Here is a 60,450-nt window from a genome sequence, read left to right as displayed (position 1 = left end):
GGTAATGGAAAATGATCTTTTCGGGTGGCGGTATTTAATTTTCTATAATCAATACAAACACGCCATCCCGTTTTGACACGAGAAGGAATAAGTTCATTTTCCTCATTTCTTACAACAGTTATTCCTGACTTTTTAGGAACCACTTGGACCGGGCTTACCCACTTGCTATCGGAAATAGGATAAATTATACCCACATCCAATAGCTTCAGAATTTCTTTTCGGACTACCTCTGTCATGATTGGATTTAACCTGCGTTGAGCATCCTTTGTGGGTTTGGAATCAATTTCCAGTAAAATTCTATGCATGCATCTTGTTGGGCTTATTCCCTTGATGTCCGCAATACTCCAACCAATTGCTCCCTTGTGTTCTCTTAACACTTGCATCAACTTCTGTTCATTTTCCACATTGAGATTGCTAGCAATAATCACGGGCAATGTCTCTGTTTTACCTAAATAAACATACTTCAAGTGGGATGGCAATGGTTTGAGCTCTAACTCGGGTGCCCTGTCAAGAGAAGGAACAAGCTTTTCAGTATTGACTGGCAAAGGTATAAAATTTGGAGTGTACTTACGTGGTATGGCTGGACATGCATCAAGGAATTTCACAGCCTCAAGTAACTCATCGTCAACAATTTCAGCAACTTGAGGATTTTGTATCAACACCTTTTCTAATGAATCTGTACCATGAGTACTATTAAATGTATTTTGCACAATATGACACAATGTATCAATACGAAAACATTCATGTTCATCATTGGGAAGTTTGAAGGCATCATATACTTTGAACTTTATTGTTTCCCCTTGAACTGTCATTGTCAATGTTCCTTGTCGAACATTGATCACAGTATCTGCAGTGGCCATGAAAGGGCGGCCAAGAATCAATGGAAGATCAGCACCCGGAATAGGAGTTTCTTCCATTTCTAGCACCAAAAAGTCAGCTGGTAAAATGAGATCATTTACTTTCACAAGTACATCTTCCAAAATTCCTCTTGGATATCTCACTGATCGGTCCGCCAATTGAATGCTGACAGAAGTTGGTTTAAGATCACCTAAGTTAAGGGCTTCAAAAACAGAATAAGGCATCAGATTAATTGAAGCACCTAAATCAAGTAAAGCTTTGTCAAACAATTTATCTCCAATAATGCAAGGAATTGTAAAACTTCCTGGATCTTTTAATTTGGGAGGGAGTTTCCTTTGCAAAACAGCAGAAGCTTCTTCCGTTAGTGCAACCGTTTCATGATCTTGGAATCTCCTCTTGTTGGTGCAAAGGTCCTTCAAAAACTTTGCATAAGTCGGAATTTGCTTGATTGCATCCAAGAGAGGAATATTGACTTGCACTTTTCTGAAGGTTTCCAATATTTCCTTGGCTTGTTGAATTTTTTTGGAACTCATAAGCCTGTGAGGAAAAGGAGCACGTAAGATTTCTTCATTAGTAGGTTCACGACTTACCTTCTCCTTTCTTGCCCTTCTTGCAAGTTCATGCTTTGGGATCCACTCGGATGAAGAAGCTGCTTGCTTATCTTTCTCTTTGTTGCTTTCATCCTTTTCTTTAGGCTCAGCCACTTGCTCAACCTGCATGTCATCAACATTTTGAATTAAATCTTTAGAACTATTAATTTCACCAATTACCTTACCAGTTCTCAAGGTAACTGCTTGAACATGCTCCCGCCCAGTTGGATTAATCACTGGTTGGCTAGGCATCATACCAGGTTCCCTTTGACTCAAAGCTGTAGCAATTTGTCCCACTTGAGTTTCTAGATTGGCAATGGCCTTATCCGTTTTCTGCATGTGGGTGTCATTCCTCTGCATGTAGCTTTTTGTCTCAGTGATGAAACTATCTGTGTTTCTAGCCATGGAAGCAACAAGTTCTTCCAAAGATTTTCCTGTAGATTGTGGTTGAGGTGGTGGTTGTGGTGGATTGTAGTAGTGCATTTGACCATGAGGTGGGCGAGTATGTTGTTGGCCTTGAGGTGGTTGAGTTGGCCCTTGAGGTGGTTGAGTTGGCCCTTGTTGAACATTCGAATTGTCACTCCACCTGAAATTTGGATGATTTCTCCACCCCGGATTGTATGTTTGTGAGAAAGGATCATTCTTAGGCCACTGATTTCTCTGAAATGAGCCCACTGCATTTGCTTCCTCATGTGCCAAGGGACAATCCTCAGTGTCATGACCAATTGTGGAGCAAAATGCACAAACTTTGGATGATCCCGGTGCCAATTTCTTCACCATGTTGGTTAGGTTTGCAATCTGAGCTTCCATACTAGAAAGGGTACTTACATCATAGGATTCCCCTTTTCTGACTGGTTTTTGCCTTGAATTATATTGGCGAGCATTTGCAGCAATAAGATCAAATATTTCTCGCACTTGTGTTGGAGTCTTGGTCATTATAGTTCCTCCGGCAGCTGCATTCACATTATTTTGATCCGCTTCAAAAAGTCCTTCATAGAAGTGCTGCATTAGAAGCCAAGCTTGTACATTATGATGCGGACAAATGATTAGAAGTTTCTTGAAACGGTCCCAATAATCCTGGAAGCTTTCTCCCGGCCTTTGCAGAATTCCAGTAATCTGACTTCGGAGTTCATTTGTCCTTTGTGCTGGGAAAAAATGTTGCAAGAACTTTGAAGCAAGATCTGTCCATGTTGTGATGGAATTTGGAGGTAGATAGTGAAGCCATTCCTTTGCTGTATCCTTCAAACTAAATGAGAAAAGTCTCATTCTTATCTCATCACTACTCATGCCTTCGATCTTTATTGTGGAACACACTTCCTCAAAGTCTAGGATATGTGCATTAGGATTTTCTCCAGGATTTCCCAAGAACTTAGGCAATATGTGTATCATGCCCGATCTCAACTCAAAGTTTTCCAAAGTGGATGTGGGATATACTATGCAAGATGGTTGTCCAGTTGTTGGCGGAGAAGAGTATTCTTGCATAGTAAGTTCCACAATTCCAGCTGCGGCTGCCATTGGTGACGGTGGAGGTGACTCGACTTTTGGTGAGCTTGGTGATGATGAAAACGGTGAGAATGACAAAGGCAATGGAGTAGACACAGCTAGTTGGATGTTCCTTTCTCTCAAAGCTTGAGCTTGGATATCTTCTATTGTGCAATCTAATGAAATATCCAAATTCAAAAGGGACATAAACAGAGTGTTCCTGCAATAAGAAGAAACAAAAACAAACTCAAATAAAATGAAACGACAAACAAAGAAAAAATGAAAATAAAATTAAGTACTCTAAATATACTCAAACAAAACAAATAAGCAACCGTGCCAGTTCCCCGGCAACGGCGCCAAAAATTGTTGCATTCCTAAAAGGACACAATTTAATGTGCAAACAACCAATTAAAAATACCCGCAAGTGCACGAATCTATCGAAGTATAGATTATGTAAGTACGGGGTCGATCCCACGAAGAACTTGTCGGTTGCCTATAAGTTCTAATTCGAGTACAAAGAGAACACTCAACTAACACACCACAATGCAAAAAATGCAAATTTAAAACTAAAAAGAAAGTAAAGAAATGTAAAAGAAACAAACAAAACACACAAAAAAAAAAGGAAATGTGCTGTGAACAGTGACCAGCGACCGGTCGTGAGGTAAGAGCGACCGGTCGTTTTTGGTCTATCGACCGGTCGTTAGGTAAAAGCGACCGGTCGTTTTTGGGCAGAGTCGAAACTCAAATTTTGACGTGAAAAGCGACCGGTCGTCAGGTAAAAGCGACCGGTCGTTTTTGGGCAGAGTCGAAATTCTCTGTTTTGACGTGAAAAGCGACCGGTCGTCAGGTAAAAGCGACCGGTCTTTTTTGGGCAGAGTCGAATTCTCTGTTTTTCAGTTTCGACCTCTGTCCAATGTTTTGCCTATAACTTTCCAACCGTACGTCCAAAATTCACGTTCTTTATACGGTTGGATTCAGCACAGAAAATGCAAGAACACAACGCGGACCAAAAGTCCAAAACAATTACGGAAATAGATAAAATTTAGTAACAAAGACACATAACGTGTCAAACACGCAACTCACACACACATTTGGGGGGGGGGGGTTTTGATTTGTTTGAAGTGACCTATTTCTATTGCATGAAAGTAAATGGACTTTAAAATTGAATAAGAAAGGCAGAGATGAATTATCAAAGAGTGGAATCAAGATGTAACAAACACTAGGGTTTCGGAATCCACCCTAAACAATTCTACCAATGTTCATGAATACTCAAGTGATGAACTCTAAACGTGTTGATGAAGATGTTCGCAATCAAGACCAGTACGAGTGGCTCAAGACGCATTGATTCTCTCTAATGTACGTAAAGTGCAGTACGAGTGCTACAATACTTGTGCCTTCCCTATAATCGAATCTAGGTGTGCTTAGTACTTTGATTCAATTACAAGAAAAACCCATTAAGTTCAAAGAGAATATGAACATCACAAGAACCCTAATAGCATGGTGTTTACATTAGGTATTCAAGAAACCAATTCACATGGATGATTCTTACTTCATCCATTTATTGCTTAGGATAACATGAAGATACACATAAACCCAACAATCTCAAGAAGCATGCTTTCAAAGATGGCCAACCAAGGAAAAACACACATCAAGGATAGATTAATTTGGTGAATTGGAATTCATCAACAATATCTAGAAATTCATACACTCAAGCATCAAAACAATAAGGTAATCATGTTTAGGGCTTCAACCTAAGCCCTAGCTATGGAGTTTAGTTGCTCATACTCATTCCAAATACAAATTCAAAATAAAATTAGAAAGAGTTTACAGATTTTGAGAAGATGATGAAAGCTTCAAGGTCATCAATGGTGGAAGCTTTCTTCTCCACTTAGCTTGGCTGCACCTTGGCTTTCTCCAAGCTCCAAGCTCTCCAAAATCTGCTCTCCTCTGTGTAATCTCTTCAATGACTTCCTTTCCCACGTTCAAAAGGCTCCCCCAACTTCAGATTGCAATTCCTTTCCTTCCCTCTCTCCTCCTTTCCAGCTTTTACCTTTTAATATTAAACTACCACCTTTGATAAAGCCTTAGCCCATTGTCCCCTTGCCATGATGAAGCTTTGTCCTCAATAAGATGCCAATTGCTTCAGAAAATATCTCAAAGCTAAGGTAACTTCTTGTTACCAAGAGTTATGGTAACAAGAAATTAAGATGACACAAAGGAGGTAAAAGCTGGCCAAATCCGGATTTCCAGAGCTGTGGTAACATGCTGGATTGGTTGGATAGGCAATACTTGTCCAATGGAGCTCAAATTTGGATATGTTGTAGTTAACATCCATTGGAACAAGTCTCATGAAGATCACGACCTCATCCAAGCACCAGAGCATGTTGATCCCAGGCCAAGAAGTTGACCTACGAAAATGAACAAAAACAGAATTTATAACTAATAATGCACTTTTAGCTCATTTTCATCCCAACCAAGGTAAAATCTAAGAAAACACAAAAAGGAAGTAAAAAGCTATAAAATGTCAAGAACTAACTCAAAATAGTGGGTGAATAACATGAAAAATCATGTGTAAAAATGAACCGAACAAAGAGAGAAGGGGAAAAGTAAGGTAACGGGAACAAGCCGGAAAAATGAGAAGGGCAAGAAGCATAAGCATGGTGAAGTGCAAAGGGGTGGGTGGAGTTTTTAAGGTTTCACGTATGCTTTCCAGGTACATGGTAATAATGTTCATGTCAGTTATGCTTTGTGAACTTTAAAACTTAAATAATGACTTTTGTCCTGTGAATTGTGTAGATTTGGGTATATGAATTAATTCCTAGAATGGTGGACCTGAATTACTGCAAGGTTGTTGATCCAACAGCTGTCCCGCGTATTTTGCGATGGAGAACGACTACGTCTATGCCCGAGATGAGGAAGTTGAACAATTATTTTTTCCAGAGCAAAGAGGTTTGGTTTGCAGCCCTTGAAACTGTTTATAAGATTCAATGAAATTATTAAGTAGAATGATTGAATATGAATATTGTCTGTATTCTGAAACAGTCAGTTCAGTTGCGGGCGCTACGTCCGAGTGAAGAGGAAATGAGACAATCATATTGGAGTTGGCCACAGGATCGCCCTGCTGTTGTCTCGGCAGAGTCAATTCCTTCTTCATGTGCTGATCTTGATGAGTTGAACAGGCTGGTAAGCTTGTTGAGGTCCGAGTTGTTTCAAGTAAAGCGGGAAAATGACGTCCTTGAGTTAAAGGTCATACGGATGGAAAAACTTTTGGACCACTGTTTAGGTCCTCAGTTTGAGCAGGAAGTAAGGAGGGACCTAGCTTTACTGAAAGAGAGGACGAATCGTTGTGCCATCTCACATCTATTTAAGGGATCTGACGAAATGGATGATAGTGAATGGGATGAAGGGCCAAGTAACAGATATGAGGGAGAGGAAAAGGATGAGGATGGGATTGAAGGGGGTGAAGTGCAAAGAAAACCAACTGAGGTAGAGGAAGCGCAAAGGAAAAGAAGAGAGGGAGAGCAAGTGAAAATAAAAAGCAGCAAGGGAGAGGAAGCGCAAAGAAAGAGCAGTGAGGGAGAGGAAGTGAAAAGAAAAAGCAATGAGGGAGAGGAACTGCAAAGAAAGAGCAAAGAAAGAGCAGTGAGGGAGAGGAAGTGAAAAGAAAAAGCAATGAGGGAGAGGAACTGCAAAGAAAGAGCTGTGAGGGAGAGGAAGTGAAAAGAAAAAACAGTGAGGGAGAGGAACTGCAAAGAAAAAGCAGTGACGGAGGGGAACTGCAAAGAAAAAGTAGTGATGGAGAGGATCCGCAAAGAAAAAGAAGGGAGGGCAAGGAAGTGAAAAGAAAAAAAAGTGAGGAAAAGGAAGTGCAAATAAAGGAATGTGAGGAAGCGGATGATGAAGTTGTTTTGGTTTGTGATGACATTGGTGAGAGCACGGCGGGGACAACTGTTGAGTTGACTCTTGGGGATATTGATTTGGATCAACCTACAGCTGTGCTATCTGAGTTGAACGTTTGGTTGAATGATAAAGGTAAAGCTGTGGAACAAGGGGTCCAATTACGAAAGAGAAAGAGGATTATTCCTATGTGGAAGATCATTGAAGCTAGTGAATTGGTGAAAAAAACTGTGCCAGAGACAACCCGACTTCGGATGTTAGACCCAATGAAGGCGATTCCGCATGATGATATGGTGAAATTGCTGAAACTTTGTTGGGAATGGCGCCATAACCCAAAGTAAGTCCCTTGTTTTTTGAGATAGAAGGCATTAGTGTATATATTTTTAAATTGTTATGATCTAAAACTTTGTTATATTCACAGTTTAGTGATGCAATTTGGCCACGTGGAAGCTGAGATTGAATTCTTCGCTTCCCTCGTAAAAGCTGACGGTTGGCTGACAGGAGATGTAAGTTTAATTGATTATGCATTTGTTTTAATGTACATAGATTATGAGATTGACCAGAAAAACATGTGCAGCACATTGATTTGGGGTTGTATCTCATCCGGAAGCGACAAAAAGATTTGGAGGTTGTAGAAATATCAAACTGGACAACGACCGATGTATTTTTCATGGTATGTCATAGGGCTTGACCAAGTGCAGTTAATAATTACAAATTATCCATACTTGCTTTGTGGAGGTGTTTAACCATTGATTGTTTTCTATTTCACAGAATCACATCCATACTTGCTTTGTGGATAATAATAGAAAAAAAGAGCAGGCTGGGTGGAAAATTAGAAACAGTTTAGTGAACGTTGTAAATGGCAAGGTTCCGGCGTGTGGGGCGGATTGGCAGAACGTGTATAAGGTGTATGCCCCTTGTATGTTGACGAAGCATAAGCATTGGGTGGCTCTAATGATTGATCTGGTTAAGTGTGAAATCAAAGTGTACGATTCAATGGTTTCACTTATTCCAGATGAGATGTTAAAGGAAGAACTCGCCCTGCTTTCAATTACGATTCCAAATCTTCTCAACTCCATCGACTTTTATGAAGAAGGTGTTTACGCAAACGACTGCAGCAGAGATTGGTGGTGTCCATGGCCAATAGAACGTGTGGATGTTCCACAACAATCTAATCAATGAGCACAACTTTTTCTTTAATTTTATTACTTGAAATTGTCAATTACGTTACAATGTCATTACTTGAATTGATCGAGTTCTTGATTTGCTTCAGAGGCGATTGTGGCATGTTTGTGTTGAAGTACATTGAGCTTTCGAGCGCTGAGATTCCGTTAACTACTTGCACCGCGCAGAACATGCCCTTTTTCCGGTTGAAGTTGGGTGCAGAGATATTACGGGGAGATGCTTACATGCCATGATAGTGGTTGAAATGGGTTCAGGTACGTGATGATTAAATTGGTTTTGGAAATCTCCAATTTGAAAGTCATGTAAATACACAATACAGATCCACGGCTCCTTTTCGAATTCTACCTCTGCTCCTCAATTCTTCTTCGTCTTTCTCAATCTTAGTGTATTTTTGTACATAATTTTAAGTTTAAGTTATTGGACAACAATTAGAACCAAAATATTATTATAGCGGATGCATGCTTTCATTTTGATTAGTGTGATACTACGCTACGTTTATTCTCATATTATGCTAAATGTATATAGTAGCTGGATGCAGAGCATAGACAGAAAAATGAAGAATCTGAAATGGAGATGCAGAGGCTTAGTGAGGAGAAAAGTAAATGGATCTGTAAATCTAGTGCACGTGGGCAAATGTAAATGGATAGGCATATGCGTTTTTGAAGTTAGGCACATGCCATTCCCATACATAGAATGTGCATCTGGAGTGTAAAGTTTTTTTGGATTTAATGAAACAAACATCTCTGTAATATTGCCCTAACTCCTTCACGACATTTACATAACCTTAACCAAACTGCATTGAATTGGGATTGGAAGACTGCATATGTGAACAATGACTGATGGCTTTTTAAAGTGTATTACATTATTGCAAAGTAATATGTCATGATTTATCCAAGCCACCATTCCAAATATCAGATCCCAATCTTTAAGCCGTTCACCATGCCTTAACTTAATCGCAATGGGTTGCGTGTGTATTGATTGTAATTCTGTAAGGGAAATAGGCGGCTATGCCCTCGCCTCCAATGTTTTATTCAACCATGCCCTCTTTATAGAAACACATGCGATATACATGCAGTAAACCTTCAGTAAACATTCAGTAAACCGTCAATAAACCTCAATAAAACTTCAATAAACATTTCCCATCTGCAATGCTATAAAAACTTCCTATTGGTTCCGTACCGCCCATCGGGTTTGAATCCCTCTTTCCTTTATAATCGGTTAATAAATTCGTTGATTTTCTTTATTTTATTGGTCTTGGGCAGCTCAGTAGCATAAAAGTAATGTATATTGGTGCATCTATATTGCTTGTCTATTGCGTCTATATTGCTTGTCTATTGCGTGCATAGCGTACATTTATTGCGTGTGTATTGATTGTTTATTGCTTACGAAGGAAATAAACAACAATACACAGGCAACAGACAAGCAATATACACGCAATACACATGCAATCTATACGCAATAGACATGCAATATACATCAGCCCCTAATTTCACCATCCATAAGGGAGTCGTATCGATTAGGAAATTCTACTGAATAGTTGTTCTTCCTACTAATAAACAATCAATAAACCTTCAATAAACATTCAATATCGGACAATAACATGCGAAATACATGCAGTAAACAATCAATAAACCTTCAATAAACATCCAATATCCGATAAATAACATGCGATATAGATGCAGTAAACAATCAATAAACCTTCAATAAACATCCAATATCCGATAAATAACATGCGATACACATGCAGTACACAATCAATAAACCTTCAATAAACATCCAATATCCGATAAATAACATGCGATACACATGCAGTAAACAATCAATAAACCTTCAATATACATCCAATATCCGAGCAATAACATGCGATATACATACAGTAAACAATCAATAAACCTTCAATAAACATCCAATATCCGCGATATAACATGCGATATACATGCAGTAAACAATCAATAAACCTTTAGTATACGCCAATAAACAATCTACCTATTTCAAGAACAATAATTTAAACTCAATGCCAATCCACCTATTTCAAGAACAAATATTACAAAATGGGTTTGAAAACTCATTGGTGGTGCGTGCAACATGTCTTTTTGGGGAGAACTTTTACAATCCTTGAAACTGTGCACTTAATTGGTCATTAAAAGAACAAATAATATTAAAATTGATAAAAGTAATAAAACTAATACCAAATCCTTAATGGACTTCAGCATATTCAGCACCGTAGCATCATACTTGTCATCAGGCTGTTCTGCTTGAGCGGAAGTTACATCAACCCATTCAAATCCATTGCAACTGGTGGCTCCCTAATTGCAGGCATCATATATGCAAAATAATTGTGTCAGAGTTAGACCAAGGTTTTTTTCACCCACATACATATTCTGGAAATGAAAACTTACATAGGAGGTTATGCACTTCCAAAATGGCTTCCCTCGATTTTTTTCTGATTTTGAAACCCGAAGCACCATTGCAGCTCCACAGTACGGACACCTCTTTGTTTGAGCGGGAGATGAAGACGAAGACATGTTGAATCTTCTCACTTGTACCTTTTCTCACTCAGATCTTCTCACTGAAACCTCTTCGGACTCATACCTTCTCACTCAGATCTTCTCACTCAAACCTCTTCGGACTCAGAGCTCTCTCATCTCTGCCCAAATGCGATTATATCCTCTTTTCTGTCTGTGGGTGGGTTGGGCATGCTTTCGACACATGTACCGTCAGATATGGGGCACCGTTTACCCCATAAACCAATATAATATTTAACTACCAAAACCCAATATGAAAATTGAGGGAAAACTGCCCTAAACCCTATATTATTTTCATTATATTTCATTAAACCAACTAGTTGGATAAACATCCATCACATTTTAATAACATTACTACTATATTTCGGTGTGGGAAAATGAAAAGTTATGTGATGGGATGTTCTGTGACTAGTCAGTAATCCGTCACATTTGTTTCATTGACATAAAAAGGGCGGGAAAATCCTAAAAATGGCTATGCATATAGGTTCTTAATTTACTTTTTGACTGTCTGACTTTGCATTTCGATGACATTTTCCTTCTCTTCTGTTTTTCTCTAGTTTTAGGGTGTTGGTTCAGTTTCTTTAAAAAGGGTCAAGTGAGAAAAACCTCAAGTGGAAACACATTTTCCAAACGGTACAACAAACACACCCTATAACAGAACCAAAACCCCATCTATTCTCATTTCTCCCCTCTTCCACTCCTCAAATCGTTCCATTCCAAAAAAATAGAAACACATGAATTCCAAATATTTCACTACAGTCGGAGGAAAGAGAAGGAAGCATATCCATTTGGAGATGCCCCAAGCCTTCATCCTGGAGTTGGCTTGGTTTAAAGTGATGTTATACGTGGCAACCCAATCTTCAGAAGATCTCTTCCGTATGGCATCTGTGTGCCCATTATTCCGGACGTTGGCAAACACTCCACAAGTGTGGAACACCATTTCAATGGCTAAGTACCCAGATCATCCTAGCTGGTACCATGCTAATCCTGCGGTCCAGCTTTTCTTGCAACAATGCAGAGCTTGCGAGAACCCTGAGTCGATATTTAGAGAGGCGTTCGAAGTGTTTTTCATGCATGGTAACGTGGAAGCGTTGTATGGGATGCGCATCGCAGCCACGGCAGGCCATATGGAAGCGGCATATATAGTTGGACTTCTTGGCATGTCTGGAATTGGTCAGTCAAAAGAGGATGCATTAGAATTTTTGTGTTCTTTGAATCAACGTAACAACATTGATATGAAAGGAACCAGGGATGCTTTGAGACGAAGATTAAGCCGAGTTTGGAATGTTGCAAGACATATCGTAGATATGTTTTACTATGGGAACATTAAGTTCAATCATTGCAGCGCTTGTAACAACAACGAATGGTGTTTTGTTATTGAAGGCTGGCCTACTGAAGCAAAGATAAATCCTTCGTTCTGGACTTGTTGCAATCGATGCAAATGGCACCGTGAGAGTGTTTTTTGGTTCAAGGTAATGCGTGTGTATGTTGTGCCAAGGAATCCATACCCTTATAATTACTTGTAGTATGTTTTTAAGGTTTTTATGCTTTCTGGACTTGCTTCTCTTCAGTTCTACGTTGGCTGGCTACGTTGGCCAAATGTTGGGTTTTAATGTATTTTGTCTGGTGTTTGTGCAGTCATAAACCGTTTTATATATAAATCTACGTATATATATTTGTATACTTGAATGCTTACTGACATCAGAGATGGGTAATATGACATTTTACTGACATAGATATTTTGCCCAACTACAATCTTAATATTTGGTAAACGAAAAGGCGTGCATGGAGTGAGCTGTTTGTTCACCAGTGCTTGGAAAAGACATTTTCCCACTTATCATATCCTAAACTAATTTTTTTCTGATGCCATACAATGGTTGACATGTATTTTTTTCATTTACTTTTTCAAAACATCCCTTAACCCTAATAAAAATTAGAAGTTAAGAAATTGAAGAAGAGAGAAACTAATTGGCACCTGAAATGGTCTTTTCGCATAACAAAATTACAAAAAAAAAAATTTAGGGTCAATAAAATTAATAAATATAGAAGGTAAAAAGTCATATAATAATAATTTAGGGTAAAGAACAATATCCTAATAATTTAGCGTCACCACGAAACGGGGGATTCAGTTAGAAAGATGAAGCCTCAATGAATTCGTAGCAATTTTCGGAAGTTTTTTTTTATCATTTTTGTGTTTTTAGTTATGAATTTTGTAAGGCAAAACAATAAAATAAGAATTTAGGGTAAAAAGCAAGAATGTTTGGTTGCAACTGACGTACACTTGTGCAAGTGGTGAAAGGTATGCACTGAGATCGCACCATATGTCAACTTGCGATTATTTGGGGTTTTTTAGTGCAAACAACTTGAACAAATTGTAATAAATAGTCGGAAAATCGTAAAAATGCCCCGAAAATTACTCCGGCCTCCTTGTGACGTTATAAAACTAGAGGAACCTATAAAGCATCCATTTCGCAATGAAAAAATCCAAATTGTTTCAAAGAACTGACTTTCCTCTTAACCCTAAGTATATATGTTTGTTCACTTTAACAAGTATATTTCCTTAATATTCGTTATATAATTTGTAATAAGACAATAAATAGTTTCCTTTCAAATATAAGGACGTAACATAATCTGTTTTTGTTTTGTTATAATAATGTACATATATAATAATTGCACACTGCTTTGAAGCCATCATTGCAACTGCGCCTAGAGCTTTGAACACGTCAGAGGTATTCAATAAGTAGTCCATATGCAACTGCGTCTAGAGTTATGAACCGTCACAGGTATTCAATAAGTAGTCCATCGGGAATCAGTACAAAATATCCATCATGTCCAATCACATAAAATAATGCCATACTTTTTTGAAAAACCTCACACCACTCAAGCAATTTTAAAATATTAGTGAATATTTGTCCTAGTCTATATAAGTGATTATATATTCACTCTGCATTTTTTTCACAGTATATGTTAACTTTGAGGGATTCCCCAAACATATAATATAAAGGAAGAAAACAATAGTAGGAGATGAACCAGTACAAAAAAATAATAACATAACCTTGTCACAAACGCACTCACAAATGCTTTTCCATAAACCTTGCCCTAACATATAATAAATAAAGGCAACATTGCATATGATGCAACCATGTCCAAATCTGATACGTGATCACACAAAAATGGACATGGCAGCAACATATGACTGAAGTAGATGGCCACGTTGCATCACGTGTTCTCATCATTAAAGACACCAAAATATGAAGGTTGAAATCTTCCATAATAGTAAGCATCAAAATAGGTTTGAAGCAGAGTTGAACGAAAATTCCAATTCCACTGATTTGCCTCTGCTCAAACACGATAACCAAAATGGTTACTTCCCTTTGTGAGTATATTTGTTAACGTCGGAAAAGGTAATAGATGACCAATCAAACCCGGGTACGACGAGTTTTGCATAGGACCGGAAGTAGTCGAATCCAGCTTGCATCACACGCTTCTTTGACTCCACTGCATTAGATGAGTTCTTGTATTTTTGAACAGCTACACTCCGAAGTCGTTTGTGTCTACGCTTCATGCGCTGCAACTTCGCCCTATCCAGATTGGCCTGCCTTTTGTCATCTTCAATTTGGCCTTCAACAAATTCCAAACGTGCCCTTGCCCTTTGGATTTCATCACCAAGTTGAAGATGCCTCTCCTTCCAGAATCCAAAAACCCTTTCAGACTCAAAACTTCCAACAAAATGGTCATTCTGTCTAGGAATGTGACACTGCTTATCTGGTGACTCACTTGCGTGTCGAAGGCGGTCTTTGTTTGGAGGGGTGTTTATTATGCTTACATCAAACTTGGTTAATAAATCCATTCTATGGAGGGAGAGAGTTTCTGTGGAGGAGAGAGTTTCAGTCGATGGAGAGAGATTCGGTGGAGGAGTCAGTTTTTCGTGGAGGGAGAGTTTCTATGAAGGATGTGATAGTAATACAAATAAAAAGGTTCCCGCCAAAAAATATTTGGTTGACAATGTATAAATTAATTTTTTGTCTGATACAATCTAAGTTTAATCCTAACCACTGTGGTTGGGTTCACTAACTAGATGTCACTTCCATTGAGTTTCTTTCAACCACTAACAGTGGTGTAATGAGGTTGACATGCTTGAAAAGCAAAACCTGACACCTCTTTTTAAAAATTGAAATAAAGTACATATGTTGACTACACGCAAGCTTTAGTATGTTGGTCTATAAAGCTATGTCCCCTTCCTCAAACGAAATTGCATATGCAATCCTCATCCTCTAAAAACAAATAGGATTATTCAAGCATGTCATCCTCTTCAGGCGCTAACAACACAGTCGAATATGAAAAATTGGAGTTGCAGGCTCCATTTCCACGTTGTACTCGCCGACCCCTTCCATTTTCAACATCATTTGGGAGTGAGGGGGACTCCGATGATCCATTAGAGGCAATACATGCAGTCAGTAGCAAGCTAGATTATAATTCCAGACTGATCAATTCGTGGCACGAGAAATGTGTTGAAGACGAGGCCATTCTGGCTGATCTTAACATTAGAGTTAACAAAGCGTTCTCCCAAAAGAACAAGTACTTGAAGTTGAGTCATACAAGGAAGTTGAAAGCAGAGGAGTTGGATACAGTAATGAATTATGAAATTAAAGGTTGTTTGATGGACCATATGCGATGCGAAGAGCACCATAGTGAATTGGAGATGGCATTAAACGAAGGATTCGAAAATTTCCGAGCATTTGCGGCAACTACTCATACAAGTTATAATTGGGACTATGTATCCCCTGATGCTGTGAGAGAGATACTAGACGATGGTGGTGACATGAGTGAGCATAAGCACGTCAAAGCTGCTCGGAAGAAGCCGACCAATACGACAGACTAATTGCGGCTACGGCTGTTCAGTTGGTTGGGGTGATCGTGGTATTGCTAACAGGGACCAAATAATATGCTTTGCAATGTAAAACTATCTTATGGGACCATTATGTCAGTCGTCAGTAATTCGTCAATTTTGTATGAATGAATGAAATGTTTGGATGCAGTAAATTAAGCTATACAAATAATGGGTTATTCATGGACTTTTTTCTGATGTTATACAATACTTGGAATGTAATTTGTTCTTTTTATTTTTCAAAACATCCCTTCACTCTAATAAAGGAAAAAAAAATTAACAAATTGAAGAAGAGAGAAACTGATTAACACCAGAAATGGTCTATTCTCACTCAAAATAACAATAAAAATAATAATTTCGAGTAAATATAATTAACAAATGTAGAGGCTAAAAAGTAATATAATAATAATGTAGGGTAAATAATAATAAAATACTAATATAGCGTAACCATGAAACAGGGAATTCAGTAAGGAAGATGAAGTGTCAATGAGTTCGTATCAATTTTCGAAACATTTTTATCATTTTTGTGTATTTAGTTATGAATTTCATAAGAAAAAATAATAAAATAAGAATTTAGGGTAAAAACCAAGGATGTGGCCATGTGTATTGACGTACACTTGTGCAAGTGGTGAAAGGTGATGCGCTCAGATCGTGCCAGGTGTCAACTTCCGATTATTTTGGCTTTTTTTAGTGCAAAAATCTTGAAAAAAGTTAAATAAATTGTAGGAAAATTGGAAAAATGCCCCGAAAATTACTCCGGCCTCCTTGTGATGTTATACAACTGGGGGAAGCTAGAAATCATCAATTTCATAAAGAAAAAATTTGAATGCCTTTAGATAACTCACTTTCCTCTTAACCCTAGCTATATATGTTGTTAACTTTAACCTAGATAACCTACATCAACAAGCATCTCCCGTGAATGCTCGAAATTGTCTTTTAAAATGAATAACCATGAAACGGGGAATTCAGTAAGGAAGATGAAGTGTCAATGAGTTCATATCAATTTTCGGAACATTTTTATCATTTTTGTGTATTTAGTTATGAATTTCATAAGAAAAAACAATAAAATAAGAATTTAGGGTAAAAACCAAGGATGTGGCCATGTGTATTGACGTACACTTGTGCAAGTGGTGAAAGGTGATGCACTCAGATCGCGCCAGGTGTCAGCTTATGATTATTTTGGCTTTTTTTAGTGCAAAAATCTTGAAAAAAGTTAAATAAATTGTAGGAAAATTGGAAAAATGCCCCGAAAATTACTCCGGCCTCCTTGTGACGTTATACAACTGGGGGAAGCTAGAAATCATCAATTTCATAAAGAAAAAATTTGAATGCCTTTAGATAACTCACTTTCCTCTTAACCCTAGCTATATATGTTGTTAACTTTAACCTAGATAACCTACATCAACAAGCATCTCCCGTGAATGCTCGAAATTGTCTTTTAAAATGAATAACCATGAAACAGGGAATTCAGTAAGGAAGATGAAGTGTCAATGAGTTCGTATCAATTTTCGGAACATTTTTATCATTTTTGTGTATTTAGTTATGAATTTCATAAGAAAAAACAATAAAATAAGAATTTAGGGTAAAAACCAAGGATGTGGCCATGTGTATTGACGTACACTTGTGCAAGTGGTGAAAGGTGATGCGCTCAGATCGCGCCAGGTGTCATCTTGCGATTATTTTGGCTTTTTTTAGTGCAAAAATCTTGAAAAAAGTTAAATAAATTGTAGGAAAATTGGAAAAATGCCCCGAAAATTACTCCGGCCTCCTTGTGACGTTATACAACTAGGGGAAGCTAGAAATCATCAATTTCATAAAGAAAAAATTTGAATGCCTTTAGATAACTCACTTTCCTCTTAACCCTAGCTATATATTTTGCAACAACCAACATCACAAGTATATTTCCCTAATATTAATTATCTAAGTTTTAATAATACAATAATTAGTTTCCTTTCATATAAAAGGCTGTAAACGTATCTGTTTTGTTATAATAATCCACATATATAATAATTGGACAATGCTCTGAAGCCATCATGGGTGCGTGCATCTAGATCTTTGAACACGTCAACGCTATTCAATAAGTTGTCAATATGGCTCCGTCTTGGGTTCGTAGTAAATATCTCTATCATGTCAAATCACATCGTTCGATGGCCTGACACCAGTCAAGCAATTTTGAAATAGTACTGAATATTTGTCCTAGTCTATATGAGTGATTAGAACTTCACACAATATTTTATTTTTCACAGTATATGTTGCTTTGAGGGATTCCCTAAACATATAATATAAAGAAAGATAGAAAAAGTGTGACATGAAACAGTACAAACAACAACATATAACTGGGACAAATTAGAAGTATATTTCCTTAATGTTCATTATCTAATTTATAATAACACAAGTATTACTTTCATTTGCTTCATATATAATTATTGGGACTATGTATTGCAATTCCTTGTGTCTAAAATTGTATTTTGCAAAAACTGAAATATTATTCAATAAGTTGTCAATATCACCACGCGTTGGGAATCAGTAAAGTCGCATTATCATGTCCCTTCACATTAAACAGATGGCGTACTTTTTTCAAAAAATTGACACGTCAGTCATAAGTAACACTCTCCTTATTCACTTTACATGCCAATGTGCTATACATTCTTTGGTGAATGATTTATGGGTTATTTATATAACAAAATATTACAAATATTGCTGAATATTTATTTCGTCTATATGAGTGGGGACACGAGTGACCATAAGCACTTGCAAGCTGCTCGGAAAAAACTGACCCATACGACCGAGTGAATATGGCTACCATTGTTCAGTTGGTTGGGGTGATCGTGATATTGCTAAGAGGGAGCACATAAAATGCTTTGCAATGTAATTTTCTTGTGTGTGCGAAATTACGAGTAGTTGAAATGTTGGTGTACACTTTAATATTCTCCAAGCATTCGAAATGTGATTAGCTGCAATGTACTTATCATGCATAGAAGATGTTGTATTGTAGTTTGTATTTTACACGCTGATTTCTAATCATTGTGTTCCAACATAGTGCAAATTTCAAGTATCCTTCAGGTACGAATGTTTACAAAATCGTGCACCAATATTTCTTCATAGTCAAGGTCAGATCTTAATAACCAGTCAAGCACTAGAACATAACATTAGGAAAAATTGGTTGCTGCTGTAAATGATTAGTGTTGCTAGAAATGATTCGTGCTGGAAATCATTACTGCTGATGGAAACAACAGCTCCCTGCTGGAAATGCTACATTACCCTGTCATATAATCAATGAATCTGTGTCACTCTTTCATAATTCAGCATAAACTACCCATTGTACATGGTAAAAGTCATTGCTTCTTCGCAAAACTCAAAATTTGATACTTTATCAAATGTCTATGAAAATTTCCAAATAGGGAGAAGACATGTAAAATTAACATGTGTCCAAATTTCATGCAAGAAGTAAACCAACCAAATTTCCATTTCAATTAGCAGTGGACAAAGTAAAAGCTTATCAGTGGACATGAACAAACAAATAAAATAAACTGCATATAGAAAACTTAACCTGATCATTAGCCTTCATAACAACCAGCCTTTGTATAATACAAACATAAATCATTCGGTAGGTCCGTGCATCCTGTAAAATTCGTCGAATAATGGGTCACTGAGATCTATTGGAGTTGATTCCTCATTGTTTGACGGTGATGTCCTGCATAAACACCAAACACAAGCACATAAAAAAATTTAACTATTCAAATTTTAGGTGTTATTATAAATAGTTTTAACATCTTACGGTGTGTTCAAATTTCTTGGGCATTGTCTTCTATCATGACCAATGTCTCCACACTCCCGACAGTGTCGAATCCCTCGCTTCATTGACTTTTCCTTTGCTCCCGTTACTTGTTTCCACCTTCCTTTGCACCTTACTCTCTTAGGGTCTTTCATATATTGTGTTTGAGAGCTAGACCCTCCAACTTCGTTATTACTTGGTCCATCCTTCAACAACTTCAACTTCACCCGCAAACTTTTTAGAGTCTCTGACACTAGCTCACATCCTTCTTCACACATTAATGCATCCTCAACCACATCTGAAGTAAGTCGGGACATTGTACTCCGCTTTATTAAAAGACCAGGATCTGCAGAGTCTTTAATTTCGTTGCCATTTGCATTTGACACCAATCCAGCTTTCGCAGTTTTCTTCCACCTTTTCAAAATATATTTATCGGGCATATATTCAATCTGGTCCCTTCTGAACAATGCTAGGATGTGCTTGCAAATAATCCCAACAAATTCAAATTTTTTGCAGCTACACGATGCGTGGTCAGAATCTTTGACATATACGACTTCTGCCACTCTTGTTTGCCAATTTTTCCTTTCGCTCACATTAAAGACAACTTTTGAAGCATCCTCTGTTTTGAGCTCTAGGAAACATGCTGTACTTTGTATTAGTTCTTTCTCAAACTTTTGAAACATTGCCCTTGTGTACAAGGTAGCCATTTGTTTGTTCATTGGCATTGGTAGAATACATTGAGCCACTTCAAATGCATCTACGTGATCAGCAGCTAACTCTTTTTGACGTTGATGGGAAAGTGCCCTCTCAAATCGTATTATGAAATCCATCAACGAATTTCTCCTTGATATGTATTGCTTGAAGAAAGCTTGAGAACCTTCCGCTCTTTGGAAATTGATTCGTTATTGGATTTTCTTTAAAGGTTATTACTTTTCATTCATTAAATTACCATGAAACCTATTATGGGTTCATATGAATGTGGAATGAAAATATATATGTATATATTTTATATATATATATAGATTGTTAATTGTAAATATTTCTATTATTTTGATATTTGAGATTATATTATAGTATTTAATAGTATTCCTAAATGTTGTTTCCGATATTTTAAGTTTATGCATTATTGGAAATGGTGAAATCTCTAGGGGTTGTGGTTATTTATTTAGTTATCTATTACTATTAAAATTATTAGTATAATATTGGAATGGTTTGTTAATCAGATTTCAACGTGAATAATAAGTTAATTAAATATCTAAGTGCATATTTATATTTAATATATATATATATATATACTCATTATGAGAAAATGCGGAATTATGGACACTAGTTCTCAACAGTATGTTGTGAAAATTTCTAGGTAGTTGAGAACTGATTTTTGGAAAGTTGAGAAAAGAATTTAAGTATGGTTTGTGAAATAAAGTTTCAGAATATGGTTTCCAAACCCACCTCAGGAGTACCCCCCCCCCCCCCCCCCCCCCAATTGCCTTTGAAACATATTGGTCATTTATGACATTGCCCCACAAGTTTCAGGGACGTCTGAACCGTGTGGTGTGAGAATATGCGTTCTCGGGCTGACTACATGTTTTCCGAGTTCTGCGAGAAATGCGGCTCAGGCTAACTAATGGTCCCCTAAGTCTTGCGAGGAATGCGGCTCGGGTTGACTTTGTGTTTCCGAGGCCTGCGAGGGATGCAACTCTGATTGACTTTGTATTTCTGAAGCCTACGAGGATGTAACAGACAAGATACTTGGAATTGACGGAATATTATCAGAATTGATGGAATATTAAAGGAATTGATGGAATATGAATGGGGGTACACCTAGGTGGAGAGTAGATGAGTTTGTTTTACGAGTAAAAGAGGAAAATATATGTTCCAGTTAAGTTGTTGATATTGACATTAAGATTTCACGTGGTCAATGCTATTTTAATAATTTTTTCGTTTTCCTACTTATCTGAAATAATATAAATCTTTATATATATATATATATATATATATATGTAATCTAAACTAGTAATATATAAATTGATTTATGAATTAGAGGAAGTTCAGTGAGTGGCTTACTTATGTTCTGAGTATGAACTGTTTTGAGAATTGGGAAAGTTGGAAAGTTTTACTTCAGAGTTTGTGAATGTTATTGAGCATATCACTAATATGAGAACTAGGATTGATTTGTCATCACAACATAAGATAACAATTGACAATATATACAAGTGAGATATTAAAAGAGGAAGAACTACGTGTGGCTTGATCTCTCAGTAAGGGTACGTAGGTAGCCTGGGGTCCCACCCGCGTGCAACCGCAAACTAAAGATATTTCCAGAACTTTAATTTAGTCATTTGGATCTAATCTTACTTCTTTTGGTTTTAGAATGAGTCGGTGTCGATCGTGTCGGTGGTTTTAAAGCTCGTTTGAAAACAAGGCTTGATTTAATGAATATTTTTTTCCCCGTCGGACTAAGTGAGTGTTGTTAAGTATGGTTGTGGTCAAGACAATTTTGAATACAGTTTTGGATTGTTGTATGACTTGGGAGCCGAGTGCTTAAAGTACTTGTGATTGTGTTGGGTTGTTAAATATCGTACGATGGAAATTGAGAAGTTATTTTATGATAATTATGGTGGGCATGCATAATTGAACTCGAGTTCATTATTTGCGTCGTTAAATCTCATTATTTGACTTAAGAGCCGCTGGTGGTTCTGTTTTGAATTATTGAAGGCTAGAGGCCTAGTTTGTAAAATGCTTGAAGGTTAACTTGTGCATGCTGCCAGTTGTGGTTATTAATTGTGTTTTAACATGTTGAAAAATCTTGGGAAAAGTCCAATTTACAGGGGAGACTCTGCCGAATTTTTGGAAAAAGTCAAACCCTAAAGAAACTGTGGTTTTCATTAGAAGGGCATTTTGGTCAAGTGTGCTCAGCACCCGCCATGTGTCAGACATGCACAAGGTCCGGCGCAAATTCCAAAGTGGAATTTGGGTCGGGTCCTGTCACGTACTGTCTGTATTGCCCCCTGTTTCCCATAGCACCTTGGCACCGAGGAAATCGTCTTTGATGGTCTGGTTTCAGTCGAGCTTGAGTACAATTTCATTGAGTTTTTTGCCCGTGACAAGATTGGTGAAATCTGATTCTTCAATGGAGGTGAGAGAGTTGAGATAGTCGGTGACTTTGCCATAGAGCTGATTTTCTTGAATGCTTTCGTTGAATTCTGGGACTTTGAAAGATTGGTAGACATGGAAGCAATCTTCGAATCGCCTCCACCATTTCTTCACAAGAAAAACCAACCCAGTTTTGTACAGAGCCACACAGATTGCTACAAATATATAGATGGTTACAATTACAAGAAAGAATGGATTGATTCATTCTTTCTCTTCTTTTGAAATTTTGGGGCAAAAACCCAGTTCCCAAAACCAAAAAGTTGGGAAATTTGGTGATCTATAGCAGAGCTTTTTGTGGTGAAAAGAGAATTTTCATAAGTCTTTTCCTTCTTTTTGAAGAGAAAATCATGGTGGGTACATAGAGAGTTACGAATACACTTGGGTTCGGAAGAAGAGGATGAGTAAATGGAAATATGAAGAAAAAAAGGGAAATTTATATACAAATGAGAGAAATTCGAAAATATACAGACAGTTATGAATTTTCAATTTTTATTTTATCACTATTATTTATTTTATATTTATTTTTAACGTACAAAATGACTATTTTACCCTCATATTTAACGGCAAATTGGATGAAATGTTGCAGATTTAGATGGTATGGGGGAAATTGGCAAAAAAAAAAAGTTCATATCCTTAATTTTCTATAAATAAATAAAAAATAAAAAAAAGATATGTGGTAAATCAAAAGTTAGGTACAAGTTCAAGGGGCAAATCACTAGTATACCCTTAGAAGAATTTGTGTATTTGTCTTAGACTCTAGAGCTAGGGAATGCACCAACCCCCCAAGTAGGAGTTATATTGTCATAATATCATCTAAGACTGCGAATGATACACGTTACAATCCCATGTATTTAATCCCAACAAGTACCATGCTTGACTATGGAGGAGTATTAATATTAGCACATGCGCATTGGGAAACAAAACCGTACAGGCAAACAAGCGTCGACAATGGTACTCAGGGACGGACCCAGGATTCCAAATTGGGGCGGGCTAAATCTTTAAGGTACGACGGTACGAAAAAATTTCATGTTCAACTCAATGGTATAAGTGAATTTTATTTTATGTTAAACTAAGCAAAATTTACATGTTAAATACTAAATTTTTTGTTGTGAAGAGGCAACGTCTTTTTTTCAAAAAATGAAGAAGAAAAACAAGCCTAAATACAACACAAACAAAAAAAAAGTATTAAAAACACACACTCTCTCTCATAAGCTCTATTTTTCCCTTTAACCGAAAACATTAGTTCTCTCTTATAATAAAATTATATAGTATTCTTTACCAACAAACAATTATATATAGTTTGTTTATTTTTATACTACCCATGCGTGTAGGCCTGCCCAAGCCCAGGCAAACATTTGTGATGTTTTTATTCCTTTAACCTATATATCATATCTATTTATGCCCTAACCCAAGATATGTGGGTATGTTTTTAAAGAGTAGGCGGGCTAAAATTTACTTTGGACTGTAAAAAAATTAAAGCCCCCCGGGCTGTAGCCCAGGTGAAGCTACACTAAGGTCCGTGCCTGATGGTACTTCATCCTGTTGGGAGGGATGGTCCAATCTCCCAGCATTTCTATCATCCATTTCACCTACCAAATTACCAATGCATTATGTTCATTTTCTTTATTTTTATTTTTATTTTGCTTGAACAAGCAGGATCGAGAGAGACGATAATTGAGTACATGACATATTCTTAATCACTTGAATTATATATTTCTTATTATTAAGATCTAACAACTTGGAAATTCGCGATGCCACAGCCCACGGTGAAAATTAATAAAATGTTTTACAAAAATAAAATAAAAACTTGGAAATTCTTTACGTATGAGCCAAGGCCCAATACACTTATTTTTGCAGCCGGCCATGGCCGTAAAAGAAAAAATTAAAAAACATGAAGGGACCTTCCTATGTAAAATCTGACAACGTCAGAAAGGAACCTTCACTGTAGTCTGACAGGAATAATAAAATTTGGGATATATTAGCACGACTTAGAATCTTAAGCTGCAGCAATCAATCATGACCCTTCATTCCCATTTTGTTTATGCATGCCATTCGAATATTGTCGGTGCTATGCCATTTCTACTTCTCTACCATCCATCCATCATCATCATCATCATCATCATCATCATGGCAAACGTACAGCACAAGTCCAAAATTTTATAGACCAGACGTGTGGCATCTCTCAAATTTGACCAAAGGAAAAAAGAGAGAAAAGGAACATTTTAGCTGGAGTCAATCCTTCTTGTCATCATCCAAACTCTTTCACAACGGCGGATCAAGAAATTTTCTTTTCAAAGATTAACGTCTAAAATGTTAAAAATATTATATACAAGATAGACCCAAATTTTTTTGAAGATAATATTATAATTCATTTAGAAAACAAAAAAATGACTAAAGATTTAAAAGAACCAATTTGCCCCTCATTTTGATGGAAAAAAGTAACAGAAGTTAGTGCAGGACATTTGTTACATACAAAAGTGGAGTCGAGGGACTATAGAAGCTATTTTGAAAGTTGAGAGATTAAGAGCCAGTTGGGTATTGTTGTGTTGTGAAAATAATCACTGTCAAACGGACAATTAAAGCTCAAGTGGCTCCTAAAAAGCCTTTATTATATTAAGTAGTTGGTAAGTTAAAAAAAATTGATCATCTTCTTCAACATGCTTGCTTCCATTTCTCAATGGACGAAACCTCAAGTTGGTGCGAAAGTGTGTATATGGAGGCACACACGGAGGTCATATTACCGCGTGGTTGTGGGCCAACCCATGAACCGGACCCGTTTGGCACAAAAGCCTACACTAGTACAGTCTTTGTGTAGTCCGCCAATCCCGCCATTTGACACGTTTTTGCGCTTAACCGGCTCCCATCCCATCCACACCACTTGTTCTTGAGCCTTTTATTTTTCTAACTTTTACAACGTTGCTGGCTTCTTCATCTGTCTGAAAAACCAAACACCCTAAGATTTACCTTGCTCGGTTAAAATTTAACTTTTTGCGAAAATCTAGAGAGAAGAAAGATACAGAGTTGCCATTTTTATTTTTTGGTCAAAGTCTCCTCAGAGAGAAAGAGGGAGGGAAGTGTTGTTGTTGTGCGTGTACAGTAGGAGGAGAAGACAAAGCCGGCTCTTTTTGTTTTAGTTCTGTTTCACTGCCCCATTATCAGATTCTTTTACGCACCAAAAGGATTGGGATTTCTTTTTCTTCTCGCTCATTCTCTTCCTCTTTGTTATCGTTTTTGGTGTTTGTGGACTTAGATTCGTTTGCTTTTGTCCTTTAGATAGCGTCTGCATCTGCCTGATCGCTTCAACAAAGAGGAAAAGAAAGACAGAGAGTTGCCCAGATATTTGAATGGGCTTCGGATTGGGTTGTTGTAATACTGGGATTGGAAAACCAAACTCTGATTGAGCTTTGGATTCATCTGGGATAAATTTTCTTTCTTTTTTTCTCCTTCAATTTTTGGATTGGAAACGAGTTAAAAATAAGTGTGCCTTTTGATTTGGGGAAATGGGTTGTTTCCCTTGTTTCGATTCGAAGGAGGAAGAGAAGCTGAATAATCCAGTGAATGAAATTGATGACCGGAAGCAGGGTCAACCAACGGTCTCTTCTAACATTTCCAGATTGCCTTCTGGTTAGTTGTAGGCAGTTTTCATTCTTTCATTAAATCCTTATTATTTGGTAATTTCAATGTCTTGTTGCATGATCTGATCTGGGTATTTCTCATTCATTCGTTTTTATGAAGAACATGCTGAGGATGCCTTCTTCTTTTAGTTATTTGGTTTTGTTGTATATTACTTTGCTGCATGATTGATTGTTTGATTTAGTTTGTGAGTTCTAAATTGGATATGTTTTAGGTAGACCCCACCAGATTTTGACATAGTTCATAAAGAGTGTTCCTATCTTTTGTAAAATTAGATCTCATGATGACTTTGTTTGTTCAGGTCAATCTGATTGGTAGCCAGTGGTGGTGTCCCAAGTTGTAGCTTATTTGCATAATTGAAGAACTAGCATAGATATTCATAATTTCATCCAATTGAATACAGTACAACTGAATTTTATAACCTGTCCTTTATATGTTTTAGAACATGCCAAATTTCAATCATTTCGTATTGGGATTGTGGTTTCATTGCGTTTCCTTTGTTGCAAATCCACTTGATCTTTGGCTTCGAGTGTTTTGCTGAACTCAGGGTCCTATCTTGATCAGGGAGGTCTAGGAGAGACTGATATGATACTTAGGGATCTACACTAATTTGTTACAATTGTATTTGCAGGAGCAGACAGAATGAGATCAAGAAGCAACGGGGGCTCCAGAAGGGACCTGGGGTCTAAATTGCCTGATCTCAAGGATGTACCTGGGGTACAAATTGCTGCTCAGATTTTCACTTTTCGTGAACTTGTGACTGCAACAAAGAATTTCAGGCCAGAGTCTTTCATAGGGGAAGGAGGATTTGGGCGTGTATACAAGGGGCGACTTGAGAGTAGTAGTCAGGTAAATTCTTTTGCTGTTGCATGATCTGTTATTTATACGGAGAACAGGTATTACAGGATTGAGTTTTTGAAATGAAGCAAATGAGGCAATCGGTACAGGAAACATGAGTGAGATATTGAACATTAGTAAGCTGGTGGAATCAGTATACCAAAAATAGTAAAAAAAAATTTAGCAATTATATTCTATAGCTGTATGAAGTACTAACAAAGACTGCTAGGTTTTGCTTTATTATTTCAACAACAAAAAAAGAACTAAATTACCAATGACGAGGCTATAATGTGAGCTAGATTCTAGAGTTTTCAGTGTCATAAGGATGGTTATTAGACACTGTTAGAAAACAAAAGAGAAAAGCACGGTTGTTAAACTTCTCATTCAGAATCTAGAATGCTATAATTCTTGGTCCCATATCATACTTTCCAATCCATCTCAAAACGCCAAGGTTATACAATGCTTATGATATCCATCATGAATTATTAAATATTTGCGAAAATTGCAAAAATTCCACCTGGACTTTGAGGGCACTTTTATCTTTCCCTCCAATCTCCCGTGGGACTGCACTTTTATCTTTTCAGTTGTTTATTTATTTATATTATCTCAAGTTTTTATTTTTAGATTCTAATAGATTTAGAATTTATTTTATTTTATAATTATATTTTTTCATGGGTGAGGTAGTGATGAGAATGCCCTTGAAAATGCGTCCATGTGCAAGTCATGTGATGAATTTTGACGTAAATTCTCACATAAGGTGACAGAGGTGCCACATTAGCGCAAAAGTAAAGTTTGGATGACAAATTGTTGAATTTTTTTTTCATTGGGTGGCTATTGCACACACCCCTCCAGTTAGCATTTGTGCTATTTTGCAATTTTGTCTATATATTTAGACTGCAGATTCACTCTGACATTTCTAATAGGTCATGGATGTGCAGCATGATTTCACAGTATTTACCACATGTGACATGTTTGAGATGAGTTTGGATTCTTAACTTTGTTTTATGGCTTTAACAGGTGGTTGCAGTTAAGCAGTTGGATAGGAATGGACTTCAGGGTAACAGAGAATTTCTGGTTGAGGTTCTCATGCTCAGTCTTCTGCATCACCCCAACCTAGTGAATCTGATTGGGTACTGTGCTGATGGAGATCAGCGGCTTCTTGTTTATGAATTTATGCCCTTAGGATCATTGGAAGATCACCTTCATGGTATCTTTTCCTTTTTGTTTCCCCCTCTTCTTTTGGCTTATTGTCTGTTTCTCGCATTATGAACTTTTTACTTTCTAATTTCTGTTTCATTAATTTCAACTAGTGAATAGTGGTCATGGATTCACCTTACGGTGTTCAATTATTTAGACATTCAACAGTTCTGCTCTGCAAATATGGCAAATACATGTGATGCATGCTATGTGGAAGTGCTTTTTCAAAGGTTTCTTTTTCTAAAAAGAAAAAAATGAGGGAATATTTACAACGTTGGAATGAGTGGTGAATTTTGAAGTATTGCATACAGAAATATAAGTATTTTCTTTTATCAAATGCCGTCTCAGTGAAAAATAGAAGGAAAAAGAAAAACATTTGTTTATATTGCTTATGGTGATTTCCTTATGTTGATTTAAAAGATGCAAATAATCTAACAGAATTGTATCCAAACGATTTGAATGAATCACCTATAATAGTATGTTGATTCCTGTGCAGATCTTCCACCTGATAGGGAACCATTGGACTGGAACACAAGAATGAAAATAGCTTCTGGTGCAGCCAAAGGATTGGAATACCTGCATGACAAGGCAAACCCTCCAGTTATTTACAGGGACTTCAAATCATCCAACATATTGCTGGAAGAAGGATTTCACCCAAAGCTTTCAGATTTTGGGCTTGCAAAGCTTGGTCCCACCGAAGACAAGTCACATGTGTCGACCAGGGTGATGGGCACTTACGGTTATTGTGCTCCCGAGTATGCAATGACTGGACAATTGACAGTAAAGTCTGACGTCTACAGTTTTGGGGTAGTCTTTCTGGAGCTGATTACTGGACGTAAGTCCATTGATAGCAACCGGCCCCATGGAGAACAGAACCTTATCACATGGGTAATTTTTACTTAGTTTCTTACAGCATAATTGCCTGAAACTTATCTTCTTGTTGTGCAGGCTCTATGGGGCTGTCAAGCATGGTTTCTGTGTTGGTGAAAATAACTGAACAGCAGTGGTTTTATGTCTATGCAGGCACGTCCATTGTTCAATGATCGAAGGAAGTTTTCAAAATTGGCAGATCCAAGACTGCAGGGTCGGTATCCGATGCGGGGTCTCTACCAAGCTCTAGCCGTGGCATCCATGTGCATCCAGGAACAGGCTGCCACACGGCCTCTCATTGGGGATGTGGTCACTGCTCTGTCTTACCTAGCCAACCAGTCATATGACCCTAACACGGCTTCAGGGCATGGCCACAGAGGTTCTGGAGAAAAGGATGAGAGAAGACACAGAGATGAGAGAGGTGGAAGGATATTGAAGAATGAGGAAGGGGGAGGATCTGGACGCAGATGGGATTTAGATGGTTCTGAGAAGGACGATTCCCTGAAGGAAACCGCGAGGATGCTAAACAACCGGGATTTGGATAGAGAACGAGCTGTTGCTGAGGCCAAGATGTGGGGAGAGAATTGGCGAGAGAAAAGACGACAGAGTGCACAAGGCAGTTTTGATGGCACTAATTTGTAGTGCCATATTGTACAAGGCACCATCTTTGCCATTAGTTCCTTGCCTCCTTTCTCAGCGGACCAACATGTTTTCTAGTTTAACCATTTTTATTTTCCTTTCCTCTTATCCAAACATGAAGAAGAAGAAGAAGGAACCCATAAATGGAAATTGTACATTATCTTCTAGGAGAATGAGAACAGAAGAAACAGGACGTATTTAAAAATTTTGAGAGTAAACGCGTCTGGGTAATGCTATATGATTCTTCTGTCTCTTGTGCTCGTAGTGTTTTTTAAACAAAAAAAAATGAATATCTGTGGTTTGTCTCTGCACTCCCAGTCTTTTTCAACCACAGTTTTATCGCGTATTTTACATGTTTCTTTGGTGATGCGTTCATGCATGTGTTCAATTACTTTATGTCCCAAAGAAACCGGATTAATCTGCACTTTATTCTTCTTTCTTGCCGCAAATTGAGTGCCGTTCTTATCCTTAATAAAGCGTGCACTTCGCCACGGTTATCTTTTTATGTTCTTTCTTAATTGAACTTCCGAAAAAAATTAAAGTATAGAAAAGAATATACAATTCATCTCTTCTCGATGTTGAAAAAACTCTCAAGTTGGAATTTTGACAATCCTTTATACTAAGCCGTGGTTAGTGTCCATGGGCAGTATGCCATAGCCGTTGTGTGTGATATATAGGTAGCCAGGGCCATGATCGAGAGAGAAGGGATGCACCATTAATTTGTTTAAATTTTTTTTATTATGAAACAAAAGTTTAGGGGGATGGGAGGCTATCACATCCGAGGGCCAGAGTACTGCACCGTTAATTGAAGTACTCTCGCATGTTACATTTTTAGACGGACCACATTAGCCAATGCATCACATCACATTATACGGCATGTGGTAATTAATTCACTTATTAAGTCAAATTTCTGGTTAATAACTTGATCATAGATTCATAGGCATACTCTCATATCACAATTAAGTATTATTATTATTATTAATATAATTATGATAATAATAATTATAATGAGCAGAATTGAAGCCAAGCCAAGCGTACGGTATAGCTGTACCAACACTACACATACACATCAAACGACGCCGGATTCATCATGACTTGTATATATATAATTATGCACATGATACTGCAGCAGTGTGAGAGCCTGCATCCACCTCCACGCTTTTGCGGTGGTCATGCGGAGGAGGATCCACCGGATGAACCTCGGAAGTTGGTAATGTGGTTAAACCGACAACGTTTTTCACGTGCTGATCAGCAGCAACAGCAGCTGGTATCTTTTTCTCATCATCTTCTATGATCACCTGTTTGCGGTTTCTGTAGATTGCATAGAGCAGCATCTGAAGTAACCCCAGAATGAAACCCAACACGTTTGGAATCTACAAACAAAAAAATCAGAGAGGAAAATGATCATTAATATTAGTTGTTAATTATATACTAATTAATTAATTAATTAAGTGAATAATAAAAAAAATAAAAAATAAATTATGTTTACTCACTGCAATACAAATGTCCTTGAGGAAAAGACCATAGGAAAACCACATTACGGCACTCAATGTAAGGAAAAATGATAAGTAAAATGGCATGAATTCCACACTCCTTGTTCGGATGACCTGTGCCTGCAATTTATATATAACTAAATTAATAAATTAAAAGAGAGAAATTCTAATTTATATGGGATTGATATTTAAGTTAAGTAAAATTACCACAGCACTTAAGGGGGCAGCAAAAACAATGACAGAAATGGCGACATTGATCCAGCCAAGAACTGGGACCCGGTATTCACTTCTCACAGCAAAGTGTGAAAGGACAAGGATCGAGCAGAAGAGCCCCACGTTCATAAAACCAAATAATTTCAGGGTGAATTTCTGCCAAAAACAAAATAATTATTTGTTGAATCAGAACATAATTAATTAAGACATTACTTTACGTTACGCAAATGAAATAAAATTAAGTGTCGTACCCTGGCATCCTTTGGTGCATAAAAAATGAACATGACGATGTAGATAGTTTCTATTACAGTTCCGAAGGAGTTAATGGTGATGAGAAGCATAGCATTCTTTTTCACCAACGCATAGTAGAACCAAAGCATCCCACTGAACAATGCTACCAGATATGGCACCGATTGGAAACCTTGAGTTGATTTTTTCTTGTAAATTCCATAAAATGTGGGCCTGCAACAACCACCAAAAAAGAAGAAAGATATTTAAATAAATATAACTGTGTGTGTATCCCTTTTTAAATAAATATATATATATATATGTGTATGTGTCACTTACACTGGGGCTAGGAAAACCATGAACGAGATTACATTTCCTGTCATCAAAAAGAAATTATATTAATTATCAACCGGTCACTTCTTTGTAAATTGTTAGATATTTATGTAAGTGTGGTCATTCAAATGAAATTTCTAAACTAACCAAGATTACAACAAAAGAAAGAAAAAAAAAACACTCTAATTATCTAATTGATGAGGAAAGGTTGATCATCCAAGATAACACTGCTTTACAATGTTACTTAAATATAAAAACTTACCCGTAAATGAACTAGAAGAAAAAATTGGACAACTTATTGTCAAATTTAGAAAATTTATGGCTGTGTGGATTTAAATTCCTCCTCTGGATATTGCCAAAGATGAACGAATGCCAACTAAGAAATAAAGGTGACTCATAACCGAGAAGAATATGACAATAACATACAAGTGTATGTCCTCAACAAATATATATATGACGCCTGCATCATATTTTTGTCTTGCTCATTACTTTGGTATACCCAGCTAATTAAGTTAGTGTAGCTAAGCTAGCTATAACCCAGTTTCCATCACACTGAGAGCTGATGGAAGATGTTATACATATCAAAGAATGAAGATGCGGATCATGCCAGTTAGTGAAGGCAATTAGAATTCCCCTTCTCGTGCATTAGAGATATGACTTTTGTCAAAATAACTATATATCTCAAAGTATAATGCATGTTTGTTTACCTAGGATACCAAATGTGAATGCCCAAGGATGGTCGTTGACTGCTAGTGCACCCATGATAGCAAACTCAAAGTGAAACTCTCTATCTCACAAAATGAAAACTGAAAGGATACAAGAAGAAGCTTAGACTCAGTTGGTGATGATATGAGTGACCCTAGAGCTCTCTCTTCCTCTCTCTCAATTCTCAATTCTCAATTCTCAGTTCTCATGCAGAGAGAGAAAATGAATGGAGAAGTAGTGAGTGGTAAGGAGGATGGTTGATGGGTTTGCGCAGCTTTGTTTATATACACACATAAAGTGGGAAAGAAGAAAATAAAAAAGAAAAAAGAAAAAAGAAAAAAAGAGAGAGGAGAAATAAGTAAGGGGTGTGCGTATTGAACTCATTCTGGTTGCATGACAGATGTAGGATTAGTAGGTGGTGTACCATAAACTCATTCACTGAACCACAAATACAAGCCCCACGTGCCCCACCCCATCGCGTGCCAATAGAGCTAGCACTCACCACACTAGCTATGCACTTTTGATAGGCATTAGGATCACCCCACATTGTTAATTGTTGATTAATATCACCCTAAACTGAATTAGGAAGAGATGATTCTTTTTTAATACAAACGGTAATCTAAATTACTTTAAATTAATATAATTTATGGGGAGGAGGATTCGAACTAAGGTGCAAGGGGACGGACTCACTGCCCTATAGCCAACTGACCTAACCCACGTCTGCAGGAAGAGATGGTTTTTAGGTTCAAGTGTATGATTGTTTATTAATCAAGTTTAGAGGGGCTATTAATTTTACCATAACATGAATCCAACGCTTGTTGAGAAAGAGTAGTTAAACTTAATTAGTGGCTTTGCTCTAACTAAAACAGGACTTTCCTCATCATAGCGCAAAAGCTAGAGCTACCATTCACGTGACCTATCTCATCTCTCCATTTCCAAAACAGAGTGCCTTCCTCTGCCTTTGAGAGCCGTTTCTCCATTTATTCTGAGGCATTAACGAAACACGCGTTGCCGCGTCAGCCCTAGTTGTCATTTTTATAGTTCTCACAAGTCACATACAAATGACAATGTTGTTTAGCGAAGCTTTTGATCCAGGCCGTTGATGTTTGTTTGGTAGCGGGGGTAGCTTCTTCACTGTTCATTCAATTAACCAGGTTTCGTGTGCATCGGGGATCTCAGTGTCAGTGTGCATGACTTTTTTCCTCTTCAAGTAATCAAATTTCCAAGGGCTGCCCAGCTTTTTCATACTGTTTGCGGTTATGAGAGGGAGGGAGGTTTTAAGTTAAGACAAAAATATTAAATTATGATGTTGTTGTTATTCATTCTTGCCTCTATTATTTGCTTGGTGGATGGGAGCCTTTGGACACACAGATATGTACCAGCTGGTTTATTATAGGACGTGAATATATGTGATTTGATTGCCATGTTTTCTTCTCCTAGAATAAATATATAAATCGTGTATATGCTTTACCCTTTTTAATAATATTATTGCCGCTAAACTTGTTTATCACACACATCCGTATCTCAAAAGACTTGGTACGTAATTAGAATAATAAGCAAATTAATATTACGTGAATTTTTCAATTTCGAACTATATATATTTTCAAATAAAAAATCTAATTAATTACGTTTGACAATATAACATACTAAGAGCATCTCCAAGGGAGATGTCAAATACCAAACATCAAATTTAAATTTGATGGCTGATGTGGGAATTTAACATCTTAGAGCATCTCCAAGGGAGATGTCAAATACCAAACATCAAATTTAAATTTGATGGCTGATGTGGCAATTTGACATCTTACATAGCTTTACACTCCACCCGATATGTCAAATTAAATTATTATTTTATTACATTTTAGTGTTGATTTATTTTTAATTAAAAAAAATAGAAAAGAAAAAATAATAAAATATTTATTTGACATCTTGCTTTTGGGATGTCAAAAATAACATCTCAATCTTCAGCCTTCATTCCACATCAGCTTTGACACATCGGTTGGAGTGTGTGAGATGTTATTTCTAGCTGTTAAATGTCTATGTGGCACTTTTGACATATCGGTTGGAGATACTCTTACACAGCTTTACACTCCACCCCATATGTCAAATTAAATTATTATTTTATTACATTTTAGTGTTGATTTATTTTTAATTAAAAAGAATAGAAAAGAAAAAATAATAAAATATTCATTTGACATCTTGCTTTTGGGATGTCAAAAATAACATCTCAATCTTCAGCCCTCATTCCACATCAGCTTTGACACATCAGTTGAAGTGTGTGAGATGTTATTTCTAGCTGTTAAATGTCTATATGACACTTTTGACATATCGGTTGGAGATGCTCTAAAGGATATGAAAAGGAGAAGTTTCTTTCTATCTCCTAAAAGCCAAATGTTATGGTGAGTGTGGTGGCTTTATGACGTAAGAGTCCTTGCCTCCAGATATGATTTGGCTTTTTTATCTCATGTGATCATGATCATGAGAGACCAATAATGCAGTGATATAGACACATTCATTCATTCATTCATTGCCACCAGTTTTGTTATTCAATCAAATATGGCAACGTTTTTATATACTAGCAGCTGGCTGGCTCGCTCTCTCCCGCTAGCTCCTTACCTCACAGAATATATCTGATCAAAAGGGATGTCAATTTAATCTTGAATTTGCATTTATTTTATTTTATTTGGCATTTATCACCCACGATATTGAAATTTTGCCTTATCATTTCATGAATCTTCAGAAAGGAAAAGAGATTTTAATGATTGCAATTTGTTATCGATCTCATCAATAACATTAGTATGAAAAAGAGAATGCTTACATGTACATATTGACAAACATGAAGGATATTCCCATGATTTTTCTTCTTCATGCATTGTCGACCTTGAAATGAAGTCAACCTTTTCTCTCAACATATAAAAAGGGGATTAAAAATCTAATTATAACGCCACCTACACCCTACAGGAAATTAACTAGTTGTAGGGCGGTAAATTTTTCAATGATAGGAGGTGAAATAGGAGAGCTACCTCCTATGTGAGTAAAGCTTTTGGGGTTGAATTTTTGTGAAGGAATTAAAAAGCTTCATCATGATAGGTGATTAGGATAGTACTCTTGGATGATCATGATTCGTCACGATTACTGATGACTAATTAATGAATTAATTAGTTAATTTGTGGTTGATCGATGAGAAGCCTCAAGATTACTCATGATTGGACCAAATTTCTTCATTCAATTTATGTCTTAAATTTATATTATTATTCATTCCAATTCAATCCTAGCAACCAAACGGGGCCTTAGTCTCTTGTCATTAGAACGATGCGTTTACGACATTTCATTTCTGATTTTCAGTCAAATATATCTTTGATTAGTGACGATGGCGTTGCCTTCATTTCGTGCTATTAGTGGGAGTCAGTTCGGCATGTCATAGCAAACCAAAGAGATAAGGCAAAGGTACACCATGACGAATGAGATAATCTTGAGGAATAGGAATGGGAAGGAAGAGGGTTGAGCGCTTTTGATCATGTTGGGGTCAAATTGATCAAAAAATATATATATATATATATATATTTTTTTTTTTTTTTTTTTTTTTTTCTTTTTGTAGCTGTGTGTGCCCAACATCATTGGATTCAAATCACAAAAGCCTGTCCTCTAAAGATATGTTGAAATTATTTGATTACGTGCAGTGCAAGCAGGAGGTCTTAGTTGCGCCCTAATCTGATCATTGTAAATTTCCGAGTCCTCAATACTGGAATTACGTGCATGGCACATAATATACTCTCTTTTGTGGTAGCTCTCCTTTTTGAATTCATGACTGGGTCCAACGTAAGATGAGGTCCGACTCCAAATTTTCAAACGAGGCCACCTAACTCATTTAAATCATTTTTGTTGACTTTGAGTTTAGAAATGCAAAAGTGTTGCCTAAATCTTTATATTCTTATTTTCCTTCAATTTTGTTGGCCTAATTGTTCATCATAAAAGAGAGGGGAATATTGTGATTTGGTAGCAAAATAATAAAAAGAGAGATAGCGATATTCGAAAAGAGTACCAAGATTTTCAATCACATTTTAATATCACATAATGTGATGTAAAATTATTAATTGACATGATATATACAAATCACTTGTAGACATACATGTGGTATTAAAATGTGATTAAAAAAATTTAGTTTGATTTTGATCAGTTTTACTACCAAACTACAATCAAACCATCAACCATTGAACGGTGTGTTTGGTTCGTTTTGAGCTAAAATAAAGAGGAAAAACAAACCAAACCAAACCAACCCACTTTTGAGAAACTCTTTTGATCTTTTGTTATGTTTTCCCGATTACCAAATACCAAGAAGTAACAGTACAATTTGGTTTGGTTCAATTAAAGCGCTTTGATATATACCAAACTGAACAAAACTAATTTTGATTTCGTTCATTCATTCCAAAATTACACTTGTTTAGGGTATTATGTCGGGGAGAATTTCTAAAGGGCTAAAGCAGTTCCTAACAACCAAATGCTCTTCTAATAGCGTTTGGCATAAAAACTTATAATTGATTCTGGTCATAAAAGCGTAGCATTCATAAACTACTTGCAAGTACTTCCTTAGTTTTTATATAAATAAATTTACACATTCTAATCGAAGCGCTTACGAATAGAAGTGCAGAAGCATTCCCGAACAAACTCTTAGTTTGAATTACACAACTCGAATTAGTTTGAATTTGCTGGTTTGAACCGTTGGAACGGTTGTTTTCTCACTCCCTAATTTAACATGAAGTAATTCATACATATTACAACTTTCCGACACAATTGGCAATGTGGGATTTACATTGTTATAAAAACAAATAAAGCACGTTTTCTCACAAGAAGGTTCTATGGTGTAGTGGTTAGCACTCTGGACTTTGAATCCAGCGACCTGGGTTCGACTCCCGGTAGGACCTCTTTTTTGTCAAAATTTCATTTTCATCCTTTTCTCTTAAAATTATCGTTCACATCGGGAATCGGGATCACTTAATTCTGTTGACCTTTATCTTCATTTCCTTCCCTTTCTCTCATCTCTCTCTCTCTCTCTCTCTCTCTCCTCTCAAACTTTAGCTAGTGTATTGACAAACAAAAATGGCGAACTACACAACTCTAGAAATTGTTCAAGAAAACCCAAATTCAGCCGTCTTCTTCCTTTACCTGAATCGCCCAAACCATCGAAACGCTCTATCGCGCGACTTCTTCACCGAATTCCCCAGAGCCCTCTCGTCCCTCGACCAAAACCCAGACGTCAACGTCATCGTTCTCAGCGGCGCCGGCAAGCACTTCTGCGCCGGAATCGACCTCAAAACCCTAACATCGATCTCCGACCAGTTCGTCTCCGGAGACCGAGGCCGTGCCGGAGAGAAGTTCCGTAGAGAAATCAAGGAACTGCAGGAGGCGGTCACGGCGATCGAGCGGTGCCGGAAGCCCGTGGTGGCATCAATCCACGGGGCGTGCATCGGTGGCGGTGTTGATATCGTGACCGCCTGTGACATAAGGTATTGCAGCAAGGACGCGTTCTTTTCGGTGAAAGAGGTGGACTTGGCGATCACGGCGGACCTCGGGACGCTTCAGAGGCTACCCAGCATCGTCGGGTATGGTAACGCGCTTGAATTAGCGCTTACGGGTCGGACCTTTTCGAGTTCGGAGGCTAAGGAGCTGGGCCTGGTCTCTAGAGTGTTCGGGTCCAGGGAGGAGTTGGATAACGGCGTACGTGTCGTCGCTGAGGGTAAGTTTGTCATTCCAGAAACAATGAAATTATGATTAGTAATTATTGTTTTTTTAGTTTTAAATTTTAATTAAGTAAATTGTATGCAGGAATTGGGTTGAAATCTCCACTTGCGGTTAGAGGGACGAAAGCAGTGTTGCAGAGAAGTAGGGAGCTGAATGTGGAGCAAGGCTTGGATTATGTTGCCACGTGGAATTCGGCGATGTTGTTATCTGATGATTTAAGTGAGGCGGTCTCTGCCCAAGCCCAAAAAAGAAAGCCTGTTTTTGCCAAACTCTGAATCTGTAGCTCACTTCAATTTTGTTGTTTAATAAATGGAAAATACTTCCTCGCTCCTACATAATATATTTCTAATAAAAAAATTTACAAAGTAAAAAGTGTCAACTTGTCACCGATTATGTTTTTTTGAGTGTGTAAGCACAAAACTTCATATGTATATCATCATTATTTGGATAATCAAAAACTTCATATCTATCATCGTCATAAATGGACTTAAAAGCCTCCTTATAGTTGGATGTTTGAATGGTTGTTTTGATGTTAGTATTGCTTCTCGATGCAATATCCTTAATAAATTACATCATTCAATAATTTCAAGCATAATTAGTATTTAGAGCATCTACAACCATGCTCCTTATTTTTTAAGTTAAAATTTAGCTAAAAATACACAAAAGTTATTTTAGGAGCTCTCTATAAAATTTGAATTCCAATCATACTCCTTATTTTAGAGAGTCATAAATACTATAATTATTTTTTAATTCAATATAATTGGTCTATCTCTATACAAAATAATTAAAAGTTTAAAATATGCATAAAACAAAGCAACATTAAATTATAGAGAGTCATTAAGAGTTCTTTCTCTCTACTCAGATTTAAGAGCTCCTAGAGGTCTCCTAAAATTAGGAGGTGGATCTAGAGCGTGGTTGGAGTTGTATTTTTCCAATTTCTCCTTAAAATTTGTTTTAGGAGGTGATTTAGAAAGTATATTGTAGATGCTCTTAGTATAAATTTAATATTTTTATTGTTGTAATAATTATTTGGTTGGCTATGGGCTCCCATCAAAACTATGGACCCAACAAGTCCACATCACACAACAATCGCCAAGAGATAAATTGATGGATGCCATGCCAGCAATGATTTATTTTCTTGGTCCATTCTACTGCCGTTTTTAGTATTTTCGTTTCTCCCCTGAACTTAGTTTGCAAAATAAATATTAAAATCCTTACTTTCTTTGCAATTTAACATATGATTGTACTTTATCCCAAAAGATGAAAACAAACAAAGTCCTTATAAAAAAGTCGTTCTTTGTTTGCAAGTGGAATTTTTTGTTAGTCCACTTCATCCTGACTAGGAATTGGAGAAAACCAAATTAGTTCTAAGGCACTACTTGGGTGGGGGAGTTTCTATAATGGGGGGTTATGGTGAGGGGGTGTCGTGAGAGGTTCAATCAGCCTTGATAATAGCTATCACAACAACAAATCGACGACGGTGAAGTTTAAAACCGTCGTTGTGTTTTAAAAGACGACGTTTTTACAAAACTGTCGTAGTATACCATTTTATACACCACTAAAATCAATTTCGGTAGTCTCAATTTTTAAAACACGATGCTTGTAAATTACAAACGTCGTCTTTTAAAACACGCTAGCTCCTTAAGAGAGTTCGCACTAGACCTAAAAATTTTAGATTTCCCCCAAACTTGAAAACATTCACTTCTGAACTCTCGCGGCGCCCTCTTGACTCACAAATCTTCCTAATCTTCCTCATTCTCTCCCTCTCTCAACTCTTGCCCTCGACTAGACCTCCAAGCAAGGGCGGACCCATTAAGGGACAAGAGGGGTCACATGACCCCATGAGATGCCCAAAAATGTGGTTGTGGACAGCCTGTGGAGGTCTGAGACGACCCCATGGCGAGAAGCTCGGCATCCCCAAATGCACACAAGGTGCTCGACGAAAGGCCAGAAAGGCATGCACGCAGAAGAAAAAAAAAATTAGTAAAAGAGAAGTGGAAGCACGCAGCGTAGAAAGCAGCCTTTGCTGCAACAAAAAACTATAAAAAATAAAAAATAGTAGGCCAGATACTGATGCAGCACTAAGCACAAAGTGATGGGCATGTAGTTGTAGCAACAAAAAACTATAAAATATAAATTAAAAAAAATATATATATATATAGGCAATGCCCACGGGCTGGTCTAAGAGTAACTCCACCCATTTGCCCCTTACCATGACGATGGGGGGCTGTGAATAGTGGTTGTCCTTGCAAATAGTATTGTGTGTTTCCACCCATTGCCATGGCAAAGGGCAATTACTATTCATTTTTTTGTTTTTTCACAAATTTTTTTACCTTAATAATTAATTTGGATAATATTTTCGGATAAGATTTTCGGGTTCCTACGTGTCAAGACTATTCATAATCGAATAAAATTTCTGGATAAGATTTTTGGGTTCAAATTTCGGATGAATTTCAAAATTCAAATTTCAGATAAATTTCAAAATTCAAATTTCGGATGAATTTCAAATTTCAGATAAGATTTTCATCCAATCAAATCAACCCATGTGGCATCTCTATATGGCCAAAATTTTCTATAAAACCAGAGGCTCAGCTCATATATCTCACACCACATCTTTCTATATTTTCATTTATGAGAGTTTAGAATTCATACTCCATTCTCAAATGGAAGATTTTAGGAGATGCTTGGAGAGGCAAGAGCGAGAAACAAATGAGAGAAGCCGTAGAGCAGATGAAAGAAATATGTTGCAGAGAGAAGAAGATGAACAAGTTGTCATAGCAGTGGCTTTGCTTGATGAAGAAAACCAAGGTCGCCGCCGTGGTTCACAATTGGAAATGCAAGAAATATTAACAAAATATTGAAAATGCAAGAAATATTAACAAAATATTGAAAATGCAATAAACATTATATATATATATTAGGACGTTAAACTTAATAAAACGAAAATTACAAAATACTTACCTCGTTACTAAGATTTTCCCCGCTTCTATGGTTGTCCATTGCTTTTGCCAAGGCATCCCTCCATTTTCCCAACTCTTTATTGAGAATTTTCCACCTACTAGACAATGCCATTTCCGTACGAGTCGACCCCGGAATTTTTTCACAAAATTCAGCATGAATTTTTTTCCACATATGAAAAAATTTCATCTCATTGCCTGACACGGGACAATGACAAATTTGGAGCCAAGCCTCACATAAGGAAACATCTTCCATGGTGCTCCACGCCCCTCCGGTTTCGATAGAAGAAGCCATAAATATAAGAAATAAAAATACAATTTGAAAGAGAGGAAAATGTTGAGTAAAGAGTGAATAATAGTAGAAGTAGAAGAAAATGTATGAGGATTGGTGTTGAAATGGAAGGGTATTCATAGGTATTTATAGAAAAAAAAATTCAGAATATTTTGGTATTTTTTATAATAAAAAATTCGATTTTTTTTCATAATTTTATTGCCAAAAAAATGCCAGCCGTTGGATTGGAGAAGGAGAAGCAGATTGGAGTGCCCAGGCCTTGACACTTGTCTTCTACCCGTTGGAGCTTGTGCAGGGCTGACATCAGCGCACGCGAGTTTAAAAATTTAAAACCGCGCCTAACGCCATCAGCCCTCGGGCTCGAGCTCGGGCGAAACTGGCCTTCGGGCCAGCCCGTCTTCGTGGGTCCCACTCCCAGCCCGGGCTTGGGCTCCTAGCTGGAACTGGACCCCCCCCCCCCCCCCCCCAGACAGAGGCCTAGGCTGCTCGCTGGAGTTGCTCTAAGGTAGCGTTTGGGGTTGTAGCGATTAATAAAAAAACAGCTTTTAATAAAAAATTTGTGTTCCAACCCGTTTGGTAAAACCAAGAAAGGGTGACTTATTTTAAAAATGGATTTTTGTAGAAATGTCACATGAACTTATACATCAGTTTCAATTTGTCACCTTAAAGAAATATTTAGAAGAAATGTCACCTTAACATTTCAAAATCCATGATTTGTCATATGACTTTAATATTATCTAATTTTCCATATATTGTTAAAGGGTATTTTAGTCTTTTTATTTTAAAGGGAAAAAAAAGAGAAAAAAATAATTAATTAGTTAAAAATTTAAAGTTTCTCTCTCCTTCGTACACTCCCACACCTTGTCCTGCTCTCTCTTCCTCTCTATCCTCTCCCATTTCTCTTGATTCATGCTATGCATGTCCCCCTTCTCTTTCTCTACCCCCAAACCATCTCTCTTCCCCAACAACACCTTACGACCAAATACCTCAAGCTGCACCAAGCCCCCACCTTGACATCTCCAGTAAAAGTGGGTACATTTTGAAAATTTAGGAATTTGGAAATTTGGGTTGTTGATTTGTAAAAGAACATCATAGTTGTACTCGGTGGATTGTGGAAATTTGTGGCGTGGAGTTCGGATCGAAGCTAAATTGGATTGGATGGGGTCAGTGGTTGCTTTGTGGGGTTGGGATTGAGGTGGTTGTTGAAGAAAAAGAGGAGGAATGAGAGAAGAAAAGGGGGTGGGGGGTTGGTTGGGTGGAGGATAGAGTGGTGATGGTGGGTGTCAAAGATAGAGAAAGGGATGAGAGAAGTTTTTTTTTCCTAATTTTTCTTTTCATTTTTAATTATTTAAAAGTTATTTATTATTTTTTTTATAATAAATTTTCCATTTTTAAAATACCATTGAAAATAAAAAGACAAAATTACCCTTGAAAATAGATGGAAAATTGGATGGTGTTAAAATCAGATGACAAATCACGAATTTTGATAAATTAAGGTGACATTTCTCCTAAATTTTTCTTTAAGGTGACAAATTGAAATTGATGTACAAGTTCAGGTGACATTTCTACACAAATCTCTTTTAAAAACTCAGGTCAATGGAAGCAGATTCTCAAAGCAGCCCAAACCTGCTTCTCAAAGCTGCTTTGAAAAAAAATTAACCGGTCCTTTAATGAATATTTCATATTCCCCATAAGGCCCCTAATAACTTTCTAAAATGACAACACATATCCTTAGGAAAGAATACAATCTCGTTTGAATTGCTTCCCTACCATGTCCAAATTCTCCAGTCCACCTTCTCTTCTTCCAAAGCCGATAGCATCTTTGCCAAGAATGTCGTTCGCACCATAGCCATAGTCGCTAAGAAAGGTAGCAGGTTTATACGATTGTTCTTTTGGCTTTCTGGTTCTTTATCTTTGATTGAAACGAAAGCGTGTGAGATTCTTGGGGCTTAGGGTTCCTAATTTTGGTCATTTGGTAATTTGCGTGCAGAGGTATATTTGAACCTCATAGTAGAATGTGGAGGAGTTCCGCCCTTGGTAAAGCATCTGCAGGCACTGCTGCCGGCGAGAGAAGGTTTAAGGTTTAGGGGATAACAATCCTTTTTACTTTATAATTTTGTGGCTGGATTTGGTGTTGTGTACGTGCGATGGAGAGAGAGAGAGAGAGAGAGAGAGAGAGGTTGGGTGGCTGGTGATGAGAGCAGGGACTGGGAGACCTGAGATGGGGGTCGGGGTGGGGTTGTACGGTGGGAAGGGTTTGTTTATTTTTTATATTTAGGTTACTTTATTAATTTTATTTTGTTTATATATTTGTTTACTTAACCCTTATTCTTAATTATTAAATTTTATTACAATAATAAAATTTATGGTAAAATATGTGTGCTAAGTGTTAAAAAAAAAAAAAAAAAAAAGAGTTTTTCTATTTAAACCCCAAACTCTCTTTGGTATTTTGCTACAAGAGTTTTATTAATTGTTTATGGAACTATTATTATATCGCCGTTACTTTCCCAATATGATATGTCCATGTTTAATTTTTTTTTTTTTTTTTAATGTGTTAAATGGATTAATGATTGAATGTTGCCTTCAGAAATATGGTTTGCCTTCAGAGATATTGATGTCTTCGGACATCCTGGTTGCCTTCGAAAATATTGTTGCTTTCGGAAATATTGATGTCTTCAGACATACAGTTGCCTTCGTAATGTCTTCGGACATATGGTTGCCATATCTTCGGACACCTCAGTTGCCTTCGAATTTGTCTACGCGCGTATGACATTGTCCCACGAGTATTGAAGACGCATGTACCGTGTGGTATGAGGATTTGCGGTCTCAGGTTGAGTTCATCTCCCTGAGTCCAGCGAGGATTTGCATTCTCATGTGGAATATATCTCCCTGAGTTCTACGAGGATTGCGTCTTGGGTCGACCTCGTGTCACTCAAGTTTTGCGAGGATGTATCATGCATGTCGCCACATGTATGGTGCAAAGGGAATAGACGGTATATTATTGGAATTGATGGATTATGTTTGAGGTACATCTATGTGGAGAATAGTGCAGTACCACCCTGTGGTACAGTTAATAGGGTACTCTTCACCACCCTGCTCATATTATATGCATAGGGTTGGCCAGGATCCCTAACCATCTGCCCGACTTGTCTACACAGGTGGTTAGCTAGTTTTCCCTTCCCTTGTTGCCTTCGGATTTGATGGTTTTCCCATATATCTCTTGGTGGGTGATTACAGGATATATGCAATATGCAGATGATTGCAGGTATGGCTTTCTTGTAAAAGGTTGGGTTATGTAAGTGTTTGGATGTACAATGATAAACTAATTAAACAGTTAGGTACATAATTACATGGAATGACATTCAATTATATAGCTGGTTGAAAACAAAGTAAAGATTGATTCTAAAATTTAATTGTTGGTTTTACCTTGAACAATATTAACTTATCTGAATTGTGATTTTTGGTATAAAGAACTACGTGCGGCTTGATCCCTCAGTAAGGGTACGTAGGCAACCTAGGCTAACCTAGGTGCAGCCACAAGTTTATGTTTTGCTTGTTATGTTCAGTTTTGTAAAGTTGAATGTGTTGAACGCTTGGGAATAATTGAGTTTGCTGTGCATGTAGAATTATGGGTTTTGAGCCTTTTCAGGGGAAACTCTGCCGATTTTCCGGAAGAAGTCGGACCCTAAAGCAATTTTTGGATTAGGGCAAGAAGAGTATTTGGGTCATTTGTGCCCGACACCTGCCAGGTGTTGGAAACGCACGGGGTTCAAACCAGATTCCAAAGTGGAATTTGGATCGGGTCCTGTCGGCTACCACTATAGTCCGAAGCATCAAGCTTTTCAATCTATCCATGCAATTCAAATGTCGTCGGCATGGCAATGGCAGTGGGAGACCATCATTGTCAGCAGTGTCACTGGGTTTGCCACCATTGCAGCGATGCATCCTCTGGACGTCCATACGAGATTTCAATTCCACGATGGTCGAGTCTCCAATCTTCCAAAGTACAAGAACACATCATGCCATTTATGCAATTTCATTTGTTTTTTTTATTCTGATTTCAATTATGGGTCTTAGATTTATGTTGATTTACGAATTTTTGAAGTGTTCGTTTATTTTCCTGTTAATGACTTAGTTTTTCTATGCAATAAAGTTTCACATTGGCTTGGATTTTTGTGAAGCGACTTGGGAATAGGTTGGTTGAAAATTAAATTCATTACTTCTATGTATTTTTTTGTGGATTTTGGGGCTTCGGGGATTTTAGTTTTGGGTTTTTATTTCATCAATGTTGTTCTGTTCCATAGTTTTGAGAATATATACACAAATTTTCTTTGGTTTGATATTTGCCATAAATAGGTGCTTGGGAATCAAGAGAGTAAATCTGAATTTGGGAAAGATAGTCAAAACAGATGAATAAGAACAAGACTGTAAATTTCGTCTTGTGTTATTCACAGTGCTTGCTTATGTAGCTCATGTCTATGAGTGTAGGTATTTTGATTGTCATCGTAATACATTTCAGATTTAAGTATTTGGTTTCTCGAAACTTTGTTTCTGGTTGTGGTTTCTGTTCTCTAGCCCATGTGTGATCTATAATTACCTAATACTATGTGCAAGCCTGCTTAAGACAGATAAAATAATGTAAGTATAGGTGGGTGTGGGTAGTGGAGGATTTTGAAACTTTCAATTCTTAAATGACCCATGAAGTAGAGTTTTCTTCCCCCTTCCTTAAATGGAGTAGTTATAGTGTTTTATGAGTGTGGTGTTTGAAATATAAATGAACTTTGTTTTAAATCTTTCATTGTTGCTTGTCCGTGGGGTTGGTTTGGAGATGAGATGTGTAATTGTGTTTGTGTATTTATCTGCAAATGTATAACAACAATGACATGATAATGATGGCGATTTGTGGACTCTGAGTGTTTTCTAAGAGTTGGTATTGTTTTCACTCTCAATCTCATTACTGCATTTTATTTTGTCTTTTAACTCTAGAAAACAAACACATGAAACTTGAAATTTTTTTATGTCTATGTCCCTGAATTTGGCTGACTTTCTTTTTCCCTTATTTGTTTTTTATGTGCAGCTCTTTTGAACTATAAGTCGAGTCAGAGTATTTCTTTTACTTGATCAAATAAGTCTCTCCAGGAATTGCCAAAAAAAAAAAAAAAAGGTAATGGCTCTAAGCTTTAGGATTTTCTATTGAAAGCCTATGATATTTGTTGTATTATAAGTCTGGAATGTATTGAACTTGATGTTCTAATATAAGTATGTCACTGAATCTTTGTTTTTCTGCACAAAGTTCATTTAAGTTAATTTGAGTCCCAGAAAATTGAGTTCTCATAGCATTCAATTTCTTCATTACATTCAATTCATTTCTTCGTCTTTTGGGAGGAAGTAAGAGAGATTTGAATCCTGTTTGTTCATTACTCAAACAATTTCTAATTAGAAAGATGTGCTATGTATCAATTTCTAATTAGAAAGATGTGCTATGTATTGATCCTAATCTTGTTTTCCTATAGGATCTTGAAAACAAATTAACAGGTTATTTGATTAATTGTTTTCACAAGGTAATTTCATTTTATTCACTTAAGTAATTTTGTTATTCGGTGTTTTTTTTTTTAATGGAGCAGGGAAGGCATTGAAAGAGAGGGAAAAAGTTGCCGAACAAAGACTGAGATTTTGGGAAAGATACAAGAGAAGGGGCATTGGACTACAACGATTAAAGGGAGGAAGAAAGGCTTTGCTATATGTTGAGTACAGAACAAGAAAGGAAAGAGAAAAGGTTTATATTAGGAACCATGTAATTCAGGTATCATCTATGAATGTGGTAGAATTTGTGAGCAATCACATGTAGTTCCATTGTTTCTAATTCTATGTAATAAAATTGAATCTTCAAATTTTATGAAAGAAATAATTTTTGAGTGTATATATTCATAATAAAGCGTTATAATTGGTTTTCTAGTTAAAATCGTTGTATAGAATCATAGGAAACAAAAAACCAAAATGTAACAGCGTGGGAACTTATTAGACGACATATTTAAAGATAATAAAACAATGGTTTTATTGCAAAAATCGTTGTCTGTTCAATCAATGACCGTTTTTAACACAATATTGTCGTCTTTATATGCAATCAATGGCGCTTTTGAACAAAATACCGACGACTTTACCCATAAATGACGACGGTTTTAACAAAATACCGTCGTCTTTATCATAAATAACAGTTGTTTTTTATAAACCGTTGACTTTACCCATAAATAACGACGGTTTTTAACAAAAGACTGTAATCATTACATCATAACAACGACGGTTTTACTAAAAACCGTCGTCTTTATAGACAAACAAAAAAACCGTCGTTTTTACAGATAAACAACGACAGTGAAAAGCAGTCGTAGTTTGATATTCCAAAAAATGGCGGTTGATTTAACGACGGTTTTCAAAGCATCACACCGTCGTCTATTTCGTTTTCTGTAGTAAATGATTTGATTGCTATTAAGAGTTCTTTCATTATAACTCACAATTGTAATATTTCATTATAGTCTTTCTGCTAATCAGTCATTGATCTATGAACTTAACCAGTCCAATAATGTTCGAACAGGATCATTTCGCTTTCAAACGAAAAGAGAAATCGTTTTTTTTTTTTCTTTTCTGATGTAGGCCTCAATCATGCCAGTCTGAGTTGTCCAAAATGGAAAACGTTACGATGAGGGAGGAGAGCCTCATACGTTTTCCTCCCCACCATGCTTTGTGTGCAATATATATATATATAGGAACGATAGGAAAACAAAAAAGGAGTGGTGCCTCATATTTTATGCAATCCTTCTACTTCAAGTATTTTAGAATTCTAATTGACCAGTGTAGGAGTCTTATCAAATATTGAAAGAAGTCTCAAAGTGTCACAGACCGAGATTCTGCAACAAAAATTTGTCATTTAAGTGTCAAACGCACTTTTTTTTTTCGATGGTAGGCGAGAGGGTAGTGTGTTTTTCATGACCTCTCACCTAGACATATCTTGATTCTCTATATGTTTCACGTGAAATCAGTTGCACCAATAATCTTGAAAATAATGGGCGAATAAAGTGAACGAAAAGGAAAGAGAACGGATCATGTTTGCAAAAGTTGTTGGATTTAAAAACAAACAAAAAAAACAAAATTTTGAGGAAAGCATTAGTGCTCCACTCACACCAAGCCTTGGTTGCTTTGATGATGCATTGTCATTTGCCATATAGCAGTGGGCTACATCAATTTTGTTAGTGACCATTGATTTTTTAAATCCAGACAGTTCTGCACTATCCTATTCCTATCAAGTCTGGGGTTCCCCAACATATTACAATAACAAATATTCTGGTCTTCATTTATAGAAGAAGTTTTTGTTAATCAAGGGAGAATAGAAAGGGGATGAGAAGAAAATATTGTTAGGCTAAAAGTTAGTTATTATTCATGCGAATGAATTTAGATATGAAAAAATTAGAATGATTCTCTCTCGAACAAGGACGGAGCTAAGCCTATGCTAGAGTGGCCTCTAGCCTAGGGGAACATTTATAAAATATTGAACATGGTCTTATTATTATAGGCTTATTCCTGCTATTAGCCCACACATGCATTGTTTTTTTTATTTTAAATAAACTAATAATAGCCCAATCTAAGTAAAGTAAATAATAGTTCAGTCCTCTATTTAAAATAAGCCCACTGCTGAAGCACTTAAAAAATAATAAACATCAATCCAAACCTACATAAATTTGATTAGAATCAGAACTCATGCTAAGGCTCTACCAACTTGAGCTATTCTAATCGTATTGATATTGGGCTACACCCACAGAGAGCAAACATCAAAAAATTTCTTCTAGCCACCCAAAACACCATATTTAAACCTTGAGAGCCTAGAGGAAATAGCTCTCCTCCTCTAAAAAATTGTACCAACCTATCTTCAGTGGGTTCTTCAATCTTGGTAAGTTTTTCTTTTTTTTTCTTTTTTTTTTTTAATATTCAATTTCCAATTTTAATTGTTATTGTTAAGTTTTTATGATTTAGGGTTTGAGTGAAAACTTTTGGAGATGTTGATATATGTTTTATTTTTGCAACTTGAATTATTAATTAGCATATATGATTTTTGGTGTCTAGTATTTCTTGTTAGTATATCATGTCAAATGATGATAATAGACTGGCAAAGAGAGGAAAAACTATTTATTCATTCTTCAAAAACAGTGGTAACGATAACAAAGATGCACCTTCTGCATCTAATGTTGATACTTCAATTCTTGAGGAACTTACTGAACTCGGATCTCATTATGATTCTTGTTTGGATTTATTAAATATGTTTAATGCATCTTGTACAATTGTAGAGAACTTGATTAAGGATGGAGCCACTAATTCTATACGCAGGGACGCGACTGGTATGTTCAAAGCAATGACATCTTACGAGTTCATAATATTTCTCCTCTATAAAAAATATATTTTTTAAAAAAAAAATTAGCCTACCCCTATAAAAAATTCATAACTCCGCCACCAAACTAAGCAAAACATACCATATCTATGAAGAGTGTGTGTATGTGTATTTATTCACATACAATTTGAACACTGTCTTATGCACTATGTGAAATGAAAATCATCGGTTGAGATCTTGACGAGTCTCGAACAGTCAAACCTTAAACCCTGAATGTTGCAAAAGCCCAGAATATGATGAACATTAGCATTCCCTCATCAACAATGAAATGCTAATTAAAGTTGCCGTGGTTTGCGAATATCTTGGATATGCATGGTCAAAGTTGACTTGGAGCGAAAAAAAACAACTCCTAAGTACGCAAAATTAGAAACATACTAAATGAAGTTTAAGTATATCCCTTTGAACTCGAAAACCCCAAGCCGCAAAAATTTAGCGAAATAAAACAAAAACCAAGATTCCGCGCGAATTCCTCGTTCTTTCAATGAACACAAAGAAAAAAGAAAAGAAAAAAAAAAAAAGCCCTTTAGGAATGGCAGATTCTAATATCTAGTTTCTAAAAAAAAGCCCTTTAGGAATGGCAGATTCTAATATCTAGTTTCTAGCGATTCCCTTACACTATTTTCAACATTCTCTCTCTTTTTTTAATTAAAAAAAAGACAAAAAATTAGTTGGCAATTGGGATGTGTCTGTTATTTTAGTATTGGTGAACCTTGTTAAATACCCCCTATCACTTTCCAAGCTTGTGTGTTCTGTGGACCAAGTGCCAATTTTCTCAGCGTCCTAATTTCTTGAATTCCAAGGCTTGCTTGCAATTTTGCAAGTTTGCAAATTTGCAAGAGCAAATGGCTCTCAGAGCGGTGCATGTCTTAAACGTTCCTAGTCTCCACCAAGTCACAGAAAATGCAGCATTGGCCTTCCATTCTTCACGCTTGGCTCAAGGTGATCACCATTCAATCAAATTGCTTTGAATTCAAACAAAATAAAAAATGAAAATAGAAAGTGGTTTTGATCTTGATCTTGGGTTTTGTGAATAGGTGTGAAAGATGAAGGTGAAGAAACCAAATGCGGATACGAATGGCCCAAGTTCATGGTGGTGGGACACAGAGGCAGCGGGATGAACATGCTACAATCTTATGATACAAGGCTCAAATGCATAAAAGAGAACTCTATTCTCTCTTTCAATTCTGCCGCTAAATTCCCTATCGATTTCGTCGAGTTTGACGTTCAGGTAAAAGCATAATCTTTGTGCTTAATGGGCACCCAAAAGAAAACAATTCATGGAAAAGTAGCAATCTCGCTAAAGAAAATAGAATCTTGCTATAACACATGTTCCTTGGCTTGTCATGGAATTTGGGGCCACAAAATCAATGTTAAATTATTCATTCAAATTTAGGGTACTGATTGCTCTGCTTCTTTTTCTTTTCTGTTCTTTTGTTCCATTTTCTTACTTTTACATTTGGGTGAGTGAAAAACCCTTCAGAGGAAACTATAAACAAAAGCTATTTTTGTAGGTGACCAAAGATGACTATCCGGTCATTTTTCATGACAACTTCATTGGCGCTGAGGACAAGGTTAGTTCTACTTATATATATGCTCTAATCCCATCAATTCTTTATTTTTTATTTTAATACCATACTGAATATTCATCCTATTTGTAATTTGGTTTCAGGGTGTTTTCAAGGAGCAAAGGGTTACAGACATAACTCTGCTGGAATTTCTTTCCTATGGACCTCAGAAGGAGGCAGGAAAGGTAATCAAAATTGGAGATTGTCCTGTTTTCAGATTGATAAATAATATGCATGCATGGAAGGTAGAATATTGTCTAGGATGAATATTCAGGTCATTCATTCCCATATCCAGGTTGAGAGGCCTATGCTTAGAAAAATAAAAGATGGAAGAATTTTTGAGTGGAAGGTAGAAAAGGATGACTCCCTATGCACATTGCAAGAGGTGTTCGAGAAAGTTGAACATTCCAAGGGTTTCAATATAGAATTGAAGTTTGATGATCAGATAGTCTACAAAGAGGAAAAACTCGAGCATGTTCTTCGAGTGATCTTGCAGGTAAGAATGTTTCTTTAGCATGTTTTATAGCACATTGCAATTAATATTGTCGTTTTAAGCAGATAATATTTCCCGAACTTTCTTTGAACAGGTGGTAAATAAGTTCGCCAAAGACAGACCAATCCTGTTTTCAAGCTTTCAACCTGATGCTGCAGTTTTGATGAGAAAATTGCAGAGCACATACCCTGTAAGATCACATTCCAAACTTCCCCATAGACTGTCTTAAATGGAAAGCCTTCTGTAAAAATGTTTCATAAGAATGAATGATTTTCAATTGCTTACTTTTTGAAGCTGTAATGTATGTGATCCAGGTATATTTCCTCACAAATGGAGGGTCTGAAATTTACGCGGATGTTCGAAGGAATTCGACGGAAGAGGCCATTAAGGTTTGCTTGGGGGGCGGTTTGCAAGGAATTGTGTCAGAAGTAAAAGCTATTTTCAGAAATCCAGGAGCAGTGACCAGGATCAAAGAGGCCAAACTTGGCATTATAACCTATGGACAATTAAAGTGAGCCGTTCTTTTGAGTTTTTCATTAGTTTTTTTTTTTTTTTTTTAAATAAAAAAAATATCAGAAACTTGTCCGATTAATAATGAGATATGTTGGTGGTTCTTGCAGCAATGTGGCAGAGGCTGTGTACATGCAAATTCTAATGGGCGTGGAGGGAGTGATTGTTGACCTTGTTCCAGAGATCACAGAGGCAGTTTTCGTGTAGAACTACCCAATATCATCCTACAAAGGAAGGGTAGCTCATTTCTTCTCAGAGCAGGAACTTGAACTTGCTTTCCTAGTAGAGCTTATGCCAGAGTAGATACAACTTTTGAGGGCCATCATCATCAACATGGCCAGCCAGAACCAGATGAAAATCTTGTGTGGAGTAACAGTTTTTTACTGACAAAACCCTAGTTTTTAGTTGTATCCAAATGGTTTCTCAAATGGAAGATGAGTTCAAATCATCAAAAAAGTTTCATAAATAAATTCACCATATTTTTTAATTTCCATCTCATTAATGTTTTTGCAAGCTCAACCCAACCCATACAATATGTTCCCAATTCGGGCTGGGCTGGAGTGGCCCAGATTAACACAATAAATTAAATTTCTTGAAGGAAGATATCAACAATCCGCTGTAGCACAAATTGAATTGGAATTTGATTAATCCGGGTTCGAATCCCGGCAGCGGAATAACAATTTTTTTCTTCCTCTTTTTAGTGTTTTAGAACCTCTTGAAAAAAATAAATAAAGTTAAAAAGACAATGTAATTTGCTTCTAAAACTAGAATATATACCTTGTAAGTTTCGTAGGTCTAAAGACACAGCTTTCTTACATGGGGGTGATATAAAGTGGGCCAGTTGGTTCACATTACACATGCCCAAAGACACCGATCTTTTGCTAGCATTGCAGTTGATGGGCCTTTTGAGGAAGCTTCTTTCAAGTGTGCATGGGCAAAGCCTTAAGATACGAAAGTTGGCAAGAAAAGTAAAGCATAAAAGAAAGAAAGTGGACAAGCAAACCACGCACTGAAATCATTTGCTAAGTCTAATTAGGAAAATTAATCACGACATTGAAATTACAGGGGTGATTTATGTTGCTACATCATTGTCATCTTTGTTCAACTTTTCCATAATTACATATATCATACAAACCCCTAGGGCTTGAGAGACGGCTAATTCGATGCTTGCAGACATTAATCTGATAGCTTGCTTGCTTCAGGGCTAGCTGGTTGACAGATTTGGTTTGCAAAGACATTAATCTGATAGCTTGCTTGCTTCAGGGCTGGCTGCTGGTTGACAGATTTGGTTTATAGCTTGAAAAAGAAGAAAATGAGCTCAATCGATGAGTCTATGAACAATGCATGTGAAAGAAGCAATGACCTCTGGAAGCCATCTGCATCATTAGACAAACACAGAGCTTGGTCAACTTTGAAATCTTGGGCAACTTTTGAATTTGTTTAACCCTTGACCCCTTGTTCTAGAAATTCGTCTGATTGGGTGTTTTGTTTACTTGTCGATCCATGCATCACATCTATATTATAAATTTGTACTCAAACATGGCTACAGTCTATGTTTCAAGCGGTTGCTTGCGTATATATTTAATGGCATGATATGATATCACACTCATCCATTTTCTTCTGGGACAAAAGCATATATTAATTTTCATGCTCATTGAACTCCACGAAACCCCAAAGTATAATATAAAGTTTTTGTTTCCATAAGTAATATATATATATATATATAAAAAAAGGAAGTCTGTCGTTGTAATGAGACAGCACTTAGAAAATGGGAAATGATGTGCAAACATTAAAGAAAAGGAAAGCATACATAATTCTAAAATGATTGACATAAAGGAAGTGAGAGGAGAGCACTATTTCTTCTTCTTCCACGTCGTCATCTGCCCTTTTTCTACTTGGTGCTTCTCTTTCCAGCTAATAATTAAACATTAATTAATCTGTTGCTAATACTGTTTCCATTTTCAATTATTCATTAATTGCCTTTAAAAGCCACCATTTTATTGCAAAGGCATGCAAGAAAACCCTAAATTGTCACAAGGGTTTGTTTTTCCTTGTAAGTAACCCTATTGATTGGGTTTTTTTCTTTTTCTCTCTCTCTCTCTCTCTCTGAGAAGGCATGGTGGTGTGTATGAGCCATTAGGATGCTTCAAATGAGGGCAACCCTTAAAAAGATGAATGAATTCCCAGAAAAGTAAAAAGAGTGAGGCAGTGGACGAAAACCAAGCCACACCGCAAAATGAACACCAAAAATAAAAAGGATTTAATTATTATTATTATTATTATTATTTTCAGAACATATTTTACTCAAAACACAATAATTGCAGGCTTTGACGTTTCTCTGATACTCCTCAAAACCCTCTTCAAAACCCACACGCAACCTCCTTTGACCTCTCTTATAATTCAAAAAGCAACCCCCCAACAACAACAACAATTTAAACCACAGCCGCAATTTGCCTCACGAAACCCAAACTCAACTATTCTTTCTTTCCATAACTTTTTCTATCATATATATATATATATATATATATATTAATGCAAGTGGGGTTTTTGCTTCATTTGCTTGTGGGCATCTCACTCATTCCCTTTAATATTTTCTTTTTTTATATATATAAAGAAAATAATTCGATCCTTAAAAAATAATAATAATAATTTATGGGTGAAAGCAGTTGCCCTTCTCCATACGGAGTCTGGCTTTAATTCATTCGTCAATGTTTGAGGCTCCCGTTTAACTACATCTCAACCGGCCCACGTTACCCCCACACCCTTTTTTATTGTTCCATAACCAACCCCGGCAAGTCAGAGATACTACCATTCTGCCATTGGCTTTTAACATAGTTCATTTTCAAACTCAACATCTCTTTTACCATTCAATCAATCCAATTGTGTAATTATAAAATACTACGGTAGTACGGCCACTTGGCTATACTACCATAATATTCTATAATTTCTTCAATCCAATCACTCCAATAAAAGCTCACTTATATTGTATGATTTTTCTGAGTAGGACAAATGCTCCAAGGTTTTATTTTGAATCATTTGTACAATAGTTCTTCAATCAAATTTATTCCATTTTAGTCAAGGATGGAGCCACTCTTAGATTTGAGTGGGCTCTATCTAGCACCAGTACAATTTTGGAAATACTTCAATTTGGTGTTATCTTTTTAGGAAATTCATCATACTAAGTGAAAATTAACCTACCCTATCTATGCAAGAATTAGTACTAAACCCTACTTTCAAACAATTCCTTATACAAAGTCACTTAGCCACCTCTATATAATAGAGATAAGAAATAAATTATAACCGAGTGAAAATTCCAACCCCGTGCTTGCTTGTACTAATTCCTAAATTTGATATAATTTAGCAAGTGACTCAATTTTTTTTATATTGAAAATTAGTGACTCCTTTTACTAATACCTAAACATGATTTAATCTTTTTATTTTTTTTAAGAAAAACATAATTAACTAGCTAGTTATTGGTCATAGTGGTATTTTTTTTTCTTGAAGTTCCAAATTCAATTTTCACTTGTCTAATATTACAAGTATTGCTAGGAGGACAAACTCACTAGAGTAATTCGTCGCGGGTTTATGTAAGAATCGGTTAATACAAGGATAGGAGTGTCTTTTCAACAAAAGAGATTCTTTAGACGATTTCTCCTAAATTTTCCATCTGATCCAAAATAGTGAGACAAGAAGATTGAGGAAATCTTGAAATGGGGCATCGCTTGAAGGTGGCATTTTTGTCAGTTACCCTAAATCCGACGTGGGTGCCCGTCGTTTTGGAGGCAAGTAGGCCCCTGACCTTTATTCCCTCACCCACCCCCACGAGCCATAACATCACCACGATTACCAAAATACCCTTCCCAAATTCAACCAAAAATATTCTTTTTCAATTTTCAATCACCGATAGAACACCAAGATAAGGCACATGATATATTAGTTAATAGATTCCAAAGGGCAGTGGACCAATATGGGCCTATGGGTTTGGACCCATTTACCCATTACCCCTCCAAGCGGCATCTTTTTTTCCATCTTTTATACGAAATATTTAAGTTACCTTCACACGCATCCCTATGCGTGCACCCTACAATGCCATAAAACAAATATTGGTCCCCCTTTATGACTATAATTTGGAAAAACAAAAAAGAGAATAAAGGAAATTCATTTTAAATATTATTTATTTTCTGCCAAAAATATTCCTTTTTTTTTTGTTTGTAATATATGACATTTGACTTCGATTCTTTTATAATTCATTTATTTATGGGTTTGATATAATTCATAAAATATTGACAACCTTCTTTTAATCTAGCTATAAGTCTTGGTATTTCAAACTATTAGGGCTCGTTTGACAGTGATTATTAATAGGCCAACAATCATTTTTATAGAGAATTCATAATCCATATAATCACTTTAAAGTGATTTTATGGAGAAATACATGAGAGATGCTTCTTCACAAAATCACTACAAGTGATTATATTAGTTCGTTTGGGAGTGATTCTAGATAATTCAATAATCACTTTAAGTGCTTTTAAGTGATTTTATGGAGAAACACATGAGAGTTGCTTCTCCCCTAAATCACTTAAAATCACTTAAAGTGATTATATAGAGAAAGCATGTGGCCTATCCATAAGTGATTCTGGCCTATCCATAATCACTCACAAATGAGCACGTGAGATGCTCTTCTCTCTATAATTAATTATGGGCCAGAATCACTCCCCAAGGAGCCCTATATTGTCCACACACACAAAATGTTTGCGCATAAAATATGAGGAATTTAAGTTTGTAGTTTAAGTATTTCTTTGTTGGAATTCTATCACCTCAAATATTATTTGTAAAATATATATTATGATTAATCATTGAGACAACCTTAATTATTTCCATCAAGCCTTCATTTTCTCTTTGGATTGAGATGGTGAACGCTAGTGGAGGAAATCAAGATTGATTGAGATAGTTGAGGCCGATGTATGAAATCAAATGTAGATATAGATAATTAAGGTTAATGGAGAAAATCAAGGTTGATAAAGAAAATTAAGGCTGATGGAGATACTCAATGTTGGAGATGATTGAGGCTGGTGGAGAAAATCAAAGATTGATAGGGGTAATTAAGGCTCGTTGATTTTGTAAAAAATGAAGCAAAAATCTTATTATTGGACACAATGGTCTTTTAGCTATTTCAAAGAGTTACACTTTCTAATTACACTTCTAATTACTATTTTGTTATTATAAATTTATAGTTAACTAATAGAAAATGGAAAGGTTTGACGTGAATTTGCTAATATCTCTATATATAAAGCAAAATGCAGAGAATGGTAAAACATTCAAAATACCCGAAAATGCCATTGGTTAATGCAAACATTAAGGCTCCATTTGGTTCATGGGAAAGGAGGCTTGGGGATGAGAAATCGAATTGCTTTCCCATATTTGGTAAATCCATGTATGGGAAATCGTTGCCTTGCACATAAGAAAGTAAAGGGGAAAGTGAAGCCCTCCTACTCCCTTGGGTTTTGTTTTCCTCCTCATGGGAAAGTTTGGGAAAATGAGCCAATATTAAATACACATTTTTCATTACCATATTATCTCAATTAACAATTTAGAATTACAATATCGCATTAAATGCATTCTTTTTTTATTTGATTTCATATGGGTATAATTGGAAAATTAAACAAACTTTGTTTTACATTCCTACACAAACCAAACATGTTAAATGAAATAAAGTGGTATTTCTTGGTTACTTTCCCAGGATTACCAAACATGGGAAATGAATTTGGGAAGTAATTTCCCCTCAAATCCGTTCCGTAAACCAAACGGGATCTAAGATGAAATTATTAATTAAATAAGAATAATATGGTAAATTCATACTTTTTCATATTTAAAAAAATTTAAATTTAGAAGAAAAATCATATCATGGATCCTATTTTTATGGAACACAATTACTCATTATCTTTTTTAATCCTAAAAAAAATTTTAAAAAAAAATTTATAAAAAAAAGAGCCACTCCCATGCGAAGAGATATTAATAAGGAATCTTGACTATTGATGAGTTGTCAAATCGCCTAATTTAAGGTCTCCATTGCCATGATAATAACCATTTGAAATAGCTAAAGGACTTTTGTTGTGTAACACACAAGTGACAAGTCGAATAAATTTGTAAAATTAACAAACTTTGATAAAATAGAAAAAGACATTTATTAAATATAAAAAAAAAGATTTATATTTTTCACAAAAGTCTCTTTATTTATTCTCAGCCTCAGGCTAGTTTTGGTTGGTTATTCACTTATTCCAAAAGGCAACGCAGACATTAATAATATTCCGTAGTCCGTACTTTTCCAATGGGCTAAGCTCTCTGAGCACCCAACAGTTTTGTTTCCCTCGCGATGGCACGGCACCATAACTATTTTGTTGATGAAGGCTACAACCGTAATTTCCTAACCCAATGCCTTTAACGCTTTGGTTCAAGTACGGCTGTCAGCATGACATAACATGACTTCACCCTTACGGGGCCGTAACCTTTGCTGCAACTAATACCTTCTGCCCTTCCTGTACTTTGGGCTTTGCTCATCGAATTTTCAAAATGACCATTATACCCTTCTAGCCTTCCATGCTCAATTTTGCTCGGACGTGAGTTAGGTAAGTTGGTTAATACAGTGTGTTCACTCTCTTGCAACCGAGCTCGCTCGATCTCCCGCCCTTTATGTCGGAGTAGTTTAGAATATATTTTACATAAATCTGATTCTTTCATGAGATGACCAAAATGCACCTCCGCGCCGTCCAAACATGTACGTGTCCAATTAACTTAGGTAAACGTTAAAAACATGACTGAAATTGAGTATGGGAAGCTTGGAAAAGATTGAAAAAGGGTGTTAACAAGTTCGGTTATTTCCACACACAAAGGTGAGGTCGAGGACAACAAGGCTTAAAAATGAGAAGCATTTGGGTTTCGTTCAAATGGAGAACTTTAACCTTTTCGTAGAGCCCTCAACGCTTGTTAAAATAGCGTCAAGGAAAGGAGATTGAGTCTAGTTTACGCCAAATGGGTCGTCCTATTCTCTCTCTCTCCTTCTCTCCTTTTATCATATGTCTCTAAGACCCATTACTATAAAAGAAGCCACACTTTCTCTCCTTGATACCCACCACCATTAATCTTCACACCCTCAACGCAACTTTTTCTCTTCTTTTTTTCCACCAGGACTCTTTTCCTTCTTGTTCTTGTTCTCTCTTGTTCTTGTCCAACATCTTCTTTGTTTATGTGCTCTAATGGACTATAAGAACTTGCCATGACTTTGCTTCTAACTCAATCCGTTTGATTTTGAGTTCCAAGTTGAACTGCAACTGTGCTTGGGATAAAACTAAAGGCTTGAGCTTTCACTTAATTTCTTGTGCTGTGTCAGAATCAAGATGGAGAGGCTTAATTTTGTAAAGAATGGTGTGCTTAGATTGCCTCCTGGGTTTCGCTTCCACCCCACGGATGAAGAGCTGGTTCTTCAGTACTTGAAGCGCAAGGTGTTCTCTTGCCCCCTGCCTGCCTCTATCATCCCTGAGGTTGAAGTTTGCAAGGCTGACCCTTGGGATTTGCCAGGTTTGTTTCACATTTCTCAAACTTCAATTTTGTTGAATTGGTTTATTTTTATTATTATTTGTATTGTACCAAACCACAATGCCATATGCCTATCAATAAAAAACCCAAATCGTATTAACATGGAAATGGTCTTGAAGGAAGAAAATTAGACAGAGAATTGAAAGACAGTGAAAACCCAAATCGTATTAAGTGTTGTTTCTGATGCATGTACGGCTTGTGTGGGTTTAGGTGATTGTGAGCAAGAGAGGTACTTCTTCAGCACTAGGGAAGCCAAGTACCCCAATGGGAGCAGATCAAACAGAGCAACCGGTTCTGGGTATTGGAAGGCAACTGGGTTAGACAAGCAAATTGTGACTTCTAGGGGCAACCAAGTTGTGGGTATGAAGAAAA

At 36.6% G+C, this 60,450-nt stretch overlaps 5 protein-coding genes, 1 long non-coding RNA gene and 2 other non-coding genes across 10 annotated transcripts in view; 7 read left to right on the top strand and 1 right to left on the bottom strand.

Annotated features, from left to right (window-relative positions):
* Positions 1 to 2,472: 2,472 nt before the first annotated feature.
* Positions 2,473 to 2,579, top strand: LOC148297750 (small nucleolar RNA R71). Its single transcript, XR_015833302.1, has one exon. It is a non-coding gene; the product is annotated as a small nucleolar RNA R71 (small nucleolar RNA).
* Positions 2,580 to 5,551: 2,972 nt separating this feature from the next.
* Positions 5,552 to 6,291, top strand: LOC148297749 (uncharacterized). Its single transcript, XR_015833369.1, has 3 exons — positions 5,552 to 5,643; positions 5,727 to 5,879; positions 5,973 to 6,291. It is a non-coding gene; the product is annotated as an uncharacterized LOC148297749 (long non-coding RNA).
* An 18,990-nt stretch (positions 6,292 to 25,281) lies between these two features.
* PBS1 (Protein kinase superfamily protein) lies at positions 25,282 to 29,875 on the top strand. The gene is made up of 5 exons (XM_021960702.2): positions 25,282 to 25,977; positions 26,618 to 26,835; positions 27,841 to 28,030; positions 28,517 to 28,908; positions 29,044 to 29,875. The coding sequence occupies exons 1-5, from the start codon at positions 25,854 to 25,856 to the stop codon at positions 29,530 to 29,532; spliced, it is 1,413 nt and encodes a 470-aa protein (XP_021816394.1). The 5' UTR covers positions 25,282 to 25,853; the 3' UTR covers positions 29,533 to 29,875.
* A 605-nt stretch (positions 29,876 to 30,480) lies between these two features.
* On the bottom strand, positions 30,481 to 32,770 carry SAG29 (senescence-associated gene 29). Its single transcript, XM_021960705.2, has 6 exons — positions 32,504 to 32,770; positions 31,803 to 31,839; positions 31,487 to 31,697; positions 31,230 to 31,391; positions 31,023 to 31,142; positions 30,481 to 30,902 (listed from the first exon to the last, which is right to left on the bottom strand). Exons 1-6 carry the CDS (start codon positions 32,556 to 32,558, stop codon positions 30,639 to 30,641), a joined length of 849 nt encoding a protein of 282 aa, XP_021816397.1. The 5' UTR covers positions 32,559 to 32,770; the 3' UTR covers positions 30,481 to 30,638.
* Positions 32,771 to 37,348: 4,578 nt separating this feature from the next.
* On the top strand, positions 37,349 to 37,420 carry TRNAQ-UUG (transfer RNA glutamine (anticodon UUG)). The gene has a single exon. It is a non-coding gene; the product is annotated as a tRNA-Gln (tRNA).
* Positions 37,421 to 37,474: 54 nt separating this feature from the next.
* Positions 37,475 to 38,609, top strand: DCI1 (delta(3,5),delta(2,4)-dienoyl-CoA isomerase 1). The gene is made up of 2 exons (XM_021960703.2): positions 37,475 to 38,232; positions 38,322 to 38,609. Exons 1-2 carry the CDS (start codon positions 37,596 to 37,598, stop codon positions 38,510 to 38,512), a joined length of 828 nt encoding a protein of 275 aa, XP_021816395.2. The 5' UTR covers positions 37,475 to 37,595; the 3' UTR covers positions 38,513 to 38,609.
* A 12,068-nt stretch (positions 38,610 to 50,677) lies between these two features.
* LOC110745107 (glycerophosphodiester phosphodiesterase GDPD2-like) lies at positions 50,678 to 53,028 on the top strand. 2 transcript variants are annotated; one of them, XM_021945188.2, is made up of 8 exons: positions 50,678 to 50,859; positions 50,955 to 51,148; positions 51,432 to 51,491; positions 51,590 to 51,670; positions 51,781 to 51,981; positions 52,073 to 52,168; positions 52,293 to 52,489; positions 52,599 to 53,028. In XM_021945188.2, the coding sequence occupies exons 1-8, from the start codon at positions 50,763 to 50,765 to the stop codon at positions 52,693 to 52,695; spliced, it is 1,023 nt and encodes a 340-aa protein (XP_021800880.1). In that variant the 5' UTR covers positions 50,678 to 50,762; the 3' UTR covers positions 52,696 to 53,028. The 2 variants fall into 2 exon arrangements, with proteins under 2 accessions (XP_021800880.1, XP_088103331.1); XM_088247205.1 differs by lacking the exon at positions 52,599 to 53,028 and having other exon boundaries at positions 52,293 to 52,493.
* Positions 53,029 to 59,474: 6,446 nt separating this feature from the next.
* The window catches only part of NAC083 (NAC domain containing protein 83), a 1,863-nt gene continuing 887 nt past the window's right edge, over positions 59,475 to 60,450 (top strand). The window contains exons 1-2 of one of the 2 annotated variants that reach the window (XM_021945185.2): positions 59,475 to 60,060; positions 60,289 to 60,450. The exon at positions 60,289 to 60,450 is cut by the window's right edge and continues 125 nt beyond it. In XM_021945185.2, the coding sequence (XP_021800877.1) occupies positions 59,880 to 60,060; positions 60,289 to 60,450 (343 nt within the window). In that variant the 5' untranslated portion in view covers positions 59,475 to 59,879. The remainder of the gene's footprint in view (positions 60,061 to 60,288) is intronic. The other variant, XM_021945184.2, reaches the window with a different exon arrangement.

Source organism: Prunus avium, chromosome 1 (genome assembly GCF_965620075.1).
Source record: "Prunus avium chromosome 1, drPruAviu1.hap1.1, whole genome shotgun sequence".
In the NCBI taxonomy this organism is placed as follows: Eukaryota; Viridiplantae; Streptophyta; class Magnoliopsida; order Rosales; family Rosaceae; genus Prunus; species Prunus avium.
This window is presented reverse-complemented; position numbering and strand designations above follow the sequence as displayed.

Coding starts and splice junctions, on each gene's coding strand:
- PBS1 (XM_021960702.2), top strand. CDS start 25,854: ATGGGTTGTTTCCCTTGTTTCGATTCGAAGGAGGAAGAGAAGCTGAAT. Junction 25,978..26,617: donor CATTTCCAGATTGCCTTCTG/GTTAGTTGTAGG, acceptor TTGTATTTGCAG/GAGCAGACAGAATGAGATCA. Junction 28,031..28,516: donor ATTGGAAGATCACCTTCATG/GTATCTTTTCCT, acceptor ATTCCTGTGCAG/ATCTTCCACCTGATAGGGAA.
- SAG29 (XM_021960705.2), bottom strand. CDS start 32,558: ATGGGTGCACTAGCAGTCAACGACCATCCTTGGGCATTCACATTTGGT. Junction 31,392..31,486: donor ATGCACCAAAGGATGCCAGG/GTACGACACTTA, acceptor TGTTTTTGGCAG/AAATTCACCCTGAAATTATT. Junction 30,903..31,022: donor TCAAGGACATTTGTATTGCA/GTGAGTAAACAT, acceptor TTTTGTTTGTAG/ATTCCAAACGTGTTGGGTTT.
- DCI1 (XM_021960703.2), top strand. CDS start 37,596: ATGGCGAACTACACAACTCTAGAAATTGTTCAAGAAAACCCAAATTCA. Junction 38,233..38,321: donor CGTACGTGTCGTCGCTGAGG/GTAAGTTTGTCA, acceptor AATTGTATGCAG/GAATTGGGTTGAAATCTCCA.
- LOC110745107 (XM_021945188.2), top strand. CDS start 50,763: ATGGCTCTCAGAGCGGTGCATGTCTTAAACGTTCCTAGTCTCCACCAA. Junction 51,149..51,431: donor TCGTCGAGTTTGACGTTCAG/GTAAAAGCATAA, acceptor CTATTTTTGTAG/GTGACCAAAGATGACTATCC. Junction 52,490..52,598: donor ATAACCTATGGACAATTAAA/GTGAGCCGTTCT, acceptor TGGTTCTTGCAG/CAATGTGGCAGAGGCTGTGT.